Source organism: Nomascus leucogenys, chromosome 5, assembly GCF_006542625.1.
Source record: "Nomascus leucogenys isolate Asia chromosome 5, Asia_NLE_v1, whole genome shotgun sequence".
Taxonomy (NCBI): domain Eukaryota; kingdom Metazoa; phylum Chordata; class Mammalia; order Primates; family Hylobatidae; genus Nomascus; species Nomascus leucogenys.
In genome coordinates, this window is record NC_044385.1 from 140,094,890 (window position 1) to 140,155,837 (window position 60,948).

The following is a 60,948-nucleotide window of genomic DNA, read 5'->3' on the forward strand; positions in this document are numbered from 1 at the left end:
ACAGCGGCCGGGGGGTCGTGCTCACCATCGTCCAGTTTTAAATCAGCCATCACGAGCGAAATGCTGCTTCGTGCCCACCAGGGAAAGCTTCAGGGAGCACGTTATTGGCACTCAAGATGCCAGCCATGGGCTGCTTGGAACGACGGCTTTTATCATTTATATGAGTCCTGGGACATTTTCTTCAAACAGACTTAAGTGTGACACCAGCATGTTACACGAAGCCGAGAGGGGCTGCTCTGGGTGAGGCTGGAGGAACACCCAGACCCCTCCCACACTCACGGGCCCACAACCTCCAGGACAGCCTGGCAGGAGCACACGCAGCCTGGGTGAGCTGCAACTTCTTTAGCTCAAGGGAAATCTGCTTTTCCCCAGAGGGGCCCCTGGTGCAGAAGCAAGCTGGGGAGTGTGCACAGCTGGGAAGAAGCAAAGAGAGGGTATGGGTGGGAGAGAGTGGGAATCCTTGGATTTGGCAGAGAACAAGTAAATTTTTGGAAATCGTAGTCAGCGTGGTCTCCACAAAGACGAGAGGGCAGGAACTCGATTGGAAGGCGGCCAGTGAAGCTGCTGTCAGGAAGCTCTCACAGGGCAGCAAACAGCTCTGGCACCCGGAATAGGAGGAGGAAGTCGAGAACCCACAGCCGCCCTGCCCAGCCTGGCTCACCCTCCCCGGCTGCTGTGCTCCTCACAGGAGGAAAACCCTTCGCCTGCGTCCAGCTGCCTCCAGGAAAGCAACAACTGCCCGCCCTTGACTAAAGGCCAAACCTTTTAACATTTTTGTCCTTGACCACGGCATCAACTGTGCTATCTACAGAAGGAACTATATTATTCCCACTTGAATACCTCGGCGTTTCGTCAAGACAGTGCAGACACGAGGGCTTCGGTGGGGGGAGGAGACGCTGGTTCAGGAGCCAGAGCTCATGGTTCCTGCTCTGCGTCTGCCCCTTCACCTCTGTGTGAGGCGGCTGCGACGGGGTCTGCTGTGTAAATATTGTGCCTGAGGGCCATTTTGACGATGACCGCTTCTACTTTAAAAATAAAGCAGACCAAGGGAGTCTCTGGTCCAGGGATAAGGTGCCTGCAGTGCTTTTCCGACACCTAAATCTCTGCTTTGTCCTGAGAGAAACAAGCGTCACGAACTTAGCTCACTGTGGATGAAGTGATGACTGCCAGGGAAGAGTGCAGGGATCTCAGGAGAGACGCTCGGGTCCATTTTCAAAACCAGTGTGATGCACGATATGTGACAACGCGCCAGAGTCTCAGGGGAGTGTGACGAGCGATGTGTGGCTACTCGCCAGAGCGACTGGATTTCTGTCTGAGGCTACTGCAGATGCTGGGTCTTAGCAAGCAACGGCCATGCCGCCATCAAGGTACAACAGAGACCTCTTCTTCTAGGAAGTTCGAGGCATTAAAAATTTCCTCCACTGGGAACATGAGCATAAATATCTTCCATATTGTTCCCAGTTTTTCTGAAGGCGAAAGAAAATAAAGAAGTCCAGTCAATTAGAAATCTGAATTTTTCTATTAAAGAAGGCAGGGGTTAGCCGTGTGCCGTGGCTTATGCCTGTAATCCCAGCACTTTGGAAGGCCAAGGTGGGCGGATCACCTGAGGTCAGGAGTTTGAGACCAGCCTGGCCAACATGGTGAAACCCTGTCTCTACTAAAAATACAAAAATTAGCCGGGTGTGGTGGCACACGCCTGTAATCCCAGCTACTCGGGAGGCTGAGGCAGGAGAATTGCTTGACCCCGGGAGGCAGAGGTTGCAGTGAGTGGAGATCACGCCACTGCACTCCAGCCTGGGTGACAGAGTGAGACTCCGTCTCAAAGTAAATAAATAAATAAAAATAAAAAATAAAGAAGGCAGGGGTTCCTCTCTCTATTTTTCCAGAAGGACAAATATTACCAATGTACAAAACTGGGCCAACGGCTCCAGCACAGTCTCCTCTGTTCACAGCTCAAGACAGAAGAGGAGTTTCCTGGAAGACTGCAGAGTCTGCCACAGACCCAGGGCAGCTGGACTTCTTGCAGATCTAAAGCCAGGGCTGGAAAAGCCACCCAGAGCCCATCAGGCCTCCTGGACCTGCTTCTTGGTCCCTCTTCTCAAAGTCCTCTCCCCTGAAGGCTATTTCCCCTGCCTCTCCCTCATCTCATCTCCCACAGTCTCCTAGTGTCTCTGTGCCAGCCACATGCCGAGAGAACCAGCTGCGTCCCAACAACACTTCCAGTCTCTAAAGAGATCATTTCTGTGATCCATTCAGCTGGGCCCAGGCCAAGGGCAGGGGCAGGGGTGGTCACGTGCTAAGAACAGGGCAGACTGGGTGGGTTGTGGGTCGTGGGGGCTGGGCAGACACCCTGCAGGGCGTCCACAACACCCGTTCCTAATGGGAATGTAACTGAAAGATAGTGGAGACGAGCTTTTCCCAGAGCTTGGGAAAAGCATAAGGAGTGAGGAAGGCTGCACCCTCACCAGCCTTCACCAGTGACGAGGGAGCTGTACACCCTCAAGCAGATGCTATCAACTCCTGGGAGACACAGTTTCTTTACTGAAAACACGAGCCTAGACTAGGACTGGACGGTTCTTGCTTTGTTTTTTTGTTTGTTTCTACACCATTCGCATTCCACTGGTAGAAGCGCTCCTTCCATACCTGGCAGGGGAACCTAGGGGGCCATGTGGCACTGAGCGGGCTGCCGGGACCAAGGGGGCTCATCAGCCCCTTAGGTGGGGTGAGGCATGCACTGTTTGAGCACCCCCGCCGGACTCTGCACCCAGGGAGGGGTCTGCACCCAGGGAGGGACCCTCTCCTCCCTGCCTCTGACCGCCACTGTGAATTACAGCTCCAAGCAATGCTTCCCTGGCCACGCAGGAAGAGTTACAGGGGTTGAGGAAGCTTGGCCTAAGGAGCGGCAAATGGGGGAAGGATGTGTGCTCTGCCCTCTTCAATGCTGAGGGGCCTCGTGTGCAGAAGGACGTTTCTTCAGTGTGACTTCAATGGGCAGAATTAGAATCAAAAGGTAAAGGTTATTATGGAAAAAGGTAAATCTCAGCTCATCTCAACCACTTTCTCTAAGTTGGAGTTGAGTTGCCCCCGATTCAAAGGTGCTGCTTCTGGAAGTCACAGTGCATGTCCCTGTGCTGTTTATGGCAAGAACTTGATTCGGGGAGGATGGAAGCCAGGGGCACCCAGCTCCTCTGCCGTTCAGCCCGAGGCCCAGGAGCGCCGTCCTTTCCCGGTGCTTCTACCTCTGGTCTTACTCGCGTCTCGTGACTATGATGTGACGCCCTGCATTTTACTGATGTGGACGCTGAGGTCCAAAGACAAGCAGCCTCCCGGGGACACGCGGAGCTGGAGTCCCCCGTGTCTCTGCCGGCACAAGCGTCCTCGTCGCCGTCTGGGGTGCACGCTGGAGCATGTGCTTAGTTCGAACTTCCCATTCATGGAAGAGATGATGAGCCCCAGTAAGAAAGTAATTTGAAAATAATTTACTGGTGGGCGCACGCTAAGTTCCCACAAGGAAACAGACATGCAGTTCGGTGCTGAGAGCTCAGTGACCAGCCTGGGGACGAGTGGTGTGGGAGCGATCACACTGCACACCAGGCCACCTGCCCCCCAGCTTCCCAGCTCACCCTCACGCCTGTCTTCCTCACCCCAGCCCACCCACACGGCCCCTTCACCATGCACAGACGCTGGCAAAGGGCAGAGTGCCTTCACTCGAACTTTCTGAGGACGACAGCCTGCCCGGCCAGTCGACCCTTCCTAGCCTGCCTTGGAAGGTGAAGAAAGTGGTCTCCATTTCACCCGCATAAAAGGCGACTATCTGCTCGGATGTCATAGGCCGACCTTCCCAAAGCAATCTTCCTCAGAACCAACCTAGGTGCTCAGTCTGAACTCTAACCCGTTAGACTGATGGAGTGGTTCTCGACTGGGGTTGATTTTTGTTGCCATCTCTCCCCAGGGGACAGCAACGCCTGCAGACTCTTTGGGCTGCCACACCGGATGTGAGGCACCCCTACATCCCCAGAATCCTAGAAGCCAGGGGAGCCACCAGATCCCACAGAGCACAGGACAGCTCCCCACAGCACAGAATTGTTTGGCCCAAAATATCACTTTTCATCAGTGGCCTTCTGAACTCTGCCTCTTAGGTGATAGGCCGCTCCCACCTAGGACTGCGTTACAATGTGAAAACGGGGGGGCGGGTGGGGGAAACCTGGCAGTATGCACAGCTTTAATCAGGGATTCCATCTGGAATACCTGCTGGGAGTCACTCTCTCCAAGTTAGTGGCCATCGTGATAAGCAATTCTGGGGGGAGGAGGAGGAGGAGAAGCAGGAGGAGGTCTCGGTGCAGCAGGAGGCATTTAAGACGGGACGGACTGAGGAGCCACAGTCGCTGCTTTGGACCCAAGCCACCAAGCTGGACCAGAAATGAAGCCTTGGATCCACACCTCCTCCTGGTCACAGTGACAGTTCCCACGTAGGACATCTGACCCTCTAAAGGCCAAGGCACTTCTTTACCAATCAGACGAATACTTACTTTCTTCTCAATTTCATTTTCCTTCTCAGTTGGAGGAGAGGGTGCAGTTTGTATTTCATTGAATTTTCTCCTTTTGTTGAAGGGAAGGATATGTTGCCAAAAATACTCATGAACTGCTTCCTTGTTTTTGTGTTGGAGAAAATGGTTTATTTATTTTACAATTGTATCTGCATTAAGATGGCAACAAGGGGCGGTGGGCTAAGAGGTTGGGGTCCTGTCCCCTCTCTGTGGGCTGGAGAGCTTACTGGGCATATTGCAGGGCTCAGAAGCACACACACACATCCTGTCTAGTTTGTGGGACTCTGCAGAGCCCAGGCTCCAAGGGCTGCTGAGATGGCTCAGCACACGCGGGTCTGGGCATCAAAGGCTTCTGTGCCTTGCACCGCCCCCTCCCCGCCCCCCCGCCTGCAGCCTCAGCTGCCCTCTGCCTTCCTGGCAGGCAGCGCCCATGGGTTCTTCTCCAGGGCCTGGCTGCTTTCCAGCCTGTGCCCCAGCCCTGGAGGGACCGTCCCCTGCAGATGACATGAGCTTTGCCTAAGGCCAGACTTGAGGACCAGTAACTAAGGACAAAAAAATAGCTGCTCAAAATAGCACAAAGGCTGTTGTTATTCAGTTCTGAAAGTCTTACTGCATTCTACGGCCAGATAAAAAAAGGAACCGAGGCGGAGACCCCAGGCAGGACGTGGTGCTTTTGCAGACAGCAGGGAACCAGGCAGCCTCCAGCTCTGGTGTGCGCCCTGCCCGCATGGGTCTGCAGCCCCTGCCCCCTCTCCTCACCATGGGCTGCGAGCTCTTGGCATGGCTGCCCCAGCATCGGGGTTGCCCAGGTTTCCCGGCAAAAGCCAACTGAACGTTCAGATCACCTCCCCACTCAGCTGGCTTGGAGCAGAAAGCAGGAATGGTGCCTGGCCTCCTTCCCAGGCAGCCTTCCTGGGAAGCCTCCAGGGCCCTGGAAGTTGAGTGTCCGGTGCCTTCTTTTCTGTGGTCTCCTCTCTGTGATTCCCTGGGACATCCAGGGCCTGAAACAGTGTGGGGCTGAGGAAGCAAGGACGCCTTCGCCAGCCAGGCGGTCAGACACCGTGAGGCCCCAGGGAGGGGCTGTTCAGACACCGACGGCTGAGGGGCTCTTGTTTGCTTTATAAGAGAATCCGTCTTGTGAGCAGGGTGGGCCTGCAGGCAGTGGTTTTGTGTTTTTTTGAATTTCTAAGCTCAGTGGGTATGAGATGGTGTCAGTGGGGAAGGGGCCGGCTGTAAAGATGTGATCAAGGCCTAATTTGCACATCAAATAGATTTTCTTTAATTAACCACACAAAATGATAAAAACTTTAAAATGGCTTTCTTCCCATCTGTTAAAAGAAAAACTTCAGCTGAATTAAACCTAGAGGAGTTTAATTGAGCAATGAAGGATTCACGAATTGGGCAGCCCCCAGAATCACAGTAGATTCAAAGAGATTCCAGTGCAGTCATGTGGTAGAAGATTTATAGACAAAAAAAAGAGAAATGATGTACAGAAATCGGAAGTGAGGTACAGAACAGCTGGGTTGATTACCACTCAGCGTTTGCCTTATTTGAACACAGTCTGAACACTCAGCAGGGTGAGTGGCTGAAGTATGGCCATGGGATTGACCAAGTCTCAGTGACTGTTACAGGCTCAGACTCCTGAGTTTTCGATCTTGTATACCTATTAAGTCAGGTTGCAGCTCATCCACAAGGACTCAAATAGAGAAGTACAGAGACCTTCTCAGGACATATTTAGTTTGCTTTAACAATTCCCCTCTTTTGGTCGTTTTCTCAATTTTTGAGAGATTAACCAAAACTTTAGTCAGCGATGTCACCATCACCATAGTAAATGTACTTATTTGTCTTGAAACCCACTGGAAAATAGTAGAACAGTGAGTTTTGCAAAGGTAAGAACAAGGACTGAACAGAAGGGACCTTCTCATACTGAACGTCCTGTTTACAGTAGGAAAACAAACCCTGGTCTGTTCTGTCCTAGGATCTGTGTGTTTCCTTAAAGTCTTTGTTTGATTATGTCACATTTAGCACAAGCAACTCTATATTTATGTGATTTGGTCTGTTGGGGCCTATTGTACGAGCTCAGTCCAAAACAATGGCTTCCCATCATTTTGTTTAAAATAAATTCCCCCTTTTTGGTCAGGTTCTCACTTAGGTGAGAGCGTGACCAAAACTTAGGGCATTAGCGCCGCTCTCAGTTACCATGATTTTGGGTTTCTGGTCTCAGCACATCCCTCATAGGTTATGGTGTCCTCATGGTCACACATTTCTTTCAGCTGTAGTCGTTCCAGTTGAAGACAGACCATTTGACATCCTAAAGATTGCTGCATGCAAACATTTAAAACCTTTGAGAGAATACAGTGCACCAGGGAGACTATTATTATGACCATTGGGAGGGTAATACCAAGAGTCACAATATACTCCTTACCCAGGGTCCCCATAAACCAAACCTCCTAAAATCAAATAGATCAAAGAATGAGCTAGATAAGGAGTCTACTCACTTGACTAAGTGGTTTTTTCATTAATCCCTTTCAACTGAATCTCTATAATACCCGATGTTTTCTTCATAGACCATAAGTGCCAGCAACTGCACAGTACTTCTCTGTTTAGCCACTTTTCAGCATAACTTTTATAAGAGAATTTAAAGTTTGCTGTGTAATCATAGCTTTTCAGTAGAGTCTGCTATAGAGCCTATCATGAGGGATACATTTCTAATCGTCGCCTCTTTTACTCCAAACAATGGAAGCAAGGACCTAACAAATGATGCCCTTCCAGAATAGTGAAGGCTTCCTGGCAATGTTCTCTCTAACTCATGATGTGGGTTAGGAAGAGTTAATCAGTGTACTGTTTCCGACTGATTATGAGGCAATGTATGTGCCATTAAACCTGGCAATGTTCTCTCTAACTCATGATGTGGGTTAGGAAGAGTTAATCAGTGTACTGTTTCCGACTGATTATGAGGCAACGTATGTACCATTAAACCTGGCAACGTTCTCTCTAACTCACGATGTGGGTTAGGAAGAGTTAATCAGTGTACTGTTTCTGACTGATTATGAGGCAATGTATGTGCCATTAAACCTGGCAATGTTCTCTCTAACTCACGATGTGGGTTAGGAAGAGTTAATCAGTGTACTGTTTCTGACTGATTATGAGGCAACGTATGTACCATTAAACCTGGCAACGTTCTCTCTAACTCATGATGTGGGTTAGGAAGAGTTAATCAGTGTACTGTTTCCGACTGATTATGAGGCAATGTATGTACCATTAAACCTGGCAACGTTCTCTCTAACTCATGATGTGGGTTAGGAAGAGTTAATCAGTGTACTGTTTCTGACTGATTATGAGGCAATGTATGTGCCATTAAACCTGGCAATGTTCTCTCTAACTCATGATGTGGGTTAGGAAGAGTTAATCAGTGTACTGTTTCTGACTGATTATGAGGCAATGTATGTGCCATTAAACCTGGCAACGTTCTCTCTAACTCATGATGTGGGTTAGGAAGAGTTAATCAGTGTACTGTTTCTGACTGATTATGAGGCAATGTATGTGCCATTAAACCTGGCAATGTTCTCTCTAACTCACGATGTGGGTTAGGAAGAGTTAATCAGTGTACTGTTTCCGACTGATTATGAGGCAACGTATGTGCCATTAAACCTGGCAATGTTCTCTCTAACTCATGATGTGGGTTAGGAAGAGTTAATCAGTGTACTGTTTCTGACTGATTATGAGGCAATGTATGTGCCATTAAACCTGGCAATGTTCTCTCTAACTCATGATGTGGGTTAGGAAGAGTTAATCAGTGTACTGTTTCTGACTGATTATGAGGCAATGTATGTGCCATTAAACCTGGCAATGTTCTCTCTAACTCGTGATGTGGGTTAGGAAGAGTTAATCAGTGTACTGTTTCCGACTGATTATGAGGCAACGTATGTACCATTAAACCTGGCAATGTTCTCTCTAACTCACGATGTGGGTTAGGAAGAGTTAATCAGTGTACTGTTTCCGACTGATTATGAGGCAACGTATGTACCATTAAAGTTTCTCACCTACGTCAGGCCTTCATCTTTTATCTGTCAAAGTATAAGATTGCCCATGTATGAGACTGGCTGCAAAATCCTTCACAAATTAAAGTATACCCCATAATTGCACACAACAGACCCCCTTTCCATTTCTGTTGTTCATAGAGGCATAAGCAAGGAGAAAATATTCAAAACTAAGAGTCTAGTGATACAATTCTTGATCCGTGATCTTGGGAAAAGTTGGTCACATCAAGGATGCCAACTACTTCTGGAGAGAAACTTCCCTGGTTAGCTTTACCTTAAGGGTTCCAATGGGTGTCCAGTTCCAAGAGTGTGGAGGGACCCTTCTCAGTTGTGCGATGATGAACTCAAGGTTCAAGTTTCCAAAGTTTTGTTGCAGTGAGGATGGCAATGGCAGTCTTTCTCTGACGTTCTCAGAAGATCCTATCTTTGGGTTCTAGATTGTGAAGGGGTTGACTGTTCTCAGTGAACCATAAAGAAGCTTCCTTTACCTGATGAAAATACACTGTGGCACAATAACTTAGTGTTATAACATCAGCCCTCTTGCATGGGAAGGCTTTTATACAACCAGAAAACATGCATTGAAAATGACAATTGAATGAAATTCCTTAATAAATGTTTAAATGGCCCATCAGGTAACCAAATTTATCTGAAGCTTTGATTATCTTCCCAGGAATATGGAACCAAACATTGGTTATAAACTATTTTTGCAATTTATAAATCACCACATCAATATATTTAATTTGGATTATTTTATCTTTTCCATGATGAGTCATGGAATGCAGAACTCTTAATAATAAAAGCTTTAAGGACTCGGGAAGGACAAGGAAGCCACCCTGGTTCTCCCTGAGTCCATGCTTAACACTGGACTTGTGTCCTCTTGAATAACAATTGTTTCTCCAAATGAGGTGCATAGCACTGTTAACAAATGGGTTATCATAGGTAACTTGACTTAGACCATAGATTTCATTCAAATTGTATATCTAAACAATTTCAATATTGGCTGATTTAGCATGAAAATCTGGCAAAGTATTTCATTGGTATTCAATTAATTTTTGTCCTACTTGAATTAGCAGTTTGATAACCCAGTCGGTCTTTTCATTAAAGTTCCAGAATTGTTATGCAGTTCAAACGATATGATTCTAAAGTTGTTGGAAACCTGTATTCAAGAGTGCCTGTCAGTGTCCTCGCCATCCTTTCATGAACGTCCTGAAAGACACTATGCTTTTGAAGTTTTCAGAAACTGCATCCGCATTAAGCAATTAACTGTGGAAATGACTTTAAATAGTTATAGTTAAAAACATAATCCCAGCACTTTGGGAGTCCAGGTCAGGTACATCATCCGAGGTCAGGAGCTTGGGAACAGCCTGGCCAACATGGCAAAACCCCATCTTTACTAAAAAATACAAAAATTAGCCAGGTGTGGTGGCAGGCACCTGTAATCCCAGCTACTTGGGAGGCTGAGACAGGAGAATCACTTGAACGTGGGAGGCGGAGGTTGCAGTGAGCCGAGAGCACCCCACTGCACTCTGAGACAGACTCCACCTCAGAAAAAAATGAAATAAAATAAAATAAATAGTTATAGTTAAAAACACTATAACTAGGAAACTTTAACACTTAAGCTAGGAAATTTGGTTATTTCTGTGGTTTACAGTAACTTAACACAATAACCCTAATTATGATTGACAGCATATACTCAGACATATTAGAATTTTAGAAATTCCATACAATTGTGGAACATATATTAATATAATTCACTAAAATATAACCTGAGGATTAAGCACTATTTTTATTTTAACAATGCTTCCCCTGCAACTTACGTCAGATAATCCTGTTGACCTCTCTTTTGGATGTTTCAAGGGCCCTCTGTAGCATCCCAAAGTTGGAGGTCAGAAAAGACCATTTTGAAGCTGACATTCGATTTTGAGAAGCCTGTCAAATATGTTAAAGGTTTAAAACACTTGATATTATGAAATGGAATTCCACATGTCCCCAGGCCTTAAAAGTCAAGGCAGTTTATCACCTTAAAGCATTTAGCAAACCTAGTATTTGACCTGCATAATTTAGACCAAATGTCTTTATTTTTGCCAATAATCTTTAAAACTTTTTATTTCCCAAAGATTATTAAAATCATGTGAACTAAAGGGCATTAGTTTTTATTTTTCTTTAAAAATATTTGATCGAAGTGCTTATTTTTCTTTAAGCCAATTAATTAGAGCTCTTTCATATAAACATTACACACACAACACATATGTAACTACACAGACAGAAAGACAGAAGATTATTACAGCAGTTGTAAGTTTTCGTTTACCAGTTTGTTAGTTTCTCAATTGGATTACTGGTTTAGGGTCGAGTCCTTGAAGAACGGGGCCAGGAAAGGGTCTCTGGTGCCTCTGTTTTTCTCAAGGAGTCCCAGGCTCTTGGAGCTTGAATACCCACTTTTAATTAAGCTGACTATTATCTATAGCACTGTTTAATAAAAGTTCTCTTAAATTTCTTATTACCCGGCTTTAGCCAGGCCAAATAGCCAATATTTTTGTGCTCACAGAAGGGAAAACTCAAGACTGTTCATGGAGGGGAAGAGGATTTAAAAATGGCAAATGTCACCCAAATATCAATCAGAAAGTACTCATTCCCTAAGCCGGGAATTGAACCATGAACCTGGCAGCCATTGTGATGGAGAGACCGAGGAAAACATTGCCACGTGGTTACGATCTCAAGCCCCCAGGGACGTTTAAGACAAGATGGAGACCTCATCTACTTTTTTTTTCTTTTTCTTCTTTCAGGGACCTGAAGCAAAGTTTATAACTGACCAGTTTGCATCTTGAACAGTGGGCTTATGGGGTTTTAGGCATGCGTTTTATCCTAAGGTACCGCTTTTAATGACAGAACAATACAGAAAGACACACAAAGCACACCAGATTCACTACAGTTTAAGACCAGCCTCAGAATTCTTTTTCATATTAACTAAAACTTTACAGAGGAGATAAACAGTGATTTTTTACTACTCATTTAACCAGTTTGCACAGAGAAAAAGAGGCCAGAAATCTGACTCATGAGAAATCCTTAGCCTTTTGTCGGCATGCTAGGCTTCTGGGTTCCCTTTCCCCGAGGGGCCCTGGTGACCTGGCTTGCTGCACCAAGCCACTGCAGCCAAGCCACAGCACAAAGGAAAATTATCTTTGTCTGCTCTGGCCAGAGCAAAATACATGTGACGAAACATAGACATTAGCCACTTTGCTTTGCCCCCAATATCAAACTGGCAAGGTTCAAACTTGCCCCCAGATTGGCCCCATCATCTCTAAATCTTTCTAAAAGCTTCTGCGTATTCATATGCATCCCTAGATGAGACTAATTTGTGAACCCTCATTTTTAAATGCACTTTTGTGCATTGTTCATTTGGAACATTCCACTGTAAGTTACCTTTAGTAAGATTTTGCCATTTCTTTAAGACTTCATGGCGTCCCAGGCCTAACGTATAAGCCAGAAGGAACTCAGTTTTCTAGAAATTAAGTATCCCATTTTTGATAGCATTAGTATTAGGAGAAATACATAATGTAGATGACAGGTTGATGGGTGCAGCAAACTACCATGGCACGTGTATACCTGTGTAACAAACCTGCATGTTCTGCACATGTACCCTACAACTTAAAGTATAATTAAAAAAAAAAAAGGATCCTGTTTTTGCCTAAAATATTGGCTTTACTCTCAGGTTCCCTTGATTAACTTAGCCAGTTGATATGGTTTGCTGTGTCCCCACCCAGACATCAACTTGAATTATATCTCCAGAATTCCCACGTGTTGTGGGAGGGACCCATCGGGAGGTAACTGAATCATGGGGGCTGGTCTTTCCCATGCTATTTTCATGATAGTGAATAAGCCTTGCAGGATCTGATGGGCTTGTCAGCAGTTTCTGCTTTTGCTTCCTCCTCATTTTTCTCCTGCTGCCGCCATGTAAGAAGTGCCTTTCACCTCCCGCCATGATTCTGAGGCCTCCCCAGCCATGCGGAACTATGAGTCCAATTAAACCTCTTTTTGTTCCCAGTTTCAGGTATGTCTTAATCAGCAGCATAAAAACAGACTAATACACCAATGTTTTCTACCTAAGCGCACAGGGAAAATGAAACAAAGGGTAGAACACAAAAATCCCTGTGAATTTCCAAAAGCCAAATTTTATAACCCCTACAATATCAGATCCTACTTCTGACACCATCTATTAAAAGAAAAACTCGAGCCGAATTAAATCTAAAGGAGTTTAATTGAGCAATGAAGGATTCGCAAATTGGACAGCCCCCAGAATCACAGCAGATCCAAAAAGACTCGCACAGCCATGTGGTGGAAGAAGATTTATAGACAAAGAAAGGGAAATGACGTACAGAAACTGGAAGTGAGGTACAGACGGCTGGATTGGTTCCAGCTCAGGGTTTGCCTTATTTGAACACAATTTGGATACTCAGTAGGGTGAGTGGTTGAAGTACAGCTGCTGGGATTGGCCAAGACTCAGCTGTTGTTACAGGTGCAGACTCCTAAATTAGGTTTTCAATCTTGTCTACCTATTAAGTTAGGCTGCAGTTTATCAACAAGGACTCATAAATCTAGAAGTACAGAGCCCTTCTTGGGCCATATTTAGTTGCTTTAACACACCTATAACACATTAACTTTACCAAGGTGCCTTCCTTCCAGTCTCAGCTTCTCATGTGCTACAGTAAGAGGAAGTTTTTCCAAGGTACCTTCTGGGCTCAGCTTCCCACTTACTGGTAAAAGGAGCAGTTTTGTGCATATCTTGCTGGGTTTGTCTTTCCAGTCATCCCAAGAGTGGCTGCACCACACCCCATCACATTCTGTGTGGAGTGGGCCCAGCTCCAGCTCTGTGCAGCAGTGAACCGGTGACACTGGAATTCATGCGTTTATACACTCAGCTTTCCCATGCTTCTGCATCAATTTTTTAAGACTATTTCCAGAGTGGGATCGAGACCTAAGTGAATCGTCCCAGGAACAGGGTTCTTGAGAAGCGATTGCATGAGTGAGGCTGCAGTTAACACCACCACGACTGATTACCGGCAAATTGAACTCCTGTTCTGCGAAAGTTGCTACAAAATGGGGTGGGGAGGCCACGACAGGGCACCCTCATACACAAACACCTGTGACAAGCCTCATCTCAAGACACCCCTGCATGGGCCTCAGGTTCGCCCATATCAGGATACATTGCACGAAAATTCCTCAAGACAGGTCGGTATTACAGGTGAGCAGCCTGCACAAGGAGCTAACGCCAGCTCTGGGACAAGCTCTGCTAACCAGTGATTTTTGTTACGAAGCAGCTTCTGTGGAGTTCTCTCTGTCTTTAAAAATCTCCCCTTTGCCCTGGCCCCTCCAGTGTGCCTATGATCTGTCATAGCATGCAATCCCCTGCCGTTCCCACTTAAATTTATTTGTTCTGGAGAGCCTGTTCCTCTGAATTTCCTTTTAGGTGGACAGTTCAAGACCCCTAACACATTAATCCACTTAATCCAAAGAGCTCCTCTTGTATCAGGGAAGGCCACAGGGACATCCCTGTCTTGTTCCTGACCTTGGAATTGCATTGCTTAGTTTCCAAACGTGGGATTTCCCGGTTATCTTTTGTTATGAATTCCTGGCTCTCTGCCACCGTGAACATTATCTGAATGATTTCAGCCCTTTGAAACATGTGGACACTTTTTCATGGCCCAGCGTACGGTCAAATTTTGCAAATGTTGTAAACATTCCTTCTGTATTGAAAACTTTTATGGTTTCCTGTACTCTGCAGCTATTTCCGATTTTGTCTTTTGTGCCTTGAAGCAGAGTGAGTCTTATCATCTGTGTCTGAGCCATCTGCTCTGAGGTTCCTGTGGTGCTGGCCGTGTCTTCTCTGCAGGATTGATACACTTTGCAAGATGTTTGGTGCACTGAGACACTGGAAAGTTGGCAGCATCTTGAGACATCATCAGTCCAGGGCCACGTTAAGATAATTTCGCGACTTGAGGGTTTTTTAGGCACTGTGACGTTTTTTAGGCATGCAACTGTGTGAACCTGGGACACACGGCTCTTCCTTGTCTTGTCCCCTGCTCTGCTGTAACCTGGCAGTTCTTGAAGGATGGGTTATTTCTGATCCACCTTCTCCTGAGGGTGAAGACTTCGGCTCCTACGAAGACTGCCCACCTGCCCCGTCCCCCACAAAGACCCCACTGCCGGGATCCTGAGTGCCTTCAGGAGAAGCCCTCTGAGTGCTGCTGGCTCAGGGGTCTGACAGATTTCTTTGACCACAGCCTCAAAATTCCCGACTCCTGGGTGGGGTCTTCAGTATATGCGAGATGGCCTCCATGACTCTGGCTTTGTTCGGTGGAAGGGTCGACTTAAGCAGGTCACGCGGCGGTTCCTGGTGGTGGTGACTCCCAGCTTCTTTAGCTCAGTTCTCGAGTGATTTGCACTACACAGAAGGTACTGGAGACACAGTTATCTTTTCTGGAAATCGATGTTTGCAAGCACATTTGTCCTCCAAAGGTTGAAGGTTGAGTGAATTTGAAGTGGTTGGAGATTTGTTTGTAAACCACTCTTCTGCAGAATAAGAATGAAGTTGCTGTTTGGTTTTGAAGATACGGCCTTTTGTGGGAAGGCAGAAGAACAGAAAAATCAAAGCTTGGATTTAGAGTTAAGGACACAGGAAAAGAATTATGAATATTAAAAACTGAGTTAGTATGTGTCATATAACAAATACTTCACACATTGCCTGCAACATAATAAGCGGTTCTATGTAACAGCCTCCACATTTCAGGACATCACTTGGTGACATTTCAAGGCATTTCTAAGAAACACAACGTTAAACTTAATATTGGGCCAAAATATTGATTAAGGCAGGAGCTGAACACCCAAGTATAATCTGGATAATCAAAGTCAAAAATAGGCTTTGGTATTTATTTTCTGTAGAATATAAGTAGAAACTCTATAATACCAAACATCCAAACCTAGCCCAATATAAAAAATAATTCTCCACTTAATATAGAAATCACAAAATGCAGTGTGGTGCCATGGCTTGGATCCCGGAACGGAGGTGCATGGTGGAAGTCAGGACTGCTTCTCAACACTAGACCCCAGACTGCAGCTCACTTCCATGCAGTGTTCCTCCATGTGTGCAAGCCCTTGTCAGTGTTTCATTAGTCCTCAGGACAGATGCCAAGGAGCTGCTGCTTAACTGGCTTGTCTGGTCTGATCTTAAGAAGCAAAACTTGATTGGAGCCCTGAGGTGCCCTGAAATCCAGAGCATGTTGTTGGGGGTGATTGATTTTCCTGGGTCTTTAGCAACATGTCTGATGTTTGCAGATCCTGTACCATGGGCCCTGCCATCAGTCAAGTCCAAAAGCAGATGTGAGTCGAGTGGTCAGTAGGTTGCAGGTAACCATAGGCCAGCCGAGGGTGGCAGCCGTGGGTGCACAGCTGGGACTCCATCCCTGTGGATGACAGCCGTGGGTGGACAGCTGTGGGTGACAGCTGTGGGTGACAGCTGTGGGTGGACAGCTGTGGGTGGACAGCTGTGGGTGACAGCTGTGGGTGACAGCTGTGGGTGGCTGCTGGAACTCCTTCCCTGTGGGTGACAGCCGTGGGTGGACAGTGTGGGTGACAGCCGTGGGTGGCAGCTGGGACTCCTTCCCTGAGGGTGGCAGCCGTGGGTGGACAGCTGTGGGTGACAGTTGTGGGTGGCTGCTGGAACTCCTTCCCTGAGGGTGGCAGCCGTGGGTGGACGGCGTGGGTGGCAGCCGTGGGTGGACAGCTAGGACTCCTTCCCTGTGAGTGACAGCTGTGAGTGACAGCCATGGGTGGACAGCCATGGGTGGCAGCTGTGAGTGGCAGCTGGGACTCCTTCCCTGACCTGAGCTCACTTCATTTGACCAGGAGCATCAAAAACAGTGTGTGCATCCAAACCACTGTGAATCCCCACACTGTAAAAACAAAAACTTCAAACATCACATATTTTGTCCACTTTGCCCTCAATGCACGCTTTATCCATGTGAGTGTGAGCAGACATAGAGCACAGCCCTCACTCTCCACCCACCAACCGATGGCAGCAGCCAGTACAGTCAGGCTTCTTAGCACACAGGATGAAAGAACAAGGGAAGACAGGGCTACGCAGGGTCAGCCCCACTGTCTGACTCTGAGCCCCAGCTGAGGAACCAGCCAATGGCACAACTTCCCATCAGATGACTGTCAGGTATTTGTTGAGCACCTACTGAATATTAGGCTTTTTCTAGTCATTTTTGACCAATGACAGTATCAGAGTAAAGGAAATTGATTATTCTAATAGAATTCCTCTGAATGTAACATTTAGATTGTATAGGCTAAGAAATCTTAGCTAAGCCTCATGTCTTAAAGTGCTGGCTGTATTTCTAGGTAGGAATTCTTACATCTATATTCCACAGTATATGCAAGTTATCTAAAAATTAATACTTGTGAACAATTATGGATTAAAATAAATTTTTCTTTTCAAAAACCCAGGCAACTTTAAAATTTTCATTAAATCAACAGTTTTAACAGCCTATAAAGGCTTCTGCCGAATGTTGAAGATCATTAGAGCTAGCTGAGTACAGAGCACCCCAGCCACCTCAAGAGTGGCAGGGGAGGAAATAAAGTCATATTTTGGTTGCAGATGTGATTCTTTCTTTCAGACTGGCAGCCACTAAATCATGCTAATATTCAGAGCAAATTTCTCATGAAATGCCCTGTATCTGCTCCTCACATATGCATAGCTGAACAATGAGTTCCCATCCATGGATTCTGCACTGGAGTCTCATGTGATGAGAGCTGTAGTGTAATGAAGACCACAGCTCTGACATGAAAATGATAATGCTATTTTCTCATTAACCAAATCCTCTGATGTGTCATCACCAACAATGCGCATGTGGCTTCAACAAAGATGAAATGACCGACAGCTGTCCTAGCGTCATGTTCACTTCATTAGTCTCAGGAAAAACCCATCCCAACCTGATTAGAGCAATGGAAACAGGATGGCTTAAAACAGCTAAGCCTTTGCATAACTAATCTTCAAGTCAATCAGAAAAATTAGTGAAGATCTGCTGCCTAACCTTCAAACAAATATTTTGGAATTGTCTGAATTATATAAATTATTCAAGATAGAAGAGAAAGGAGATAAGGAAAGCAGAAAGAAAGGTAGTAATTAAGAAAGGAAAGAAATGGAGAGTGGGAGAGGTTGGGAGGAAGGGAAGGAGAAGAAAGAGGTAGGGGAGAGGAAAACAGCAAGGAGCAAAGGAAGGGTGGGCAGGAGGAAGGTTAGCTGGAGAATTTCTCGGATCTTATGTGTGATTATCTCCTTCCTCTGTAGCTGAGGAGTGGCATCAAAATGGCAACACTAAACTATCCAAGATCTCCTGAAAAAAAACACCCCAGTGGAACAGAAGATCCCACTCTTCACCATTATTCTTCGCGTGTTGTTTGAGAATCCCAGACTGTCTTCTGGCTCCCGTTCCTCCCCCTCCTTGGACGCCATGACGACTGTCACATGACCCTACAAACACAGCGTCTCCAGGGCTGCACCAGGCCCCAGCAGCTCCTCTCTCTGGAAAGAGCAAGACGATTTTGTTGCTGAGATGCACAGAGCCCCCCGGCTGACCTTTCCCTGTGCCAGTGAGTACCTGTGGCATGCAAGGGAGAAAGCCTATCAGGACCACAGGAGAAAGGTAGGAAAGTCCCCAGTCCAGCCCTGACAGCTCAGCAGGCGGGCACCAAGCAGTGCCCACGAAATGCCTGTGCTTTCCCTGGAGTCCTGGAGGTGATTTTCTTTTTGGAGACAGCATGGTTGAAATGACATTTCCTAACAAGATTCATCATCTATGTTGCCATACAATGAAAATCTCATTAAATAATTGGTGGCTTTCTTTTTTTTTTTTTTTTTTTTGATGACAGCTTTCATGTGCCATGTTTTAGGGCCATCCTATTTCTAATCATAGCATATATTTAAGAAGAACTTAATTTTTCCTAAGTGACTTAAAAGCATCTTAAGACCAAAACACCAGAGGCATCCTTTTCTTTTTCTTTCTTTCTTTTTGTTTTTTGTTTTTGTTTTTGCTTGTTTGTTTGTTTTTGAGAGGGATGTTGCCATAGGGGTGTTGCCATGTTGGTCAGGCTAGTCTCAAACTCCTGATTTCAGGTGATCCACCAGCCTCAGCCTCCCAAAGTGCTGGGATTACAGGCATGAGCCACCGTGCCTGGCCCAGCATCCTTTTCTCTATCAAAACAGTGGACTCCAAGGGGGACTAAAAGCCAACCCTTGTCCCCATTAGAAGATATGTTATTATTTCCATTTACTGGATGTAAATGTGGACAATTGTTTGAGGGCATCACCATGCAGATCCAAGGTGGCCTCCCGCAGTCTTCTGCCCACACCTCAGTGGAGGTGTCAGAGAATGATGTTCCATGTATCACGTCTCCACGTGTGTGTTGATCAGGCTGGAAACAGCCTTAAGAAGGAGAAGTTTGGGTTTCTGTTTCTGGGAATGGAGACACTGCCCCGTAATGATCTTAAGTGACTACCCCAAGGAGTGAACTGCAGGTTAAGCATGTCTCTTCCTCCTGGGGTTGCAAGTGACATTGTGTGGCCTGGGCTGCAGGTCACATGCTTTGCAGGGCACTATAGCACCCAGCCCCCACCCCACGTCAGGCCTCTGCACCTGCTGTCTCCTTTGAGGTCCCCACTGGGAACTCTTCCCGGCTCCTTCCCCAACTCAACCTCACTTCCTGGCACTCCGGTTCCAATATCACCTCCCTGGAGTCTTCTCTGTCCCCTCTGCCGCTCTCTGGTTCCTGGGTCTGCTACCTCCTGTCGCCACGTGATTGATGGGCATGTTCATTATTTGTGTTGTTTTCCCCACTCAGTGAGGGTGCTGACCACGTCCTGCCCGCCACGATGTTCTCTGCACGTAGAGTGTGGAGTGAGCACTTGGTCAACCGTTGTCAGTAGGGAAAGATGGAAAGGAGTGGGTAAGGCAATAGCACACATGAATCAGTTAACATGACAGTAATACCACAGGATAGAAACCCCATGGGTGTTTTCTTGTTCGCTTTTGTATCCCGGGGACTAGAATACCTCCTGCATGAGGTAGCTGGTCAGTAATCCTGCAGCCTAAGTGAGTAACCAGGCTCTGTACCTGAGAAACTGTAAAGTAAAGAAGGTTGAAATTGTCATCGTGGGAGGTGCAGAGATGATTGAATAGTGAAGTTTGGTAAGTTGACTGGAGCCATGAGGCCTCAGGGGGCATAAGCAGGCTTAGCAGCTCTGTGACATCGGAAACCTACAGATACTGGGTCCAAGGATGGAGTCATTAGAACACCCCAGTGTGGACCCTGAGTAGCAGCAAGGGGCATGGGCCGGGAACCCATGATTCTGGCATGAAAGTGTTGAAGAGAAGGACTGGGTGTCTGACCTGGAGGGGATGAAGTGAAGACAGAGAACCAGTCCAGAAGGAGAGAAACTGGAAGTCACATATGGTCAAGGAACTGGTGTTGGGCCCAGCTGACCAAGTGATGAAAAGAAGGAGGTTGTGGTGAAGAACAGAGCAACTGAAAGCACAGCTTCCCAGCAGGGGCAGACACAGGTGGTGACGACGCCTGGGTGTCCTGGCAGGGGTATGCTGAGGGGCGTGAGGGTAGGACGTGAGACCTAGGAAAGGAGGTTCAGGCAGCTGGCAGGGCTGTCCCACGGGGGTAGGGCTCATTTAGGACAAAGAAATGGGGGAAGAGCAAGATGGGCACGATGCTACAGGCCCCACTGAATGAGGAGAAGGGCGAGCTACAGCAGAAGGGTGAGGAGAAGCAGGGGCTGGAAGCAACTACATGAGCAGGACCCCTCTAACACTCCACAGTTCTCCAACTGGCACTAAAACTTGGTGAAAACAATGCTTCTCCCAGTTAAGAGTGGAGAGAATCAGCTCTTTGAATAACTTAGTTTTTTATTGCTTGGCTGAGAATCTCTGAAACTATAAAGGACCTTGGTAGAATAAGAGGAGATAAAATAAGAGAGAAAAAAGACCTGTGGGAGAACAGTGCACCCCAGTCCCCTGATGACTGCCCTCCTAGAATAGGGGCCTCATCCTCAGCCCAGCCTTCCCCCACAGAGCCTGAGCGGCCCCTGGCCCCAGCGCTCCCCAATGCACGTGACCCCACAGCCAGGATGGCCATGCCTGAAGGGGTGGCCTGCCCCTCCACACCTGTGGGTATTTCTAGTCAGGTGGGATGAGAGACTGAGAAAAGAAATAAGACACAGAGACAAAGTATAGAGAAGCAACAGTGGGCCCAGGGGACCGGCTCTCAGCACACCAAGGACCTGCACCAGCACCGGTCTCTGAGTTCCTTCAGTTTTTATTGATTATTATTTTCATTATTTCAGCAAAAAGGAATGTAGTAGGAGAGCAGGGTGATAATAAGGAGAAGGTCAGCAAAAAACATGTGAGCAAAAGAATCTATGTCATAATTAAGTTCAAGGGAAGGTACCATGCCTGGATGTGCATGTAGGCCAGATTTCTGTTTCTCTGCTCCCAAACATCTCAGTGGAGTAAAGAATAACAAGGCAGCATTGCCGCAAACATGTCTCGCCTCCCACCATAGGGTGGTTTTTCTCCTATCTCAGAATTGAACAAATATGCGATCGGGTTTTATACCGAGACATTCAGTTCCCAGGGGCAGGCAGGAGACAGTGGCCTTCCTCCATCTCAACTGCAAGAGGCCTTCCTCTTTTACTAATCCACCTCAGCACAGACCCTTTATGGGTGTCGGGCTGGGGGACGGTCAGGTCTTTCTCATCCCACGAGGCCATATTTCAGACTATCACATGGGGAGAAACCTTGGACAATACCCTGCCTTCCAGGGCAGAGGTCCCTGCAGCTTTCCACAGTGCATTGTGCCCCTGGTTTATTGAGACTAGAGAATGGCGATGACTTTTACCAAGTATACTGCCTGTAAACATTTTGTTAACAAGGCACGTCCTGCACAGCCCTGGATCCCTTAAGCCTTGATTTCATACAACACATGATTTTGTGAGCTCCAGATTGGATCAAAGTGGTTGGGTCAAAGTGTCTGGGGCAAAGCTACAAATTAACAACATCTCAGCAAAGCAATTGTTCAAAGTACAGGTCTTTTTCAAAATGGAGTTTCTTATGTCTTCCCTTTCTACCTAGACACAGTAACAGTCTGATCTCTCCTTCTTTTCCTCACAATGCCCACGGTGCCACCTCCAGCCTGGCACTCACTGCCACCTCCAGACACTGCCATCTCCAGAAACTCCTTTTTCCCCTTCCCTGTGCCACCTGGACTTCTCTTGGCTGGGCTTGTTAGTAGACTGGCACTCCTGAGGAAAGAATCCCTGAACTTCAGGATCTATCAATTAAAACCTCTGTCTCAGTCCATTTCTGCCACTATAACACGATATCACAGATTGTCATTATTTATTTATTTATTTATTTATTTTGAGACAGAGTCTCGCTCTGTCACCCAGGCTGGAGTGCAGTGGTGTGATCTTGGTTCACTGCAACCTCTGCCTCCCGGGTTCAAGTGATTCTCCTGCCTCAGCCTCCCAGGTAGCTGTGATTACAGGCGTGCGCCACCATGCCTGGCTAATTTTTTGTATTTTTAGTGGAGATAGGGTTTCACCATGTTGGCCAGGCTGGTCTCGAACTTCTGACCTCAGGTGATTAGCCTGCCTCGACCTCCCAAAGTGCTAGGATTATAGGTGTGAGCCACCACGCCCAGCCAAAGATTGTCATTTATAAACAACAGAATTCACTTCTTACAGTTCAACAGGCTGGAAAATCCAAGGTTAAGGCACCAGCAGATTTGGTGTTTGATGAGGTCACTCTTTGCTTCCAAGATTGCGCCTTGTTGCTGCACCCTCACATGGTGAAAGGGGAAAAGAGATGAATGGCTGTGTCTTCACATGGCAGAAGAGATGGAAGGCCCAGGCAGCTCTCTAAAGCCTCTTTTATTAATATGAGGGCATTAGTCCTATTCACAAGAGCAGAGCCCTCATGACTTAGTCACTTCCCTAAAGGCCCCACCTCTTATTACCACCACAGTGGGGATTAAGTTTCCACACAAACAATGGAGGGACACAAACATTCGATGCATAGCAACCTTCAAAACTGAAAAGCAAGCTGGACACAGTGGCTCACGCCTGTAATCCCAGCACTTTGGGAGGCCAAGGCAGGAGGATTGCTTGAACCCAGGAGTTTGAGACTAGCCCTGACAACATAGCGAGACCTTGACTCTACAATAAAATTTAAAAGTTAGCTGGGCATGGTGGTATATACACATAGTCCCAGCCACTTGGGAGGCTGAGACAGGAGGATCACTTCAGCCCAGGAGTTCGAGGCTGCAGGGAGCCACGATCACTCCACTGCATTTGAGTCCGGGCAACAAAATGAGACCCTGTCTCAGAAAAACCAGCCAAACAGCCAAACAAGGAACAAACTAAAAAGCAAAGAGAACGAAGTCTGAATAAAAGCAGAAAAGACTATCTAAGGACTGTGGGACAATAACAAAGGTGTAACTTATTTGTAATGAGAATACCAGGAGAAGAAAGGGAGAAAGGAACAGAAGAAATATTTGAAACAATAATGAACGAGAATTTCCACCATGTTAATGTCAGACACCAAGGCACAGATCCAAGAGGTTCAGAGAATGCCAGAAAGGATAAATGCCCAGGAAACCACACCTAGGCATACCATGTTCAAACTATGGAAAATCAGAGATAGAGAAAACATCCTGAAAGAAGCCAGAGGAACAACAAAGATGAGAATGACGCACGCGCCTCCTCCAGCCGGTAACCAGGAAAAAGTGGAGGGAGACACGTGAAGTGTCCAGACGAAGGGAAGCAAGACCCTAGAATTCTGTACCCTGAGAAATTATCCTTCAGAAGTGAGGAAGAAATAAACACTTTCACGAATAAAAATTGAGGAAATCTGGCAGTTGACCTGCCTTGGAAGAAATAGCAGAAGAAATTCTTTAGCGAGAACAAAAATGGTGTAGGTCAGTAACAGATCCACATAAAGAAAGGGAACCATCAGAGCAGGAATAAGCAACAGTAAAATAAAAACTCTTATTTTTATTATTCTTAGTTGATCTAACAGATAAAAGTTTGTTCAAAACCATAATAACTGCGTGGTATTAGACGGTGTATTCTTATGTGTATATCTCTATCTGTGATATATGTACACATGGTTTTATATTAATATAAGTGAAACGAATAAGCAGCCACTGCCATCATGTCAGTTGCAGTGGGTGGGGGGCGGTGCGTGGGTGGTGGTGATGGAAGCAGCTGCAGGAGTGGCAGTAACAGCGATGGGACCTCTGTGCCCCACATCCCCAAGGCAGCCAACTGTGCTGCCCTAACCCTTGTGTGCCCAGGCGGGACCTGCTCCCAGGCCCAGGGCCTCCACCACTGCAGACTCTGGCCCTGTGTCACCGCTCTTGCCTACTGCTGCAGGGAGGACACAGGAAAGAGGTGAACAGTACCCGGAGCCCATCCCTAGGAGCCCCCTGGAACCTGTCACCCTAAGAGCCGCTGTGATGGAGCCAGGCCGAGCCATTTGCTGACGGGAGAGCAGTGCAGTTGGGCACACAGGAGCAGGCAGAGAGGGGCCCAGTGAGGACCTGGAACCCCCACCCCGGCTGTGAGGAGTTGTGGCCAGGGCTGCACACTCCACGGAGCCTGTGGGAGCCAGGAATGAGCAGGAGCCCCACCCCTTCTGAGCTGGCATGTCAGGAGCTCCCTGGGTGCAGCTGCAGCCACCCGGCCATGGCTGCGGACCCAGGCATGTATATGGTTCTGCACTCTCAGGAGCCCAGGAAGGCCCCCTGTCTCCCTGCAGGCTCAGAAGTGCCTGCTCCCACTGCCTGGCTTCTCCCCGCTGTTGGCACCAGCTCCGATCTTGGAAAAAAGTTGGGGCCAAGCGCAGGCACTGTCACAGCCTGGCTGGGTGTGCCCACACTTAGGGCAGAAGTGACATGCCAGCCGCTTGCCACCTTGGCCCCCTCCAGATTTGGGCACTGACAAGCACAGGAGGGAGGCTGAAGGGGATGCAGAGGACAGCACAGCACTGGCCTGCAGTGCCTCTTGGCATGAACAGCCTGGGTGCCATGAACAGCAACAAGAGGTAGACGGACTCCTGGGCAGAAGGGGTCAGGTTCCTGGTGAAGCCCCACCTTCAAGCTGAGGAGAGCCTGAAGCCTGGGGGTCCAGCTGCCATTCCTGCAAGCCAGAGAGGGAACTTGTGGTGCTTTTCCCTGGGTCTGCCCATGGTCACCCATGGACCAATCAGCATGCACTTCCTCCACACTGAGGCCCATAAAAACCCTGGACTCAGCCAGACTCTAGCAGAGGATGGGGATACGATGGAGAGAGGATGGGCTGACCAGCTGCAAGGAGGAGCTACCCTCTCTGCTGAGAGCTGAAGAAAGGACAGGATGACCAGCTGCAGAGGGGAGCTGCACACCCCAAGTTCTCCTCTCTGCTGAGAGCTGAGACGTCAGGACAACCAGCTTCAGGGAGGAGCTACCCTCTCTACTGAGAGCTGAACACCTGTCAGGACACCCCGGCTATGGAGAGGAGCTGTCCACTGTGGGTCTCCTCTGAGCTGTTCTATTGTTCAGTAAAGCTCCTCTTCGTCTTGCTCACCCTCCACTTGTCTGAGTACCTCATTCTTCCTGGATGCAGGACAAGAACTTGGGACTCACCAAATGGTGGGGCTAAAAGAGCTGCAACACAAACAGGGCTGAAATATGCCCCTTCTTCACCATGCTGTGGGTGAAGAGGAGAAAAGAGAGAAGGAGAAAAGAGCTGAGGCCCCTGGGGGGGCCCAGACCTGGGAGCTCCCTGAGCCAGGGCTGTGACTCCCACTTTGGGGCCCTGCAGTTCCTGGAGCCTCCAAGCTTCTGGGCACCACTGCATTCCCCAGTGCCAACTATGGAAGCTGCTTGCAGTACACCTGGTCCAGGCACAGCCTTACAGTGAGCCAGCACCCATGCTGGCACCTGGAGCTGCCCATCTCACTGCAGCAGCTGGCATGACTGGCTGTGCAGTGACTGGACCCCACACTCACTCACTCACACATCCCTCGCCACTCCACTCCAGTCTCTTCAGAGGGATGGGATCCAGGCCAGTAGCATGAGCTGAGCACAGCCTGACAGGCCAAGTGGGCCCAGTGGGCCCAAGCAAAATTCAGCAAAGATGCCACCAGCCACAGAGGTTTCCAGCCAGAAAGGCAACACCCTCAAGATTCCCATAACAACACCAATGATAAGGAACAGGAAAGAGGTATTCAGATTATTTTGTAATATAAGGTACTCACACTACCTGTTAAGCAATATAGTGTTATTTGAAAGTGGACTTGAGTTATTTCTAAATACATATTGCAAATCCCAGGGAAGCCATCAAAAAAGTAACAGAAGAAGTATGACTGATAAGCTAAGAAGGGAGAGAAAATGGAGTCATACAAAATGCTCAATTAAAACCACAAAAGGCAGAAAAGACAAAAATAAGAACAAATATCAAGAGTAACAAACAGAAAATAGTAACAAATATGATAGATATTTATCCAACTATATTAATCACTTTGTCAGAGTAGATTAAAAAAAAAGGCCCAACTATATGTTGTCCACAAGAAACCACTTTAAGTATAAAGACATATAGCTTAAATGTAAATGGTTGAAAAAAATATACCATGTAAACACAAGTCAAAAGAAAGCTGGAGTAACTATATTAATTTTAGACAGAGCAGACTTCAAAACAAGGAAAGTTAAAGGGAATGATAAAATGGGGTCGATTCTCCAAAAAGGCATAATAATCCTTAATGTGCAAGCACCTAACAATGGAATATCAAACTACTGGAGATACTACAAGAAAAAATAGATGAATCCTCTTATCGCAATAGGAGACTTCAACACCCCCTGTCAGAAATGTGCAGATCTAACAAGCAGAAAATCAGTAAGGACATAGTTGATCTCAACGTCATCATCAACACACTAGATATAATTGATATCTATCATCCAATTCATCCAGCAACAGCATAATACTCATTCTTCTCAAGCTCACATGGAATATTCACCAAGATAGATCATGGATCATCTTCTGGGCCATAAAACACATATTAGCAAATTTAGAAGCATAGAAATAATACAATATCTACTCTTAGGCCAATGGAATTAAACTAGAAGTCAATAACAAAGATAACTGGAAGATCCCAAAACATGAATATTAAACAACAACAATGGGGGCTGGGTGCAGTGGGTCACGCCTGTAATCCCAACAATTTGGGAGGCCAAGGCAGGAGGATCACTTAAGCCCAGGAGCTTGAGACCAGCCTGGGCAACATAGCAAGATACCATCTCTACAAAAAAAAAAAAGTTTAATTAACCAGGCATGGTAGTGCACGCCTGTAGTCCCAGCTACTAGGGAGGCTGAGGCAGTAGGATCACGTGAGCTGAGAAGTTTCAGCTATGATCATGCCACTGCACTCCAGCCTGGGTGACAGAGTGAGACCCTGTCTCAAAAAAAAAAAAAAAAAAATCGTGGGTCAAAGAAGAAATTTCAAGAGACATTTAAAAATATTCTGAACTAAATGAAAATGGAAACACAACAACATAATTTGTGGGATGCAGTGAAAGCTGTGCTTCGAGGGAAATTTAGAGCATTGAATGCATATATTAGAAAAGAAGAAAGATCTAAAATCAATAATCTAAGTTTTTGCTTTAAGAAACTCAAAAAAAGAGGCCAGGTGCAGTGGCTCATGCCTGTAATCCCAGCCCTTTGCGAGGCCAAGGCGGGCGGATCACGAGGTCAGGAGATTGAGACCATCTTGGCTAACACAGTGAAACCCTGTCTCCACTAAACATACAAAAAATTAGACAGGTGTGGTGGTGGGTGCCTGTAGTCCCAGCTGCTTGGGAGGCCGAGACAGGAGAATGGCGTGAACCCGGGAGGCAGAGCTTGCAGTGAGCCGAGATTGCGCCACTGCACTCCGGCCTGGGCAACAGAGCGAGACTCAATCTCAAAAAAAAAAAAAAAAAAAAAAGAAACTCAAAAAAAAGAAAAACAAATTAAACCCAAAGTTAGAAGTAAAGAAATAATAAAAATTACAGCAGAAATCAATGAAATTGAAAATAGGAACTCTAAAATAGAGAAAAATCAATAAAACTTGGTTCTTTAAAAGATAATTCATTGGAAAAAAAAATCAATAAAATCAATGAGCCTGTAGCCAGGCTAACTAAGAAAAAAGAAGGAGGAGGAAAATTACTAATATTTTGCTATTGTTAGTAATACTATTACTTATATTACTAGTATATATGTAATAATATAACTATAATAACTATATATAAGTTATAATATAACTATATTAGTAATAATATTACTAATATTAAAAAGCTATGATCATCAAGAAATGAAAAAAGGAGCATCACTACAATCCCTAGGATATTAAAAGGATAATAAAGGAATACTATGAACAATTTATGCCCACAAATTTGATAACCTAAACGAAAAGGGCCAATTTCTTCAAAGGTACAATCTGCCAAAATTCACACAAAGTGAAATAGGCAATCTGAATGGACCCATATCTATTCAAGAAATTGAATCAATAATTAAACTTCCAAAACAGAACATTGGGCCCAGATGGGTTCACTGGCAAATTCTATTAAACATTTAAGGAAGAAGTTTTACCTATTCTCTACAATCGCTTTCAGAGGACTGAAGCCATGGGAATACCTCCTGTATGTATTCTGTGAAGCCAGCACTACCTTATAACCAAAACCAAAGACATTACAAGAAAACAGTAAATCAATATCTCTCATGAACATAGATACAAAAATCCACAGCAAAACTTAGCAAATTAGATTAAAAGTATATAAAAAGAATTACATGCCATGACCAAGTGGGATTTATTCCAGGTATGCAAGGCTGGCTCATCATTCAAAAATCAATTAATGTAATTAATTACATCAATGGGCTAAAAAAAGAAAAATCACATGATCATATCAGTAGATGCAGAGAAAGCATTTAACAAAATCCAACATTCATTCATGATTTTTTAAATCCCAATAAACCAAGAATAAAGGACACTAGAAGTTGAGGAAAACTTTCTCAACTTGATAAAGAATATCTCCAGGCTGGGCATGGTGGCTCGCCCTGTAATCAGAACACTTTGGGTGGCTGAAGAGGGAGGATCACTTGAGCCCAGGAGTTTGAGAACAGCTTGAGCAACATAGCAAGACCCCATCTTTACAAAAGAATTTTTAAAATTAGCTGGGCGGTGGCTCATGTTTGCCATCCTAGCTACTTGGGAAGTGGAGATGGGAGGATCACTTGAGCTCAAGAGTTTGAGATTACAGTGAGCTATGATTGCATCACTGCACTCTAACCTGGAAGACAGAGGGAGGCCCCATCTTAAAAAAAAAAAAAAAGGAATATCTGAAAAATAACCTCTACCTGACATCATACTTAATACTGAGAAACTTGAAGCTTTCTCACTAAGGTCAGGGACAAGGCACTCACCACTCCTCTCACCACTCCTTTTAAACATTGTAACATTGTACTGAAAATTTTAGATAATGCAATAAGGCAAGAAAAGGAAATAAAAGATATACTGATTAGGAAGGAGGAAATAAAGCTGTCTTTGATGGCAGATGACATGATCATCTACGTAGAAAATACCAAATAATCAATAAAAAGACGTGTAAGGAATAACCAATTATAGCAAGGATGCAGGATACAAGGTTAATCTACAAAAGTCAATCACTTTCCTATACACCAGCAAGTGACAATTGAAATTAAAAACACGATAACGATTATATTAGCACCCAAAAAGTGAAATACTTAGGTATAAATTGAACAAAATATGTGCAAGATCTGTATAAAGAAAACTACAAAACTCTGATAAATGTAAATAAATGGAGAGATATTTTATGTTAATGGATGGGAAGATACAATATTGTCAAAATGTTAGTTCTTTCCAATTTGATCTATAGATTCAATGCAATCCGAATAAAAATCTCAGCAAGTTGTTTTGTTGATATCAGCAAACTCATTCTGATGTTTATATGGAGAGGCAAAAGGCCCAGAATAGCCAACTTAATATTGAAGGAAAAGAACAAAGTTGAAGGACTGAAACTCATGGACTTTGAGACTTATTAAAAAGCTATGATCATCAAGACAGTGTGGTATTAGTGAAAGAATAGGCAAATCATCAACTCATCTTTGACACAGCAACAAAGGCAATACAATAGAGCAAAGACAGCCTTTTCAACAAATGGTGCTGGGACAACTGAACATCCACACGGAAGAAGAGGAATCCAGACACAGACCTTACAGCCTTCACAAAATTTAACTCAAAATGGATCATAGACATAAATGTAAAATGCAAATAAAAACTATAAAACTCCTAGAAAATAATATAAGAGAACACCTAGATAACCATGAGTATGGGAATGACTTTTTTTTTAATCAGCAAGCAGAGCTGGCAAGAAATAGCTTTTTAGACACAATGCCAATGGCATGATCTATGAAAGAAATTACTGACAAGCTGAACTTCATTAAAATTAAAAGCTTCTGCTCTGTGAAAGACAATGTCTGGAGAATCAGGAGACATCTATAGACTGGGGGAAAATATTTGCAAAAGATATGTCTGATAAAAGACTGTTTCCAAAATACATAAAGAACTCTTAAAACTCAACAATAAGAAACTAAACAATCCAATTTAAAAATTAGGCCAAAGATCTTAGCAGACACCTCACCAAAGAAAATATACAGGTGGCAAATAAGCATATGAAAAATGCTCCACATCTTATGCATGAGGGAAATGCAAATTAAAACAATAATGGCTAAAATCCAGAACACTGACAACACCAAATACTGTCAAGGATATGGAGTAACAGGAACTCATTCATTTCTGATGGGAATTCAAAATCATACAGCTGCTTTGGAAGACAGAATGGCAGTTGCTTACAAAACTAAACACACTATTACCATACAATCCAGCAATTTTGCTCCTTGGAGTTGAAAACTTTTGCCCACACAAAAACCTGCACATGGATGTTTATAGTAGCTTTATTCATAATTGCCTAAACTTGGAAGTAAAGAAGATGTCATTCAGTAGGCAAATGGATAAATAAACCATGGTACACCCAGATAATGGAATATCATTGAATGCTAAAAAGAAATGAGCTATCAAATATGAAAAAACATGGAAGAACCCCTTAACTGCAAATTATTAATTGAAAGGAGCCAATGCTAAAAGACTGCATACTGTATTATTCTAACACTATGACATTCTGGAACAGGCAAAGTTTACTATGGAGACAGTAAAAAGATACGGGTGGGTGGGTGGGTGGGGGGAGGAAGGAAGAGCTGGAGCACAGAGGATTTTTAGGGCCATGAAAATGCACTGTATGATAATGCAGTGACGCATATCTGTTATTGTACATGTGTCCAAACTCATAGAATATATGACACCAAGAGTGAACCCTAACGTAAACTATGGGTTTTAGGTAATTATGACGTGTCAATGTAGGTTCATCGATTGTAACAAACATACCACTCTGGAGGAGCATGTTGATAATGGGGGAGGTTATGCATGTGCGGATGCAGAGGGTACATGGGAAATATCTGTACCTTTCTCTCAATTTTGTTGTGAACCTAAAAGTTCTCTTTAAAAAATCATTTAAATTTTTTTTTAAATTGCAAACAAAAACACAACATAAAAGGACTGTGTTACCAAAATTGGCTTCTGAAGAGACAGTCCAAACAGACCAGTTATCAGACAGTTATCTATAGTTTCATAAGAAAATTATACCAAACATTTGATGATCAGAAAATCCAATGCTGCCTAAATTGTTCCAGTGCAGGGAGAAAGAAAATTTTCTAATTTATGAAGCAAATAGGAGACATTGATCCCAAAACATGACAAACACTTCACCACAAAAGTAAAAAAAGCACAAATCAATCTCACTTATGAATATCAACATAAAGGCAAAAACATTCATAAAATAATATCAAACAAAATCTGAAGCACACTTTAAATAATATTAACCGAGGAAATTCCATAGATGCAGGGGTGGTTCCATATGAGGAAAGCCACTCCTATAATTTATCACAATAATAGGCTGAGGAAAAAATTATACAATTGGTTCCACAGAGGCAGAAAACATTTTGACACAATTCAACACCCATTTATGCCAAAAAACAAGCAATAAAATAGAAATTACAATGATATGTCCCTAACACGATAAAATGCTAATTAATATCTCACCCCAAAGCCAGTATCTTAATTAATAGGAAAACACTAAAAGTGTTCCTTCTATGGTAATAGATAAAACAAGGATGCCTACTATCTCTTGCAATTTCTAAATTGTATTGGAGGTGTTAGTCAATGCAATTAGACAAGATAAATCCATTAGAGGCATAAAAATATTTTACAATAGATATTTTATTTGTAAATGAAATTCCTAAGCATCTGGAAAAAAAACAAAACAATCAATGGAAAAACTACTAAAAACAAAAAATAAATTAGTAAATATAATTAGAGCAGAATAGAATATTCAGATAGATTTAATTGCATATGAAAATTTAGAAAACAATAAAAGCAGTGTCTGTGTTAGTCCATTTGTGATGCTGTAACAGAATGCCCAGACTGGGTAATTTATAAAGAACAGAATTTTATTTCTCACAGTTCCAGAGACTGGGAAGTCCAAGATCAAGGCACTGGCAGCTGGTGTCTGCTGAGGATCTTCTTGCTGTGTCCTCATATGGCAGACAGTGGAAGGGCAAAAAGTGATGGACTCTGTGTCCCCATGTAGCAGAAGAGCATGAGAGACCCCACTCCCAAAAGTCCTTTTTATGGTGACATTAATCCATTCAGGAAGGCAGGCCTCACCTTCTAACACTGTTGCAGTGGATATTAAGTTTCCAACACATAAATTTTGGAGAATATATTTATATATAGCAGTATCTCAGACTGTTTGGGCTACTATAACAAAACACTATAAGCCGGTGATGCACAAACAATAAAAGCTTATTTCTCACAGTGCTGGAGGCTGGGAAGTCCAAGGTCAAGGAGTTGACAAATGTGTTTGTAGAGACGAAGTTTCACCATGTTGGCTAGGCTGGCCTTGAACTTCTGACCTCAGATGATCCACCTGCCTCGGCCTCCCAAAGTGCTGGGATTACAGGTGTGAACCACCGCACCTTGCCAAAGTTAATACAATAGATTGAAACATGTCAAATACGTGTTAACACTTTACTTCCTAATGTCTTAAAAAACAAACAAACAAAAAACACCTCACTAGTCACCTTTGGAAGGTACTAAGAACCAACTTACTATTTTGAAATTGGCAAATAGAGAAAACCTAGTAATTTTCTTGCCAATGCAAAGCTTTTCTTTACAGAAGGTATTCCAGCAAACAAATACAGATTGAATGATGGAATTAGAAAATCTCCACTTTTCAAACCATAATTAAGTAATGGATCTAGGATCATTCACTGCTGCTAACATCACAAGGTAGAGACAAGCAAAAATTTGTACCTTCCAATAAAATGTCAAGATACCACCTGTGGTTTATCAAGGAAAAAGAAAAATGAACCTGAATTTCTAACTGCCAATATACAGGAAATGTCAGGCATGTGATCAGCAAAATCCAGACTCAGAAACTCTACAGGACAAATTCTCTGGATTTCTCATAGCAAACTGCAGGGAGAAAAAAAGGGAAATTGTACATTAGACGTAAGAGATTTACCAACCAGTGGCAATATAAGCCTTTTTACATGAGTCCTGAGTCAAACATGGAAGGGAGGAGGGTGGAAGGGAGATCGGGTCTCCATTTTTTATGCTAATAAGCACTCTGTTGGGGGCACTCATTTCCCCCCAAGAGCAAACATTCATTGATGATTTTGCCAAAACCAATCTTTACAATGATGGTTACAAAATGGTGATTTTTCGACCGCACCACTGCTTCTACGTTTACCAACTGGCATTTTGCTGTAAGGAAACACTCCCTTCCCCCCTGTACTTAATGTTTAAATTAAACAAGAAGCAACATCGGATAATATTAAGGGGTTCAAAAGGCCTTGGTCAACAAGTTCTGCCATCAGGCAAGCTAGTGTGACATTTTTAATAACAGTTATTGTTCTCAAATCTTTATCTGGAGCTTGAAGAAACTTGCTTCTAGAAAGCTCTGTGTAGGCATCTCAGATTAAACATATTTAACTCAGAATTTCCTGTCCATGCCCTAAACCCACTCACCACCTTCTCTGTCTTAGTGTCACCTGGTATGAAAACTGGAAGCAGAGGGCATTATTCATGACTTCCTTTCCCTTCACCCCCGCCCCACACATGCACACCACACCTGGGCCTGGCTCCTGCCAGCTCCCCGCCCAGTGGCCCCACAGCCCTGGGCATGCTGCAGGCCCAGGTCTCCTCCCTGGATGACCACAGGAGCCTTAGCACTGGCCTCCCTGCCTTCCTTCAGGCTTCTCTTCGTTCACACGTAGCGACAGAGGAGCCTGTAAAAAGTGACCATGTGACCACGTCACTCCTCTGCCTCTATTTTCAATGGTTTCCTTTCCTTTGGAGACCAAGTTGCAGCTCCTAAGTGTGCTCTGTGAGCACCTCTCCATCTGCCCCTTTCTCCACCTCCTGACATCTCGCTGCATCTTCTCCACCCTCTGTGCTGTTACCACATTGCACGTGGGTTCAGTCCCCAGCCTGGCTATCCTTCTCCTTGTGCTGGGGGTTTCTTCCTCCACTGGGGAGTTTCCCAATGCTGTTGCCTTCAGGTTATCCGTGAGCAGGTCCCGTAGTTAACAATCTATAAAGGAGTGTCTAGAATATACGGGGATTCCTTTTTATTGCAAGCAGTGATACATACAGGTCTCATGCATTTAACCTGTCATATTTTAAATATAAATGTTTCCCTTATTTGTAGCTTTTCTAATTGGAAACTTTAGAGATTGTTGTACAGCTAATGCCTAAGGTACTCATCCTGAAATACTGGTGGAGAGCTTGGAAATTCAAGTCAGGTGATGCAAGGACATAACTCACTGTATAAAAGGCCTCTTGGTGGCTGGGTGCAGTGGCTCACTCCTGTAATCCCAACACTTTGGGAGGCTGAGGCGGGCGGATCACAAGATCAGAAGATCGAGACCATCCTGGCTAACACGTCGAAACCCTGTCTCTACTAAAAATTACAAAAAAAACTAGCCGGGCATGGTGGCGAGCGCCTGTAGTCCCAGCTACTCGGAAGGCTGAGGCAGGAGAATGGCATGAACCTGGGAGACAGAGCTTGCAGTGAGCCAAGATCGTGCCACTGTGCTCCAGCCTGGGCGACAGAGTGAGACTCAAAAAAAAAAAAAAAAAAAAAAAAGGCCTCTTGGCAATAGAGTGCAGACTAGAAATGTCATCAGGTGTTGGCATTTAACAAATTCTCACCCTGCACCCACTTAATTCTCTCTTTTAAAAGGACAATAGAGGCTCATTTCTGAGGGTGCCTGGCTTCCTCCAGGGGATACTCGGATTCCGAATCTAAGCACGAGCCTCTCTCAGAACTTCATGCCGTGGGCTGACGTGGAATCCCTGGTGCCACGAAAGACCCCAGAGCAGCACAGTCTGAGCTCACTGTTTCCAATACCGCGCCCAGGTAACGCTGCCTCCTCATGCCACAGGTCCAGAGCGCCCGGCCGCTGGTAGACACCTGCGCCCCGCTGACGTTCCGCCATCTCCATCTGAAACTCAAGAGGCTGAAGGTACACTTTCATTTCTACCTTACTTAATGTAATAGCTAACTAGAAAATGTCAGCTTAAAAGCCCAGGAAAATAGAAAAGGCAGGGTTAGTGAGGAATAAACTCACCAAACACAAAATGCAGTCTAGGTGATTAATTAGCCCTGTCTGTCCCTGAGGGAGCTGGTTGATAATTGGAGCAGAAATCTTTCCCCCGTCGTCGTGCTGACTGTAAACCAAAAAGTATCTGAGACAGGTCTCAATCAATTTAGAAGTTTATTTTGCCAAGTTTAAGGATCTGCCCATGACACAGCCCCAGGAAGTCCTTGAGAACATGTTCCCAAGGTGGTCAAGATACAGCTTGGTTTTATACATTTTAGGGAGACTTGAGACGTCAATCAATACGTGTAAGGTGTACATTGGTTTGGTCCAGAAAGGCAGGACAACTTGGAGTGGGAGCAGGGGTACTTCCAGGTCACAGGTGGATTCAAAGATTTCCTGACTGCCAATTGGTTGAAAGAATTTATCTAAAGACCTGGAATCAACAGAAGGGAGTGTCTAGGTTAAGACAAGGGGTTGTGGAGACCAAAGTTCTTATCATGCAGATGAAGCCTCCAGGTAGCAGGCTTCAGGGGAAATAGATTGTAAATGCTGCTCATCAAAGTTAAACAGGTGCCAGACTCTTAGTAAATTCTCTCCTGGATCAGGAAGAAGACCTGGAAAGGGAAGGAGATTCTCTACATAATGTAGATTTTCCCCGCAAGAGACAGCTTTGCAGGGCCATTTTGAAATATGTCCAATAAATATATTTTGGGGTAAAATAGTTATATATTTTTTAATGCCTGCTATCTATCATGTTGGTATCTTATTGCTACAAAGAGTTTTTTTTGTCAGTTTTAAAGTCTCTGTTTTAACCTTAATGCTGGTCAACTGTGCCTAAATTCCATCGGGAGCAGGGCATAATGAGGCATGTCCAACCCCACTTCCCATCATGGCCTGAACTAGTTTGTCAGGTTAACTTAGGAATGCCCTTGGCCAAGAGGAGGGGTCTGTTCAGTTGGCTGGGAGTTGTGGAGGGGGCTTAGAATTTTATTTGTGGTTTACATGACCCATCATGTCTTGGGGGGAAGGGAAGTGGACTCACATTGACAATTTATTCAGCGCAGTTCCAGAATAGCTAGCATCATTCCCTTACAGTAAACCATTTCTTAACCACCTCAGAATGTTGGGTTTTGGGTTTGTTTGTTTTTGAGATAGAGTCTCACTGTGTCGCCCAGGCTGGAGTCCAGTGACACAACTTCAGCTCGCTGCAGCCTCCACCTCCCAGGTTCAAGTGATTCTCCTGCCTCAGCCTCCCGAGTAGCTGGGATTACAGGCGCGCCCACCATCAAGCCCAGCTAATTTTTGTGTTTTTAGTAGTGACGGGGTTTCACCATGTTGGCCAGGCTGGTCTCAAACTCCTGACCTCAGGTGATCTGCCCGCCTCGGCCTCCTGAAATGCTGGGATTGCAGGCGTTGTCTATTTCTTTTTTCTTTCTTTTTTTTTTTTTTTTTTTTTTTAGACGGAGTCTTGCTCTGTTGCCTGGCTGGAGTGCAGTGGCACGATCTCGGCTCACTGCAACCTCGGCCTCCCGGGTTCAAGCGATTCCTCTGCCTCAGCCTCTCCAGTACCTGGGACTACAGGCCCGCACCACCAGCCCGGCTAATTTTTTGTATTTTAGTAGAGACAGGGTTTCACCATGTTGGCCAGGATGGTCTGATCTCCTGACCTCGTGAAGTTCACCTCATTTGGTGAGTGAGAATTGCATGGTTATCTCGAAGTAATGCCTCCAGGACAAAATGCTGTGGGCTTTCTATGTGCCTGTTAAGCAATGGTGTTAAAATGGGCTGAACTGAAGCCGAATAACCAGTCTTCCGCATATCTGCAGACCGACTGCTTAGAAGCCTAAAACAACAGGCAGATTCTTTTCCTCTGGGCTCAAATATTCTCTTCTTATAATTGAATAAAATATCTCTATCTTTCTTAAAATATAAAAAAGATTTCCTCATTAGCACCACCGCCACATGTTACTTTTGGAGGGTGACCTAATTTTACAAGATAGTACCTCGCCTCAGTGCTACTCTGTCACTTACTCCACCCAATGCGTTCCAGTCCATGGGCAAAGCAGCTGGTGGTCCCCACTGAGGCGGGACGGCGCGTCTCCATGTGTACGGTCCCCACTGAGGCGGGACGGCGCGTCCCCATGTGTACGGTCCCCTCTGAGGCGGGACGGCACGTCCCCATGTGTACGGTCCCCACTGAGGAGTGACATTAGGTCCCCGTGCGTACGGTCCCCACTGAGGCGTAACATTAGGTCCCCGTGCGTACGGCCCCGCTGAGGCGTGACGGCGCGTCCCCGTGCTGCGTACGGCCCCGCTGAGGCGTAACATTAGGTCCCCGTGCGTACGGTCCCCGCTGAGGCGTACATTAGGTCCCCGTGCGTACGGTCCCCGCTGAGGCGTAACATTAGGTCCCCGTGCGTACGGTCCCCCTGAGGGTACAGGCCCTGCGTCCCCGCTGAGGCGGTCCCCGTGCGTACGGTCCCCGCTGAGGCGGTCCCCGTGCGTACGGTCCCCCTGAGGCGTAACATTAGTCCCCGTGCGTACGGTCCCCGCTGAGGCAGTGCGTCGGTCCCCGCTGGCGTACGGTCCCCGTCCCCCACTGAGGTGACATAGGTGCGTACGGTCCCGCTGAGCGTCCCCGTGCGTACGGTCCCGCTGAGGCGTGACGGCGCGTCCCCGTGCGTACGGCCCCGCTGAGGCGTGACGGCGCGTCCCCGTGCGTACGGTCCCCGCTGAGGCGTGACAGGGCGTCCCCGTGCGTACGGTCCCCACTGAGGCGTGACGGCGCGTCCCCGTGCGTACGGCCCCGCTGAGGCGTGACAGCGCACTCGCCAATATGAGACGAGGCAGCGTAAAACTCCCAGGGCACTCGAGTCACAGAAACGTGGCGTGAGGAAGAGCCTCGCAATCTGCCGGCGCTCCTCCAGCCTCCTTCTCTGTCCCCAGCTGGAGGAGGAACGGCTCTCCGTCATCGAGAGGGACAACCGCCTGCTCCTGGAGAAGGTGGCCTCTGTCATGAGGACCAGGGGACAGACTGACAGCAAAAACGACTCCACACACGGGAGGTAAGGGAGGGGCTCCTGCCATCCCACCGGGCTCAGCACCAAACCCGAGTGCTGGGAAGGGGTTGGGGATGAGCAGAAGAGCAGCCCGTGGGTCGGAGTTGAGGCGTTTCTGTCCTCTCCCGAAAACAGCCACAGCTCTGAGGAGTGCCCTTTTCCTTGGCGGATTGTGATTCCAAGTTTTACTTGAGACTCCTAGGCTGTTTCCGCAACCTACAACTAAATCATAGTTAGCGGCCGTGAGCTGGCCGTGTGCCAGACACTCCTCTGAACCTGCTGAAGCGCTTGACTCCGAACCCTCACAGGACCCCGTGTGGTGCGGGCTCTTGTGCGCCTCACGGGATAGTAGGAAACGGAGGCACTGGGAGGTGGCAGAACTTGGCCAAGGTTGCAGTTCGGCGGCGGAGGAACACAGGCTGTACCCCAGCTCTGCTCATGCAGTTCTCAAAGGTGTCAGTTTCCAAAAGCAGCAAAAGGTTTTGTTTTTCTGTCAGCAGACCACTAGGTCCGGCATCTTTCTGGAAAAAACATCGAAAATCATGTACCCCTGCATCCTGTGTGGGTCCCAGCCCGGAATGCTGGTGCCGCTCTTTCATAACCTCACTTTTCACCCAGAAGTGGAGCTCTGCCCTCTGTGAAAATGAACATCAGCAGGCTTTCATACTCCTTAAAACCACCTTATAAATGCTTGACTGTGAATCCTAAAAGCCTCTCTTGTCTAAGGTCAATAACCTCTGTCCCCCTGCATCCTACACATCCTAGAATAACCTCACAGTTACACCATGGCCCTTTCCCTGTAAGTGCAAGATTTTGATGGTGATTGTGATAGTTAATTCTAATGAAGGAGTTTTTGTTCCAGAAGTGCTTGAACCTTAGACTTTTGGCCTCTACCTATCCCCAAGAAGCTCATAGTAGTTTCAGATTTCATAATAAATTAAAATATAATTGATCCTCAGGTACCTCGAGGTGTGTGATACAGGAAGATTGCAGGCCCAACAGGGTGCACCACTGGGAAGGTGCTGCTCCAAGCTCAGGCAGGCCCTGCATGGTCCTGTGTGCTGGGTTTGTTCAAAGGCCCAACCAGAGCAAACCTGCCTCAGAGATGATTTACTGTGGGCTTCCAGGGCTTCAATGGAAGCCATGGGAAAGTTAACCATTTTTCTCAAGAATGCATCAGTTTGGGGCTTGATAACTGGCTGTTTCATGTCTCAGTTGACTCCATTCTTTAACAAAGGACACTTGCCAAGTTAATGCACAATGCTGGAGAGAAACAGTTCGTTTTCAGGAGAGTCTCAGCTGCTTCTGGAGCACTGCAGACTAGTTGGTTGATGGAATAAACATATCTAGCTAGCCGGTCAGCTAGTAGCACAAATCAACATGAGAGAAACTATAGAGCCAGCAATTGGACTTTCACTCCTAATTTCATTTTTCATGTCTTTATTGAGATGTGATTGGCATACAGTAAACACATATTCAAAGTGTATGTGATAGGTTTGTCATATGATACACCCATGACACCGGCACCCCAGTCAAGACAGTAAGCACATTCATCACTCCCCAGGTTTCCCTGAGCCTGTCGGTCCCCCTACCCACCACCCTCTGCCCATCAAAGGTTCCCTATGGGTGCCTTTGCACTTTCTGGATTTTATGTGTATGGGTTCATCAAGTATCTGCATTTTGTCTGCCTTTCACTTAGCATAATGTTGAGTAGTGCTCCATCGTATGGATCTGTCACAGTGTGTTTATCCATTCACCTGTTGATGAGCATTTGGGTGGTTTCCAATTTTGGGCTATTACAAATAAGGCTGCAATCACAGTTTACGTAAAAAGAAAATCAGAGATGAATACCTCTGCCCAAGACTGAAAACTCCATGATAAATGGATTTCAAGTGGGATCCACATGAGAGACCCCCAGAATGACCACATGAGGAGCTCCCTCAACCCACTCCCCAGCAAAACTTTTGAAAATGGTTAAAACACAGTCATTTAGAGTCTCTGCTGTATTGTCCTAAGAAGAAACATTTATTCAAGAAAAGCTACTGTAATTTGACAAGAACAGCAAATGTCCCTAGTATTTGAGCTAAAACCTGCTCTCTCCCCACTGCTTCCAGCTCAGCAATGCAGATGCACACCAGAAGCTGCAGCTAAGCGCATGGGCTCTGCTCCCCACAGCTCCTAGTTGAAGGGCCTTCTTCCTGGAAGGGGCAGTGCCTTACTTTTCTCATCTTGTCTGCAGTTGCCTGTTGCTGAGACTAAATCCCAGGGGAGTGTGGTCCCGCGCTGGAGAGGCTCTTGTTCTGGCCAGCTCCTGTTTGTGGAATGGATGCTCAGCCTGCAGCCTTGGGAATGGTGCTCCTAAGACTACAGGAGCCTAGGTCTCCTTGGTCTGGTTCATAGGCATTGGTTCCATGCTGGGAGAGTCAAGCCGAGAAGACCTGTGTGTCCCTCCAACACACACACACAGTGGAGCACAGAGCCTGAGGTGTCACTCAGAGAGAAGATTGCTATTGTCCCCACTCCAAGCTCCAGGGCTCTGAGATTTTGCCCAGAGGAAGAAGCAGACCCTCGTAACAGCTCCCATTCTCTTCCCAAAGGGATGGTTTCATTTGCAACAGAATTTAGAAAAATGCAAGCCTCACTGGACATGAAAATAAAAGACATCCAAATTGGGAAGGAAGAAGCAAACTATTTCTATTCACAGATGATATGATCTTGCATATAGAAAATCTTAAGGAATGCACTAAAAAGCTGTAGAACTAACCCACAAGTTCAACAAGGTTGCAGAATACAAGATCAATACACAAAAATCAATTGTGTTTTTATATACTTGCAATGAGCAATCTGAAGAGAAAACTAAGAAAACAATTCCATACTCAAAAGTACCAAAAAAATAGGTACTTAGCAATAAACAAAGGAAGGACAAAATTTATACTCCAAACACTACAAACTGTCATCCACAAAAATTGAAGATCTAAATAAATGGAAAAATATCCCATGTTTATGGATTCAGAAGTCTTGCTATATTAAGATGGCAATATACAAACTATTGCAGAATTTTGCTCCTTAGTTCAGCTGAAACTGGGTTCTTGACACACGACCAGGAAAATCTAGGCATACGAACACATTGAAGGGTGAGTAGAGCCGGATTTTCTTGGGCAACAAGGGAAAAAAAGAAAAGAAAAAAAAAAAACTCAGCAAAGTGAGATGGAGTCCTGCTAACAGGCTCCCACCTCACAAATGGAATCCCAGGCCACCACACATGAACTGAAGAGGCCAGGCTCCTCCCCTGCCCGTGGCTTCACCCATTTCCCCAGTGCACATGTGGGCATGTGCAGACAAGGCCCTGGGCAGTTTCCCTCATCTGCACAAAAGCATCTGGTGTAAACACTTGTCAGATGGGGCAGAGATTCTGGGTATTTGGCTGTCTCAAACCCAATCTACAAATTCAATACGATCCCAGTTAGAACTCCAGCCAACTTCTCTGTAGAAATTGACACACTGGTTCTAAAATTTGATGGATTGTTTTAGTCAAAACAATCCTGAAAAAGAAGATCAAAGTAGTAGGACTCACGTGTCCTTATTGTCGCTGGGGAGCAATGGCTATCTCAGCCAGTGGCATGGGGGTAATGAATTTACCAAGACAGTTGTAGGTAAAGAAAGGCAGATTTATGAGAGAAAGTAGGAAAATATGTTTCGAGGAGGCAGCGGGCAGCCCACAGGAGAGAGGCTGACTATGAGGAGACCAAGGCTTGCTGGGGATTTTATAGGGTGGCATTTATGCTGAAGAGGGCTTTGTGCAGTACCAATAATGCCAAAGCTATAGTGAGCTAACTTGCAGGTGTCTGGTAATAGCTCGGCACAGGAAAATTGTGAGCTGTTTGCGCGGGAGGGCTGCGTGTTCTGGACCATGAAGAAAGGCAGACTTGTCGCTTACCTGCTTTACCTCTTTGCTTTACCCTGGTCTGGTCCCACCAGCCTGACTCCTCTTTCCTAATTAGGACTCCACAACTATTTCAAACTTCTAAGAAAGCTATAGTAATCAAGATAGTATTACACTGGCATAAAGATAGACATATAAATCAATGGGAGTCCAGAAATAAGTCCATGTGTCTATAATCAATTTATTTTCAACAAAGGGGCCAAGACCATTCAGTGAGGAAAGAATAGTCTTTCCACAAATGCTGAGACAACTCTATCGCCACATGCAAAAGAATGAAGTTGGACTCTCACCTCACACCATATACAAGAATTAATCAAAAATGGATCAAAGGCCTAGATGTAAGAACTAAAACCATAAAACTCTTAGAAGAAAACAGTGGGAAATCATCGTGACTTCAGATTTGGCAATGGAGTCTTAGATATGGCACCAAAAGCAGGAATGACAAACAAGAAGATACATAAACTGGACTTAATGAAAATTAACAACTTTTGTGCATCAAAGGACACTGTTAAGAAAGTAAAAAAAAAAACCCACAGAATGGGAGAAAATATTTGCAAATCAGATACGATTAGGGACTTGCATCTAGAGTACATGAAGAGCTCTCACAGCTCAATGATAAAGACAATGACCCCGTTAAAAGATGGGCAAAAGATCTGAATAGACATTTCTCCAAGGAAGACACACAGATGATTAATAAGCACATGAAAAGATACTAAGCATCATTAATCATCAAGGAAATGCAAATCAAAACCACAACGTGATAGCACTTCACGCCTACCAGATTGACTGGAATCAAAATGACAGATAATAAGGAGTGTTGGCGACAATGTGGGGAAATTGGAGCCCTCCAGGGCTGGGAGGAATGGTGCAGCCACTTGGGAAAACAGTCCAGCAGTTTCTCAAGTGATTAAACATATTTTAATAAATATATGGGGATTAAATATATTTACCATATAACCAATTTCACTCCCAAGTATATAACCAAGAGAAATGAAAACATGTCTACACGAAAACATATACAATTGATTTTTGTGTATTGATCTTGTATTCTGCAACCTTGCTGAACTTGTGGATTAGTTCTACAGCTTTTTAGTGCATTCCTTAAGATTTTCTATATGCAAGATCATATCATCTGTGAATAGAAATAGTTTGCTTCTTCTTTCCCAGTTTGGATGTCTTTCATTTTCATGTTCAGTGAGGGTTGAACTTCTCTAAATTCTGTTGCAAGTGAAACAGTCCCTTTGGGAAGAGCTGGGAGTAGGGACAATGGCAATCTTCTCTCTGAGTGACACCCCAGGCTCTTTGCTTCATTGTGTGTATGTTGTGGGGACACACAGGTCTTCTCAGCTTGCCTCTCCCATCATGGAACCAATGCCTGTGAACCAGACCAAGGGGATCTGGGCTCCTGTATTCTTAGGAGCACAATTCCCAAGGCTCTAGGCTGATCCTCCATTCCATAAACAGAGTCTGGGCAGAACAAGGGCACCTCCAGCTTAGGGCCACACTCACCTGGGACTTAGTCTCAGCAACAGGCAGCTGAGGACAAGATGAGAAAAGCTGAGGCCCTGCCTCTTCCAGGAAGAAGGCCCTTCGACTAGAAGCTATGGGGAGTAGAGCCTGTGTGCTTGGCTGCAGCCTCTGGAGTGCAGTCTGCATTGCCGAGCTGGGAACAGCAGGGAAAGAGCAGGTTTCAGCTCAAATGCCAGAGACATTTGCCAAATTACAGTAGCTTTTTTTTCTTTTCCTTTTTTTTTTTTTGAGACAAAATCTCACTTTGTTGCCCAGGCTGGAGTGCAGTGGCACAATCTCGGCTCACTACAACCTCCGCCTCCCAGTTCAAGTGATTCTCCTGCCTCAGCCTCCCGAGTAGCTGGGATTATAGGCGCATGCCACTATGCCTGGCTAATTTTTGTATTTTTAGTAGAGACAGGGTTTCGCCATGTTGGCCAGGCTGGTCTTGAACTCCTGACCTCAGATGATCTGCCCACCTCGGCCTCCCAAAGTGCTGGGATTACAGGCGTGAGCCACCACTCCTGGCCAGTAGCTTTTTTTGAATAAATGTTTCTTCTTAGGACCATACAGCAGAGACTTTGAACCCTAACACTAACCATATAATGGAATATTGCCCAGCTATGAAATGGAATAAAGTATTGACATGGGTTACAACATGGATGAACTTTGAAAACATGCTAAGTGAAAGAAGGCAGTCACAAAAGACCACATATTAGACGATTCCACGTATATGAAACAAATCTATAGAAACAGAAAGTAGATCAGTGGTTGCTTAAGGCAAGGGCATGGAGGGGTAGCAAGATGATAAAGGGTCCAGGGCTCCCTAAAGAACTGATGAAAATCTTCTCAACTGACTGTTGATGACTGTGGGTGTCTCCCCATTGAACTGCACACAATAAATGAGTGACTTGTATGGTATGTGAACTGTATCTCAAGGAAGAATCTCACTGGTTTTGGGGGCTTCTAAGACCCACAGCCCATTCACCAAACCTACTGCAAATGGCAAGGGACCAGGGTCACTGGATTCTGGCCTTCTCTGGTCAGCTGGATGTGTATGGATGCTTCTGTAGTGCCCCAGGTCCACCTGGTGTGGGCAAGGTACAAGCTCGGCCTGAGCCTCATCTGTTCCCCTGCTGCTGCAAGGGCAGCACTGTGCAGGGCACACAGAAAGTCCTCGGGGCTCGCAAACCAGAAAGTATCCAGACAGGTCTCAAACAATCTAGGGGTTTATTTGCCACCATTGAGGATGCTACTGGGATATGGCATGGACAGCGAGGGGAGTGGTCCCATTCTTGTGAGGCTTGATATTACATTGTAATATAGAATGAAGTAATTATACAACTCAACATCATGTAGAATCAGTGGGAGCCCTGAGTTTGTTTTCTGGCGACTAGATGGTCCCATCTAGGGATGATGTGGACAGTGACAGATCATCAGGCATTAGATTTTCATAAGGAACACGCAGCCTAGATCTCTTGAATGTGCAGTTCACAATAGGGTTCACACTCCTATGACAATCTAATGGTGCTGCTGATCTGACAGGAGGTGGAGCTCAGGCAGTAATGCTGGCAATGGGGAGTGGCTGTAAACACAGATGAAGCTTCGCTCCCTCGCCTGCTGCTCGCCTCCTGCTGTTTGGCCTGGTTCCTAACAGGCCACAGACTGGTATGGGTCCATTGCCCGGGGGTTGGGGACCTCTGCCTTGTAGGGAAAACTGATTAGATCATTGTTCTTTGCTTGTAAATGTTCTCATGTAGCCAACTAGACTTTGTCACCACCACCATTTTTTTCCCTAGAGAGGCTATGTGGTGGCTTTTAATCCCATTTTGGCTCTACAACTCAGGTCCAAAATATGTCCCATACTCTTCCTCTAAGAGAAGACATTGGCCAGAAAGCAAGGAGAAGCTGTATCCAGAAAATTAAAAATCTGTAATCAGTGCATCTCCTTGGGTCACTGGACAGTTTCAACATTCCATGGAGCTGGTAAGATCTGTGAGCCAGGCTCTTGGTGGGACCTCAGCTCACACTGCTGTCTCTCCCAGCTTTAGACCTGGGCTTCACGACTTCTAGCTGTGTGACCTTGGACAAATTGTCAGGTTCTCTGCTCCTTGGTTTCCCCATGTATAAAATAGGAACTCCTGTGCCTTTCTTGTAGGCTTGTCATGAGAATGAAATGAGTTAATACATGCAAATGCTTAGTGCTCAGCACTCAATAAAAGTCAGCCAATATTGTTGTTGCTATTAGCTTCTTCATATTTCAAATACGGATGTTTTCTATCAAGGGTTCTTTAACTTTTTCATGCCATGACCTGCTTTGGAAGAATAGTTAAGTCATAGACTCCTGAAAGCAGTGTGCTTAAATGAGTAGAATAAAATCCACACAATTTGACAGGAAGCCAATTATATTGAAGCACATTATCAAAATAATTTTTTAACCATGACAAAATAATTCATGTGCTTATTTATTACCATATTAAATAACAGGACCCTGCAGCAGGCCCTATAGCCACCAAAATTCACCTAAGTGATACGTATGAATAATGTTCCAAAAAATAAGCACCAACTGTAATATCTAAAGTTTCTCTTGGTGATAAAGTCATAGGTTACAGTGTTTGTTGCCTCCAATTATAATGGAAGAAAATGCTGAATTACAGCTAAAAACTGGTGAAAATATGACACAATTACTTTCCTATCCAGATTCATGGATACCTGAATTCTATCCATGGTTTTCTGGACTATGTGCCGAATCTCCCAGCCCATGTCTCTAGGATTTGGCTCTGGCTGGGATGACTTTGGCAGCCTTGCTATGTGTCCAGTTTTCTATACAGAAGCCTGAACAAGAACCCCTTCCTTTGGGCTGCCAGAAACCACAAGATGCGAGTTCTCCCTGCCGCCTCCAATATGAATAAGCAGGTCCACAACCAAAGACAGCCTCATCCCTCAGGGAATTAAATAGGACCCCTTTGGTTTTTGGATATAGAAGGTGATTTTTAAAGCCTGGAGGAGAATTTGGCTAAATGAAAATTTAGGGAGGAAGGAAGACAAATGAAGCCAGCTACCAATTACTCACGAAAACAAAAGAGAAGAAAGCAGGGAAGGATAATCCACAAATAATGGATAATAGAGAAACATCCACTTTCTCCTGCCGTGAGGACCGCAGTGAAACAGGAGCTCACTTGCCAGTGCCATCTGGGCACCATCCCTCTGTCCGCATCCGACACATGCTAATTTGCTCCAGTGAAACTTCAAGTAGCCAAAGTCATCATTTAAGCGCAGTAAAAGAAAGAGAAGACTTAATTGGATGACATCAATTTGCACAATAATCCGAGTAGGTGGTCTCATAGAAGACCAGATAATAAAGTGAACAGGTCTTCCTGGAATAATAGCAAAGGTGTCAGTTAAAACGATGTCTCAGGTACAACACCTTTCTCCCCAGTGTCTCAGGGGCCCTTCCTGGTATGTGAAAAGAAATCTAGAATATTCCTGTAGGCCTAGCTCTTATTCAGCTTTCAGCCTTCACCTAAATATCACATCTAGAGGAAGCTCCTGATGCCCACCAGTGTGGCGCTCATTCTGTGCTCATTCTGGCTCCACCATTGTCTTCCTTTACCACGGGCACCACAGTTGTCATTCAAGTAGCCAAAGTCGTCATTTAAGCACAGTAAAAGAAAGCACAGTCACTTACTTGTGTGTTGACCTGTTTACTGTCTGTCTTCCCACTGAATCTCAAGCCTTATGACTCCAGGGACTTTGTCTCTTTTGTTTATCATTACTCAGTCCATGTTTGTTGAATGACTGAACAATCAAACGAGGTCACCAGTGACTTCCCAGTTGCTCAATTTATTGAATTGTTTCCTTTTAAAGTTTAAAACATAATGTTTTTATTGTTCCTGATTATAACATAATACATATTTACGGATACCAAGAAGAAATTTAACTATCATTTCATCACCCAGAGAGAATACTTTTTGTATATTTTCTGCATTTCCTTAGAGTTATATTTTTGTGCACATATATGTATTAAGTATAATTAAAATTGTACCTTATATGTAATCTTATATCCTGGCTTAAGACTTTTTACATCTTATTGAAACTTTCGAACATCACTTCAATGGGTTCATCACTTTCTTAATCAGTTCCATATTATTAAAAATTAATTCAGGATTTTCACTATTATCAGTGATGCTGAAAGGAACACTTTTATGCATTAATTTCATGTGGACTCTTCCGTCCTACTCTTTTTATGTTGAGTGACTTTGCTGATTTTGACCCACTGTATTTGACCCTCATAAAATGTCAGTTTAGTTTGACCCAATCTAACCCTTGACCTTTCTGCAGCTTTTAACATAAGCATCCGCGCCCCTCCTTGTTGTAATTCACTCCTGACTTTCTGCACTTCCTATCTCCCTCAACTGTTTTCTTCTGCCCTATTTTCTTCTGCTCCCATGGCTCAGCCTTTGGCTGCCTCCCTGCCTGTCTGTCCCTGGGCAATGTTGCCCAGCACCACTTTGATGCTGCAGATTTGATTGCAGATCCAGGTCTTCAGCCCTGTTGTCACTCCTGAGCACCAGCCTGCCAGATGGTTCCACCCAAATGTTCCACCCCAGCCCAAGCCCGGCTCCAGCCCCACCTTGGACGGCTTCAGCCTCCACCAGGCTGCCAACAGTGCCTCCCTCTCGGGTCACTCCCAGGATTAAATGAGAGAAGCACATTTCATTGATACACACACACACACACACACACACACTCTTTAATGGCTCTGAGATGGAGATGCATCTTGCAGCACATGGTGTGCTATGGTTTTCCAAAACAATAGATGCAATCTGTCACCAATGAAACGAAATATGCACAGGACAGTGCCTGGCATAGAGGAAGCGCCCAACAAGTCTCCAGAGGGTGATGGTGACCTTCCAGGAGGAGGCCACCAACCATCCACCATTATTCCCTGCTTCCACAAATCTCCATAGTTCACCAAACTCTCAGCCCTAACCCTGGTGGGTTCTTCCACAGCCCCCCATGGCTCTCTCTCCATCCAATGCAGCCTCCTGAACAGGTCTTCACCGCTCCCATCTCACCACTGCAGTGGGCTGGCATCGATGCCCCTCCCTCCCACTTCATGCTCCCCAGTCCAGCCCCAGCCTGTCCACAGGGGTCTTTCTCAAGTGCCTGTGGAGCCTGGTTTGAAGCCATTCAGTGGCTCCACACTGTCTTCCACAGACTCTGTGCACTGCTAGACCCTCCAAAATCCAACCTCTGCCAACCTCCCTCACCTCTCTCCCATGGGTGCCCAGGTGCTCGCCCTCCCTGCCTGGGGACCCCACTCTCTCCCACTCATCTCCTCCAGCATCTGCTCTGCTGACCACGCTCAGGAAGCACAGGAAGACTTCCCCACTGTGCCCCGTTGTGCTCACCCTGAAAACGCCCCTCCCGCAGTGCAAAGCGAGCGCACAGGGGCTGAGTGTGCCGTTCGCTCCTCTCTGAGCCAGCAGCTCCCACTCCAGCACCTGGAGAACCGGTTTCTTAAATGTTGGTTCAGTGGGAAGCAGAAGCAACCCTCCACCCCGGGACCCCTTCCTGCTCTGGAGCCTGTTGGCCCTGTCGAGGGAATGGCGGCCTTAATAAAATCCAAATTTCAAAACGTGTGTGCTCTTTCCTGGAGTCTGCACAGGGGGAAGAGAGAACAGGAACTTCGCAGAGTGCGGAAGAAAACACGGCCATTCTGGAAGGAATCACACACTCAGAATCATGGTATGGAGCTCAAAGGTGGTGTGAAGACTGGGGCAGGGCTGAGAAGTCCCAGGTGCTGGTGCGGAGTCTCCCTGGAGACAGCAGATACGCCAAGCAAAAAGGTACCCGCACGTTCTTTTTCATCTAAAATCCATAGCTATTTGAAATTTCCCATTTTACTTCATCAGATTCATCAGAATTATGTATTCACTGATTCTTTCCGTATTAGAGCATTTTGTTCAATTGTCAGCAAGGATATGTCAAATGGTCACATCCTAGTAACAGGAGATGCAGAACGGTCACACAGCTGATGACCTCACCCACCACGCATTTGTTCACAAAGTTGAGGAAATTAAAATAAGCTCAGCTGATTGATTGTAGATTGTGAGAGAAAGATTTGGTGAAAATAACTTAGCCAGATGGTGTGCATAAAACATCACTAACATCAGGTTGGCCAGGCACAGTGGCTCACGTCTATAACCCCCAGCACTTTGGGAGGCCGAGGTAGGAGAATCGCTTGAGCTGAGGAGCTAGAGACCGGCCTGGGAGACATAGTGAGCCACTGTCTCTATTAAAAAAGAAAAAGAGGCAGGGCATGGTGGCTCACGCCTATAATTCCAGCACTTTGGGAGGCCAAGGCGGGTGGATAACGAGGTCAGGAGATGGAAACCATCCTGGCTAACACAGTGAAACCCCGTCTCACTAAAAAATACAAAAAATTAGCCAAGTGTGGTGGCACAAAACTGTAATCCCAGCTACTCGGGAGGCTGAGGCAGGAGAATCACTTGAACCCGGGAGACGGAGGTTGCAGTGAGCCGAGATCTTGCCACTGCACTCCAGCCTGGGCAACAGATCGAGACTCCGTCTCAAAATAAATAAATAAAATAAAAATTAAAAAGAAAAAGAAAAAAGAAAAAAAGAAATCATGTGATGATCCTGAATTAGCTGTCCCACAGAATCCAGAATGGAAAGAATTAAAAATCTGAGTTTGTCCCACAATTTAAACTCTAAACTCTCTTCATTTTATTCAAATTGACAAAATTGTAATTGTAAAGGAAGAACCATGAGATTTAAATTTTGTCATTAATTATACTGCTTATAAATACCCCCAATAAATCAAATTAATTAAAGAGTTTTAAAGATCTCCCATCACTCGCTTTACCTGTATATATAGCCAATATATTGTGGACCATTATAATGTGGAAGATTGCTTTCCTTAAAATCCAGCCCATCATAAGGAAAAATATGTAGACACTAAAGATTAAATAAATGCTCCATGACCACAGACTCCACCCCTGTGAAGCCCAGACCACAGACCTCCCAAACCCACCACAGACTCCACCCTGGAAGCTCCAGACCACAGACCCACCCTGTGGAAGCTCCAGGACCACAGACCCCCCCTGTGGAAGCTCCAGGACCACCCCCCTCACACCCGACCACAGACTCCACCCCTGGAAGCTCCAGGACCACAGCCCATCCCCCACCCACCCAGACTCCACCCCTGTGGAAGCTCCAGGACCACAGACCCCGCCCCTGTGCAAGCTCCTAACCCTAACCCTGAACAAGCTTCAGAACCACAGACCCCACCCCCTGGACAAGTTCTAGGACCACAGGCTCTACCCCTGCACACCTACTTGAAGTAGCACTTCATTGCCTTGGCCCCTGCAGTTTCCACAGGTATTTGTGCTGATGTCAGCTTTGCAGTGCTTCCTTCCATGCTTGGTAGAACATTGTAAGCCCAGCTCTGCTGCTTGCTGTACATCTCTTATAGAATCCCGAAGAGTGAAGAGAACAAGTACCTGTGCAAAGACACGTGACCGTTAAGCAGCTATTAACTCTGAAGGCATTCAGAAAATCTAGTTTGCTTTGCAATTTACATTGAAAATTTAAACATTTCAAGTCCAATCAATGTTCTCAAATCTTTTAACTACAGGCCGGGCGCGGTGGCTCACGCTTGTAATCCCAGCACTTTGGGAGGCCGAGGCGGGCGGATCATGAGGTCAGGAGATCGAGACCACAGTGAAACCCCGTCTCTACTAAAAATATATAAAAAAATTAGCCGGGCGTGGTGGCGGGCGCCTATAGTCCCAGCTACTCGGAGAGGCTGAGGCAGGAGAATGGCGTGAATCCGGGAGGTGGAGCTTGCAGTGAGCCGAGATTGCACCACTGCATTCCATCCTGGGCGACAGAGCGAGACTCCATCTCAAAAAAAAAAAAAATCTTTTAACTACAAAGCTGATATTTGCTTTTTGTAAACCATAAAATGTCAAACAGTATAGAGGGTGTAAGGAACATGGGAGTCTTCTCTTGGATGGCAGCCCCCGGAAGTAATCACTGTTAGTAACGTGCATGTGAACTTTGATTTTTATTTGTCAAGTACATATATTTGAGGTTTCGTTTGTTTGTTTGTTTGTTGAGATGGAGTCTCGCTCTGTCACCCAGGCTGGAGTGCAGTGGCGCGATCTCGGCTCACTGCAACTTCTGCCATCCGAGTTCAAGTGATTCTCCTGCCTCAGCCTCCTCAGTAGCTGGGGTTATAGGCGTGAGCCACTGCGCCTGGCCATATTTGTTTGTTTAAACAAAAATGGAGTCCTACTCTATGTAGTTTTCTGTAAATTGCTCATTTCACTCAATAACGTATCATACAAATAGTTTCATTCCATACATGAAAGGCTTCTTCATTCCTTTTTTAGTAATTACAAAATATTTTGTACAGATGTGCCTTAATTTATCGCTTCTCGGCCTTTTGGCTAACATCAAGTGCAGATTTGCCTTAATTATTTAATCAGTCCCCTAATTATTGAAATTTAGGTTGTTTTCAGTTTTTGAATATTCCAAGTGAAACTATGATGATCATCTTAACCCATATGTATCTTTACACAAAATTATGCTGTAACTTATATTCCTAGAAGTAAAATTGTTAAATCAAAGGTAAGCACATTTAGATTTTCAATGGATACCAACTAATTGCCCCCCACAAACAGTCTAGCAATTTTCACCTCTGCTTAAAGTGGTCCCAAAGTGTCTGTCTCCTCATAATTTTGCCAACCCTGGATAGTAAATATATTTTTAAGTTTTGGACCATCTGATTTCTTCTTGTATGAATTGTCTGTTCATAGCCTTTGACCAAATTCTTATCGTATGTTCCTTTTAGTTATTAATCTATAGTAAGTATATGTTATCAATATTTACCTTTTTTCATTATCAATGTCATAAGTATCTCTTCCACATTATTACTTACCAATTCACCTAAGTTTATTTTAAGGTGGTCAAATCCGTCAATAATTTCCCTTATGGCATCTGGTCTGTGTGCCATACACAGAAAGGGTTCTCTCAAGCTAAGATTATGCAAGTATTCTCCTGTATTCTCTTATAATACTATAAGTTTTCTTGATTACCTTTCAGTTTTTAGTAAATATGGAACTTAATAACTATGGAATTTTTGTGTATTGTGCAGGTTAGAGACCAATGTTTATTTTTCCAGTTTATTACAAGTTATTAAAAATCAGTTTACAATGTCAAAAACTCTGTTCTTCACACTTCATGGAAATTGTTCTCCAGAGGTTTGTAGCGGTGCTTTCCCACGTCCTCACCAACATGAAGGGTTACCCGTGGGGGCACTCTTTGCTCATTTCACTGCCAAAAGCAGTGTCTGGTTTGATGCTGCCCGTTTGATTACAGGTGAGACGCTTTCTCCTTACCGTTCTCTCTCACAATGACAGATCATTGTGGTGATATGTCACAATTCCATCTGTGGGCTGGGCTCAGGCAGGAGAGTCAAATTGCTCAGGTGCTTGGCAGAGGCTTATGTCAAAGTCAAACCTGCAGGAAGTTTTGGGGGTGAGATTTAACAATCTCGCACATGTCTTGTTTCTAGGTATGAGAGTCAGCACCTCCTCTATGTTGGGTCTAAGTACACAAGCCAAAATCTCACTAGTGGACTGAATTCGTGCACGAGAGCCTCCCAGAGCCTCCCACCCCTTCTGCTGGCTTTGCCCTTGTGAAATCACGGCCCCACAGATATGCTTCTCCCAGCCTGTCTGTGTCTGCGACACTCCTTCTCCAGGGATCTCAGTGTTTTTATCCACACTGTCACCTGCACTGCCCTCCTCCCAGCTTGTTTTCAGACATCAATTTATTTTTTATTTATTTATTTTCTATTATACTTTAAATTCTAGGGTACCTGTGCACAACGTGCAGGTTTGTTACATATGTATACATGTGCCATGTTGGTTTGCTGCACCCATTAACTTGTCATTTACGTTAGGTATATCTCCTAATGCTATCCCTCCCCACTCCCCCCACCCCACAACAGGCCCCCGTGTGTGACGCTCACCTTCCTGTGTCCAAGTGTTCTCATTGTTCAATTCCCACCTATGAGTGAGAACATGCAGTGTTTGGTTTTCTGACCTTGTGATAGTTTGCTGAGAATGATGATTTCCAGCTTCATCCATGTCCCTACAAAGGACATGAACTCATCCTTTTTTATGGCTGCATAGTATTCCAGGTGTATATGTGCCACATTTTCTTAATCCAGTCTATCATTGATGGACATTTGGGTTGGTTCCAAGCCTTTGCTATTGGGAATAGTGCCGCAATAAACATACGTGTGCATGTGTCTTTATAGCAATATGATTTATAATCCTTCGGGTATATACCCAGTAATGCGATGGCTGGGTCAAATGGTATTTCTAGTTCTAGATCCTTGAGGAATCACCACACTGTCTTCCACAATGATTGAACTAATTTACAGTCCCAGCAACAGTATGAAAGTGTTCCTATTTCTCCACATCCTCTCCAGCACCTGTTGTTTCCCGACTTTTTAATGATCGCCATTCTAACTGGTGTGAGATGGTATCTCATTGTGGTTTTGATTTGCATTTCTCTGATGGCCAGTGATGAGCATTTTTTCATGTTTGTTGGCTGCATAAATGTATTCTTTTGAGAAGTGTCTGTTCATATCCTTTGCCCACTTTTCGATGGGGTTGAATAAAGAATAAAAGAGAGAAGAATCAAATAGATGCAATAAAAAATGATAAAGGGGATATCACCCCCAATCCCACAGAAATACAAACTATCATCAGAGAATACTATAAACACCTCTACGCAAATAAACTAGAAAATCTAGAAGAAACGGATAAATTCCTGGACACATACACCCTCCCAAGACTAAACCAGGAAGAAGTCGAATCCCTGAATACACCAATAACAGGCTCTGAAATTGAGGCAGTAATAGCCTACCAACCAAAAAGAGTCCAGGACCAGATGGATTCACAGCCGAATTCTACCAGAGGTACAAGGATACCATTCCTTCTGAACCTATTCCAATCAATAGAAAAAGAGGGAATCCTCTCTAACTCATTTTATGAGGCCAGCAACATCCTGATACCAAAGCCTGGCAGAGACACAACAAAGAAAGAGAATTTTAGACCAATATCCCTGATGAACATCAATGCAAAAATCTTCAATAAAATACTGGCAAACCGAATCCAGCAGCACATCGAAAAGCTTATCCACCATGATCAAGTGGGCTTCATCCCTGGGATGCAAGGCTGGTTCAACATATGCAAATCAATAAACGTAATACAGCATATAAACAGAACCAACGACAAAAACCACATTATTATCTCAATAGATGCAGAAAAGGCCTTTGACAAAATTCAACAGCCCTTCATGCTAAAAACTCTCAATAAATTCGGTATTGATGGGACATATCTCAAAATAATAAGAGCTATTTATGGCAAACTCACAGCCAATATCATACTGAATGGGCAAAAACTGGAAGTATTCCCTTTGAAAACTGGCACAAGACAGGGATGCCCTCTCTCACCACTCCTATTCAACACAGTGTTGGAAGTTCTGGCCAGGGCAATCAGGCAGGAGAAAGAAATAAAGGGTATTCAATTAGGAAAAGAGGAAGTCAAATTGTCCCTGTTTGCAGATGACATGATTGTATATTTAGAAAACCCCATCGTCTCAGCCCAAAATCTCCTTAAGCTGATAAGCAACTTCAGCAAAGTCTCAGGATACAAAATCAATGTGCAAAAATCACAAGCATTGTTATACACCAATAACAGACAAACAGAGAGCCAAATCATGAGTGAACTCCCATTCACAATTGCTTCAAAGAGAAAAAAATACTTAGGAATTCAACTTACAAAGGATGTGAAGGACCTCTTCAAAGAGAACTATAAACCACTGCTCAACGAAATAAAAGAGGACACAAACAAATGGAAGAACATTTCATGCTCATGAATAGGAAGAATCAATATTGTGAAAATGGCCATACTGCTCAAGGTGATTTATAGATTCAATGCCATCCCCATCAAGCTACCAATGACTTTCTTCATAGAATTGGAAAAAACTACTTTAAAGAGCCCACATTGCCAAGACAGTCCTAAGCCAAAAGAACAAAGCTGGAGGCATCACGCTACCTGACTTCAAACTATACTACAAGGCTACAGTAACCAAAACAGCATGGTACTGGTACCAAAACAGAGATATAGACCAATGGAACAGAACAGAGCCCTCAGAAACAATAATACACATCTACAACCATTTGATCTTTGACAAACCTGACAAAAACAAGAAATGGGGACAGGATTCCCTATTTAATAAGTGGTGCTGGGAAAACTGGCTAGCCACATGTGGAAAGCTGAAACTGGATCCCTTCCTTACACCTTATACAAAAATTAATTCAAGATGGATTAAAGACTTAATGTTAGACCTAAAACCATAGAAACCCTAGAAGAAAACCTAGGCAATACCATTCAGGACATAGGCATGGGCAAGGACTTCATGTCTAAAACACCAAAAGCAATGGCAACAAAAGCCAAAATTGACAAATGGCATCTAATTAAACTAAAGAACTTCTGCACAGCAAAAGAAACTACCATTAGAGTGAACAGGCAACCTACAGAATGGGAGAAAATTTTTGCAATCTACTCATCTGACAAAGGGCTAATATCCAGAATCTACAAAGAACTCAAACAAATTTACACCATTTTATTTTTAATATCTTTGGGTCATTTTATTTTATATTGTCTCATAAACAGAATAGCATAATTTTGCATTTTAACCTAGTCCCAGAGGCTTTCCCTGCTCAGTTTTATCCATTTATATGTATTGACATAAGTATATTGTATTTGTTCTCATTTCTGGCTCTTTTGTTTTCATTTCTTTACTTTTCCTCCTCTTATATTAATACTATTGAGTTTTTCCTCAGCAAATGTCAAGACAGTGCTTGCAACCAATGTTCCAAATTTATACTTCATTTACTTTCTTTGGCTCTCTTACTCTTCCTGCTTTATGTAACAGGAAACAGATAAAGCCCACCACAAAAGCAATGTTAAGATAAAGTCAAACAAAAAAAGGGAAAACAGAAGCACTAGAAAGAGTTTCCTGCAGCCACAGACCAGTCACTGCACTTTATTTGAAGTCCCCAGGTTTGGCAACATGGTTCAAGTGTAGGCTCCAAGACAGAGCTGGGGAGGGGCGGGCTCTTGCAGGACACTGGCTCCAAGGCGTACCTCCCCCACTGCCCCGTACCTGGACAAAAACGGGAAACGTGGGAAACAACTCATTGTCCCTGAACCTCAAGCTGGAATTACGGTCTGTGTGTCCCAAGAAGATGGCTTTCTCAGCAGCATCTTTAAGCTCCTAGGGCCTTTGGCTCCTGTGTGTGAGGGAGGAAGGAGGCGATGGGCCCAGGGCCATAGGGTACCTCAGTTTTCAGTCCCCTTCCCTGCCATGGGGTCTGCAGTTTTGAACTACTGGAATGTGAATGTGTCTCTCGGTGGTGCTTCCCCACCTTGGAAACAGACCAGCCATGTACCAAGCTAGAGAGGAGGCAGCACAGCACACAGGTCTTCTCGTTTTAGAAAGAAAAACAAAGTTAATTTATTTGAAAACTGTAGGTTTAGGAAAGAAAAATGCTAAGATTTATAAGACCAGAAACCTGAAACACAGCCTTCAGAAGACCCTCCTGGGCCCAGTGGCCACCCTGACCTGCTGTTGGACCACCTCCCTGTGGTCCGGCCAGCTGCCAGACCTTTGGGGTCCGGGATCTTTGCTGGCCTCGCATGGATGGGACACACCACTTTACCTATATAGTCCTAGAAATTCATGACACTGGCAGAGAAGCCCTTCCCTGCTCTCCAGAGCCCGGGCCCCTCTCCTCCGCCCCAAAGCCTCGCCTGACGGAGGCCCCTCTCCCCTGCCCCAAAGCTTCGCCTGACGGAGGCTGCCCTGCCAGTCTCCTGGATATCTCAGTCTGGTTTAAATATTAACTTGCAAAATTTCTCAAACATTTTAAAGGAAGGATTTCAATTGTCCATCCTCCTTACCCCTTCAAGTCATCCCTCATTTATCCCTAACTCCAAAATGAGAAGATACTAATTTTGTACCTGTTTCTACTGAAGGATTTCTGTAAGATTATCCAACAAAACCCACTGGCCATCCTGGCACTTCCTGGAGCCCCCAGTTAACTGGAAGTATGCATTGCTCTAATTTAGTGCCCCAACCCCAATAACTCCTGCACATGAGAAAGAAGCAAAAATTAAACAAACACAACTGACCTCAAGGAGCCAAACCAGCTGTTTAAATAATTGGCTGACTCAGTGCAGGTGGGCACAGGATACACAGTGCATGTGAGTTGGCTTTGAGCTCCTTGGCCTCCAACCATCATCTTGGACAAAGGCTCAGCCTCCGGCAGCCCCATTCTCGCTTGTAAAGATGGGACAGGAACCACCTCCTGGACCTCACACCAGGGTTAAGTGAATAACATTTGCAAAAATGACTGTGAAAGTGACTCACACTTGGCCGGGCACGGTAGCTCATGCCTGTAATCCCAGCACTTTGGGAGGCCAAGGCAGGTGGATCACGATTTCAAGAGATTGAGACCATCCTGGCCAACATGGTGAAACCCTGTCTCTACTAAAAATACAAAAATTAGCTGGGTGTAGTGGCGTGCGCCTGTAGTCCCAGCTACTCAGGAGGCTGAGGCAGGAGGATCGCTTGAACCAGGGAGGCGGAGATTGCAGTGAGCCGAGATCGCGCCACTGCACTCCAGCTTAGGCGACAGAGCGAGACTACGTCTCAAAAAAACAAAAAACAAAAAAAGTGACTCACATTTACCTGGCAAAAGATAAACTTGAGTTTCATTCCTTTTTCCTCCTGAAGGCCCTTTACTATCCAGCAACAAGCCAACATGGCTCGGTTTACTGACTCCGGGAAAAGTACTTTGCTGCATTTCAGAAAGACGTTTAACAACAAAATTGACAAAAGGTTATCTGATTATTTGAAGAGAGATTTCTCCGAACAGGATACACGAATGAGCAATAAGCACATGAGAAGATGGTCAATGTTACTAGTAAATGCAAATGAAGACCACAGTGAGACGTCACTTCACAGCCACTAACTTGTCTTCAGTCAAAAGGCAGATTATAATAAGGATGTGTTGAAACTGGAAACCTCATAGGCCGCTGGTAGGGGTAAAGAGTGGTATGTATACATATGTAACAAACCTGCACATTGTGCACATGTACCCTAGAACTTAAAGTATAATAATTTAAAAAAAGGAAATGAAATAAAAGGTATACAACCTTACAATAAAAAAAAAAGAGTGGTGCAGCCACTTTGGAAAACAGTTTGGTAGTCCATCAAAAAGTTAAACAGTTACCAAATCACCCAGCAACTCCACTCCTAGGTCTATATTCGAGAGACTTGAAAACATACATTCGTGCAAAAACCCATACACTGATGTTCATAGCAGCAAAATTCACAATGGCCAAGAGGTGTAAATAACCCAAATGTCTATAAACTGATGAACAGATAAAACGTGGTATAGCCTACAATGGAATATTATTCTACCATAAAAAGGAATGAGACTAGTTACAGAACGGGTAAACCTTAAAGACATTATTCTGTTCCGTGAAAAAGCTGGATACTAAATGCCGCATGTTGTCTGATCCCTTTTATATGAAACGTCCAGAATAGGCACATTCAAAGAGACAAAAAGTAATCAGTGGTTGCCAGGGGCTGGGGGAAGGGAAATTGGGGAGTGATCACAAGGGAGTTTGATTTTTGGAGGGGGAGGTGATGAAGATGTTCGGAAGTTATATTGTGACAATAGTTGCACAACTGTGAATATACCAAAACACACTAAAATATACACTATAAAGGGGTATAGAATTGTACCTAAATAAAGCTGTTATTTTAAAAATTGTATGTTTAATTCTAAGTAAAGACTTGTCAATGAGTTGAAATACTCCATTTCCCAAGTAAGTTGATAGTTTCTTGTTCTTGCTTAAGAAAGTGTTAGTTTCAAATATGTATTTTTGATCCAGCAGGAACTGAAACTGGAATTTAGCAACCGCACAGCCAAGCCTGGACCCTAGAAGAGAAGTGAGGAAGGGTGAGGATTCAGAACACAAATCCAGAAAGAAGACAAGCGTGATGAGGGGGGGTGACAAGGAAGACCCACTAGGCCACCCGTGAGCTACCCCAGGCTAACACAGCCACCGGTCTCAGGGCAGTGTGGGCTATCAGCCTTGCCCAAGGCCGGGGCCAGGGCAGCCCCGCTGTCTTCCTCTCTTCACTGTTATCACAGCCAGAGCAGCTGTGAAGTGCCCGTGAGGCAGCTCCTAAAACGGTGTTTCAACAATGTGCCTCAGCAGATGATGCAGCAAAACTATTTTCTGTGCTTCTTGGACTGATAACTGAAAACAAATTATGCAGAGTAATATTAGGAGCTAAAGGTTTTGTATTAGATTTTTTTCTCTAGCTATGAAGACCTATTCTGTTACCATATTTTGAGCTGTGGTGGATTTGTCTATAATTCCTAGGTGGATTTGTGTACTTACCTTAAAAGCTCTGTGATTGTTCCTTTAACAAATATCTAAATAAATCAGATTAAAACTTTTCAACATGATGAAACTACAGCTTGACTCCAGAATACATAACCTAAGATATAAAAAAGACCCAGAGGGCCAGGCACGATGGCTCACGCCTATAATCCCAGTACTTTGAGAGGCCGAGGTGGGCAGATCACAAGGTCAGGAGTTCGAGACCAGCCTGACCAACATGGTGAAACCCCATCTCTACTAAAAATACAAAAAAGTTAGCCGGGTGTGGTGGCAGGCACCTGTCATCCCAGCTACTCAGGAGGCTGAGGCAGGAGAATCGCTTGAACCCGGGAGATGGAGGTTGCAGTGAGGCGAGAACACACCACTGCACTCCAACCGGGGTG

General features: G+C 45.0%; 1 protein-coding gene across 4 annotated transcripts; it reads left to right on the forward strand.

The window, feature by feature from the left end:
- Positions 1-18,134: 18,134 nt before the first annotated feature.
- On the forward strand, positions 18,135-60,478 carry CFAP97D2 (CFAP97 domain containing 2). 4 transcript variants are annotated; one of them, XM_030812538.1, is made up of 5 exons: positions 18,135-18,285; positions 35,301-35,381; positions 38,406-38,524; positions 49,633-49,822; positions 60,047-60,478. In XM_030812538.1, exons 1-5 carry the CDS (start codon positions 18,196-18,198, stop codon positions 60,095-60,097), a joined length of 531 nt encoding a protein of 176 aa, XP_030668398.1. In that variant the 5' UTR covers positions 18,135-18,195; the 3' UTR covers positions 60,098-60,478. The 4 variants fall into 4 exon arrangements, with proteins under 4 accessions (XP_030668398.1, XP_030668399.1, XP_030668400.1 ...); XM_030812539.1 differs by having other exon boundaries at positions 60,050-60,478; XM_030812540.1 differs by having other exon boundaries at positions 49,642-49,822.
- The last annotated feature ends 470 nt before the right edge of the window (positions 60,479-60,948 follow it).

What these genes read in the sequence shown, in the direction of transcription:
- CFAP97D2 (XM_030812538.1), top strand. Translation starts at nt 18,196, where the DNA reads ATGCACAGAGCCCCCCGGCTGACCTTTCCCTGTGCCAGTGAGTACCTG. An exon ending in ATCAGGACCACAGGAGAAAG is followed by an intron (nt 18,286 to 35,300) that starts GTAGGAAAGTCC and finishes CTCATGCCACAG; the next exon opens with GTCCAGAGCGCCCGGCCGCT. An exon ending in AACGACTCCACACACGGGAG is followed by an intron (nt 38,525 to 49,632) that starts GTAAGGGAGGGG and finishes TCTTTCCTGGAG; the next exon opens with TCTGCACAGGGGGAAGAGAG.